This window comes from Manis pentadactyla, chromosome 15 (assembly GCF_030020395.1).
Source record: "Manis pentadactyla isolate mManPen7 chromosome 15, mManPen7.hap1, whole genome shotgun sequence".
NCBI classification, from domain to species: domain Eukaryota; kingdom Metazoa; phylum Chordata; class Mammalia; order Pholidota; family Manidae; genus Manis; species Manis pentadactyla.
Genome location: NC_080033.1, coordinates 61,518,560 through 61,580,523, shown reverse-complemented (window position 1 = coordinate 61,580,523; position 61,964 = coordinate 61,518,560). Strand labels below are relative to the sequence as shown.

At 55.1% G+C, this 61,964-nt stretch overlaps 3 protein-coding genes across 7 annotated transcripts; 1 reads left to right on the top strand and 2 right to left on the bottom strand.

Moving 5' to 3' along the window:
* Nucleotides 1-19,370: 19,370 nt before the first annotated feature.
* On the top strand, nt 19,371-55,805 carry BCAR1 (BCAR1 scaffold protein, Cas family member). 5 transcript variants are annotated; one of them, XM_057493557.1, is made up of 7 exons: nt 19,371-19,763; nt 41,601-42,212; nt 47,052-47,213; nt 47,383-47,499; nt 48,295-49,392; nt 50,131-50,220; nt 52,714-55,805. In XM_057493557.1, exons 1-7 carry the CDS (start codon nt 19,386-19,388, stop codon nt 53,224-53,226), a joined length of 2,970 nt encoding a protein of 989 aa, XP_057349540.1. In that variant the 5' UTR covers nt 19,371-19,385; the 3' UTR covers nt 53,227-55,805. The 5 variants fall into 5 exon arrangements, with proteins under 5 accessions (XP_057349540.1, XP_057349541.1, XP_036765183.2 ...); XM_036909288.2 differs by lacking the exon at nt 19,371-19,763 and adding an exon at nt 19,789-20,161; XM_036909287.2 differs by lacking the exon at nt 19,371-19,763 and adding an exon at nt 32,273-32,432.
* On the bottom strand, nt 54,610-57,983 carry LOC118924533 (chymotrypsinogen B-like). The gene is made up of 7 exons (XM_036909400.2): nt 57,932-57,983; nt 57,093-57,196; nt 56,930-57,009; nt 56,498-56,576; nt 55,898-56,078; nt 55,243-55,376; nt 54,610-54,771 (listed from the first exon to the last, which is right to left on the bottom strand). The coding sequence occupies exons 1-7, from the start codon at nt 57,981-57,983 to the stop codon at nt 54,610-54,612; spliced, it is 792 nt and encodes a 263-aa protein (XP_036765295.2).
* Nucleotides 57,984-58,440: 457 nt separating this feature from the next.
* On the bottom strand, nt 58,441-61,636 carry LOC118924456 (chymotrypsinogen 2). The gene is made up of 7 exons (XM_036909269.2): nt 61,533-61,636; nt 60,702-60,805; nt 60,522-60,601; nt 60,067-60,145; nt 59,528-59,708; nt 59,309-59,442; nt 58,441-58,666 (listed from the first exon to the last, which is right to left on the bottom strand). Exons 1-7 carry the CDS (start codon nt 61,582-61,584, stop codon nt 58,505-58,507), a joined length of 792 nt encoding a protein of 263 aa, XP_036765164.1. The 5' UTR covers nt 61,585-61,636; the 3' UTR covers nt 58,441-58,504.
* Nucleotides 61,637-61,964: the final 328 nt, after the last annotated feature.

Here is a 61,964-nt window from a genome sequence, read left to right as displayed (position 1 = left end):
GTTCGTTATACCTTTTTTTTTAGCCAAAACATTTCAAGATAATTTTTTTAAAAAGACAAGCATTCATTTCAGTTGCATCCCCTCTGGCAGTTTCCTCCAGAGAGAGGTCCCAGGGAGGACAGTGCAGGGATGGGGGTTGCCATGGAGATGAGCTTGCTGGGTGTCAAGGAGCTCTCCACATCCCATTCTGGGCTAGCAGGCATTCCAGAATGATCCTCACTAGTGCCTCCTGGAACATTGTCCAGGAGATGAGTGACTCACAGGTGAACTACCATGTGCCTCCCACACCCCTTTCTCTGAAAAGCAGGGTGGGTGGCGGGGGAAGCTAAAGTCTGCCAGGCCATGTGACCCCTCCCAGCAGAGCTGATGGTGTGAAGCCTGCTGAATCAGCCTTCCCTTTGCCCACACAGTCTTGACAGATGCACAGAGACAGGACATGCACAGGCCATATGGTAGAAAGATGCTGGAGCAGGCCTCCACTTGTTAGATACAAATAAATGGTTCCTGACCTGGATAAATGAGCTTGAAATTTGAAGACACCACAATGAATTACAGTCAATGTCTGGATTTTCTAGTGGGTTTTTGGAGGAGCTGCCCATCTTCAAACTCTGTCCAGTGTCCTGAGCTGTCCGCAGGACCCTTGAGCCACAGCTGTGACATGAGACTTCTCTGGGTGCCCTGTTGGGGGAGGTGTGGCCACCTCCTCGGTGTGGAGGTGTGTCATGGACCCTGCGGCTCTGCTCCCTGCAGTGGCGGGCAGGAGGCCATCCTCTTCGACTAGCCCCACTAATCTGTTAATGATTTAATGCCTTACTTCTTCCATCTACACCTTGGCTTTGTAACCTGATCCTGCCTGCATTTGAGGCACCCTGACTGAGAAATGGGATATTTTTTTAAGTCTGGAAGCTCTTTGGGTGCCTGAGGGTGCGGTCTGGGGCAGGGTGGACCCTCTCTGTCCCAGATGCTCCATAGGATCGCCTCACCTTTACTGTCTCCTCTAGCTGGTTCTCAGCATTCTGTTACAGCCTTGCCTTTGAACTCCATTATGGGGCCTTTGAACTTGAGGCCAGCGGTCCGGAGACACAAGGGACAGGCACCCGTGCATCACCCTATCGCCCTCCCCAGCCCTCCTGCACCAGTGTCTGGGTGTGACCTGTGTGTGCCTTGAGACTGCTGTAGACAGCCGAGGCCAGAAACGATGAGAATGAGCATCCTGGCCAGGGCCTCTTTTGTCTTTGTGATGCAAGTGGTGTTTTCCAGAAAACTGCAAATACCCCATGTGGTATATATAGTAAAAAATAAAGATTGGGGAGACGGGAAGATGGCGGCGTGAGTAGAGCAGCGGAAATCTCCTCCCAAAACAACATATATCTATGAAAATATAACAAAGACAACCCTTCCTAGAATAAAGACCAGAGGACACAGGACAATATCCAGACCACATCCGCACCTGAGAGAACCCAGCGCCTCGCGAAGGGGGTAAGATACAAGCCCCGGCCCCGCGGGAGCCGAGCGCCCCTCCCCCCTGCTCCCGGCGGGAGAAGAATAGGCAGAGCGGGAGGGAGACGGAGCCCAGGACTGCCGAACATCCAGCCCCAGCCATCCGGGCCAGAGTGCAGACACAGTACGTGCCCAGGGGGCCCTGGATGCTAGGGAAACAGGGCAGCAAGAACAGTGAGTGGGCACCGGAGGCCGGGTGTCGGAGGACATAAGAAAAGGGCGTGACTTTTTTTTTTTTTTTTTTTTTTGCTTTTTTGCTGTTTTGTCTTGGCGAGCGCTTTTTGGAAGTCTTAAAGGGATAGGGACCCCAATACTAGGGAAACAGGGCAGAAAGACGGGTGAGCAGAGGCCTGAGGCTGGCACCGGAGAATAAAGAAAAACGAGCGGCCACCTTTTTTTTTTTTTTTTTTTTAATTAAAAAAAAATTTTTTTTTTTTGTGGTCGTTTTGTTTTGGCGGGTGCTTATTGGAAGTCTTAAAGGGGCAGGGCGGGTCACTTAATCCAGAGGTAGGGAATCCGGGATCTCTGGGCACCCTAACCCCTGGGCTGCAGGGAGCAGGGAGGCCCCTTACGGAGATAAATAGCCTCCCAGCAGCTCCTGCTCCAACGCGACTCCTCCACTTTGGAGCAGCTGCCCGAGCCAGGCCACGCCCACAGCAACAGCGGAGATTAACTCCGTAGCAGCCGGGCAGGAAGCAGAAACCCTGTCTGCGCGCAGCTGCGCAGCACAAGCCACTAGAGGCCGCTGTTCTCCCAGGAGAGGAGGGCCACAAACCAACAAGAAAGGAAGTCCTTCCAGTCGTCCCAGTTCTGCAGACTATTCCTATCACCATGAAAAGGCAAAGCTACAGGCAGACAAAGATCACAGAGACAACACCAGAGAAGGAGACAGACCTAACCAGTCTTCCTGAAAAAGAATTCAAAATAAGAATCATAAACATGCTGACAGAGATGCAGAGAAATACGCAAGAGAAATGGGATGAAGTCCAGAAGGAGATCACAGATGCCAGAAAGGAGATCGCAGAAATGAAACAAACTCTGGAAGGGTTTATAAGCAGAATGGATAGAATGCAAGAGGCCATTGATGGAATTGAAATCAGAGAACAGGAACGCATAGAAGCTGACATAGAGAGAGACAAAAGGATCTCCAGGAATGAAACAATATTAAGAGAACTGTGTGACCAATCCAAAAGGAGCAATATCCGTATTATAGGGGTCCCAGAAGAAGAAGAGAGAGGAAAAGAGATGGAAAATATCTTAGAAGAAATAATTGCTGAAAACTTCCCCACACTGGGGGAGGAAGTAATCGAACAGACCACGGAAATACACAGAACCCCCAACAGAAAGGATCCAAGAAGGGCAACACCAAGACACATAATAATTAAAATGGCAAAGATCAAGGACAAGGAAAGAGTGTTAAAGGCAGCTAGAGAGAAAAAGGTCACCTATAAAGGGAAACCCATCAGGCTAACGTCAGATTTCTCAACAGAAACCCTACAGGCCAGAAGAGAATGGCATGATATATTTAATACAATGAAACAGAAGGGCCTTGAACCAAGGATACTGTATCCAGCACGACTATCATTCAAATATGACGGTGGGATTACACAATTCCCAGGCAAACAAAAGCTGAGGGAATTTGCTTTCCACAAACCACCTCTACAGAACATCTTACAGGGACTGCTCTAGATGGGAGCACTCCTAGAAAGAGCACAGCACAAAACACCCAACATATGAAGAATCGAGGAGGAGGAACAAGAAGGGAGAGAAGAAAAGAATCTCCAGACAGTGTATATAACAGCTCAATAAGCGAGCTAAGTTAGGCAGTAAGATACTAAAGAGGCTAACCTTGAACCTTTGGTAACCACGAATTTAAAGCCTGCAATGGCAATAAGTACATATCTTTCAATAGTCACCCTAAATGTTAATGAGTTGAATGCACCAATCAAAAGACACAGAGTAACAGAATGGATAAAAAAGCAAGACCCATCTATATGCTGCTTACAAGAAACTCACCTCAAACCCAAAGACATGTACAGACTAAAAGTCAAGGGATGGAAAAACATATTTCAAGCAAACAACAGTGAGAAGAAAGCAGGGGTTGCAGTACTAATATCAGACAAAATAGACTTCAAAACAAAGAAAGTAACAAGAGATAAAGAAGGACACTACATAATGATAAAGGGCTCAGTCAAACAAGAGGATATAACCATTCTAAATATATATGGGCCCAACACAGGAGCACCAGCATATGTGAAACAAATACTAACAGAACTAAAGGGGGATATAGACTGCAATGCATTCATTCTAGGAGACTTCAACACACCACTCACCCCAAAGGATAGATCCACTGGGCAGAAAATAAGTAAGGACACGGAAGCACTGAACAACACAGTAGAGCAGATGGAGCTAATAGACATCTATAGAACTCTACATCCAAAAGCAGCGGGATATACATTCTTCTCAAGTGCACATGGAACATTCTCCAGAATAGACCACATACTAGGCCACAAAAAGAGCCTCAGAAAGTTCCAAAAGATTGAAATCCTACCAACCAACTTTTCAGACCACAAAGGCATAAAACTAGAAATAAACTGTACAAAGAAAGCAAAGAGGCTCACAAACACATGGAGGCTTAACAACACGCTCCTAAATAATCAATGGATCAATGACCAAATCAAAATGGAGATCAAGCAATATATGGAAACAAATGACAACAACAACACTAAGCCCCAACTTCTGTGGGACACAGCAAAAGCAGTCTTAAGAGGAAAGTATATAGCAATCCAAGCATATTTAAAAAAGGAAGAGCAATCCCAAATGAATGGTCTAATGTCACAATTATCAAAATTGAAAAAAGAAGAACAGATGAGGCCTAAGGTCAGCAGAAGGAGGGACATAATAAAGATCAGAGAAGAAATAAATAAAATTGAGAAGAATAAAACAATAGCAAAAATCAATGAAACCAACAGCTGGTTCTTCGAGAAAATAAACAAAATAGATAAGCCTCTAGCCAGACTTATTAAGAAGAAAAGAGAGTCAACACAAATCAACAGTATCAGAAACGAGAAAGGAGAAATCACGACGGACCCCACAGAAATACAAAGAATTATTAGAGAATACTATGAAAACCTATATGCTAACAAGCTGGGAAACCTAGGAGAAATGGAAAACTTCCTAGAAAAATACAACCTTCCAAGATTGACCCAGGAAGAAACAGAAAATCTAAACAGACCAATTACCAGCAACGAAATAGAAGCGGTAATAAAAAAACTACCAAAGAACAAAACCCCCGGGCCAGATGGATTTACCTCGGAATTTTATCAGACATACAGGGAAGACATAATACCCATTCTCCTTAGAGTTTTCAAAGAAATAGAAGAGGAGGGGATACTCCCAATCTCATTCTATGAAGCTAACATCACCCTAATACCAAAACCAGGCAAAGACCCCACCAAAAAAGAAAACTACAGACCAATATCCCTGATGAACGTAGATGCAAAAATACTCAACAAAATATTAGCAAACCGAATTCAAAAATACATCAAAAGGATCATACACCATGACCAAGTGGGATTCATCCCAGGGATGCAAGGATGGTACAACATTCGAAAGTCCATCAACATCATCCACCACATCAACAAAAAGAAGGACAAAAACCACATGATCATCTCCATAGATGCTGAAAAAGCATTTGACAAAGTTCAACAGCCATTCATGATAAAAACTCTCAGCAAAATGGGAATAGAGGGCAAGTACCTCAACATAATAAAGGCCATCTATGATAAACCCACAGCCAACATTATATTGAACAGCGAGAAGCTGAAAGCATTTCCTCTGAGATCGGGAACTAGACAGGGATGCCCACTCTCTCCACTGTTATTTAACATAGTACTGGAGGTCCTAGCCACGGCAGTCAGACAAAATAAAGAAATACAAGGAATCCAGATTGGTAAAGAAGAAGTTAAACTGTCACTATTTGCAGATGACATGATACTGTACATAAAAAACCCTAAAGACTCCACCCCAAAACTACTAGAACTGATATAGGAATACAGCAAAGTTGCAGTATACAAAATCAACACACAGAAATCTGTGGCTTTCCTATATACTAACAATGAACCAACAGAAAGAGAAATCAGGAAAACAACTCCATTCACAATTGCATCAAAAAAAATAAAATACCTAGGAATAAACCTAACCAAAGAAGTGAAAGACTTATACTCTGAAAACTACAAGTCACTCTTAAGAGAAATTAAAGGGGACACTAACAGATGGAAACTCATCCCATGCTCGTGGCTAGGAAGAATTAATATCGTCAAAATGGCCATCCTGCCCAAAGCAATATACAGATTTGATGCAATCCCTATGAAACTACCAGCAACATTCTTCAATGAACTGGAACAAATAATTCAAAAATTCATATGGAAGCACAAAAGACCCCGAATAGCCAAAGCAATCCTGAGAAAGAAGAATAAAGTAGGGGGGATCTCACTCCCCAACTTCAAGCTCTACTATAAAGCCATAGTAATCAAGACAATTTGGTACTGGCACAAGAGCAGAGCCACAGACCAATGGAACAGACTAGAGAATCCAGACATTAACCCAAACATATATGGTCAATTAATATTTGATAAAGGAGCCATGGACATACGATGGCGAAATGACAGTCTCTTCAACAGGTGGTGCTGGCAAAACTGGACAGCTACATGTAGGAGAATGAAACTGGACCATTGTCTAACCCCATATAAAAAAGTAAACTCAAAATGGATCAAAGACCTGAATGTAAGCCACGAAACCATTAAACTCTTGGAAGAAAACATAGGCAAAAACCTCTTAGACATAAACATGAGTGACCTCTTCTTGAACATATCTCCCCGGGCAAGGAAAACAACAGCAAAAATGAGTAAGTGGGACTATATTAAGCTGAAAAGCTTCTGTACAGCAAAAGACACCATCAATAGAACAAGAAGGATCCCTACAGTATGGGAGAATATATTTGAAAATGACACATCCGATAAAGGCTTGACGTCCAGAATATATAAGGAGCTCACACGCCTCAACAAACAAAAAACAAATAACCCAATTAAAAAATGGGCAGAGGAACTGAACAGACAGTTCTCCAAAAAAGAAATACAGATGGCCAACAGACACATGAAAAGATGCTCCACATCGCTAATTATCAGAGAAATGCAAATTAAAACTACAATGAGGTATCACCTCACACCAGTAAGGATGGCTGCCATCCAAAAGACAAACAACAACAAATGTTGGCGAGGCTGTGGAGAAAGGGGAACCCTCCTACACTGCTGGTGGGAATGTAAGTTAGTTCAACCATTGTGGAAAGCAGTATGGAGGTACATCAAAATGCTCAAAACAGACCTACCATTTGACCCAGGAATTCCACTCCTAGGAATTTACCCTAAGAACGCAGCAATCAAGTTTGAGAAAGACAGATGCACCCCTATGTTTATCGCCGCACTATTGACAATAGCCAAGAATTGGAAGCAACCTAAATGTCCATCAATAGATGAATGGATAAAGAAGATGTGGTACATATACACAATGGAATACTACTCAGCCATAAGAAAAGGGCAAATCCAATCATTTGCAGCAACATGGATGGAGCTGGAGGGTATTATCCTCAGTGAAACAAGCCAAGTGGAGAAAGAGAAATACCAAATGATTTCACTCATCTGTGGAATATAAGAACAAAGGAAAAACTGAAGGAACAAAACAGCAGCAGAATCACAGAACTCAAGAATGGACTAACAGGTACCAAAGGGAAAGGGACTGGGGAGGATGGGTGGGTAGGGAGGGATAAGGGGGGGAGAAGTAGGGGGGTATTAAGATTAGCATGCATGGGGGGGTAGGAGAAAAGGGAGGGCTGTACAACACAGAGAAGGCAAGTAGTGATTCTACAACATTTTGCTATGCTGATGGACAGTGACTGTAAAGGGGTTTATAGGGGAGACCTGGTATAGGGGAGAGCCTAGGAAACATAATATTCATCATGTAAGTGTAGATTAGTGATACCAAAAACAAAGCAAAAAAAAAAAGGGCAGTTCCTGTGTGGTAACCTCCAACGAGTTCTACACAAGGGTATAAAGGGCATATAAAAGTGTAGGCAAAGGGTCTGTTTGTGTTTATACAGAGGATCAAAGCCTAATTTGGCTACCCCGAAAATGAACTAAGATACGATATGAAACAGAACTTCCAACATCAGCACTCTCGGGAAGACTCATGCCAGAAGATGATCATCAAAAAACCCCAACAACGATCCACGCACTGCTACAGCTGTAGATGCACTCATCCCACCAGCTCCTGGACTTGCCATGGGAATGAGGAAGGAGATATCTAAGCTGGCCTGTGCATACAGTAAAACAACAAATTGGACTGGATCTATACTGTTGGAACTCAACCAAGAATTAGGAGAAGTGCAAATTGTAGCGCTCCAAAATCTTACAACTACAGACTATTTACTGTTAAAAGAACATAAGGGATGTGAACATTCCCCAGGAATGGGTTGTTTTAATTTGTCTGATTTCTCTCAGACTGTTCAAGTTCAGTTGGACAATATCCACCATATCATAGATAAGTTCTCACAAATGCCTAAGGAGCCTAACTGGTTTTCTTGGTTTCACTGCAGATGGCTGGTAATTACAGATATGCTTTGGTTATGTAACTATACTCCTATTATGTTAATGTGTGTGCGCAATTTAAGTAGTAGCTTAAAACCTATACATGCTGAAGTTACTCTACAAGAAGATATGTCAAAGAAATAATCAATCTTCCCAGATTTTCTTCCGCCTGCTACTTCTATAGCTTTTCTTCTTCCTTCCTAATTACAACCCTTAAATAGAATTCATGCCTCATATCAAATTTACCGAGTATCATAATTCTTCCAAGTAGTAAAGATACCTCAAGACAAATACTGGGCATAGAAGCCACAGGGCATAAATAATGCAAAGAAGTAAAAAGCTAACCTTTTCAAACAATAAGGCTTCCCTCTCACTTACCAACTTCACATTTCCCTGTATGGCCCCGGAAGATGACTGGTTAGCCAGAGACGGGTAAGATTCCTCAAGGGAGGAACAACCTAAGACAGGCACAGTCGCAGGGGGGCCATCAGGTGAGAAATTGGGGATCAACAGCGGTGAGGCTTAGAACCTCACCCCCCCTGTTCTGAGAGAAATCTTCTGCATACGTGGATGTTTTATTGCCCTGGTCTAGCTTGGATTAACACATAGTCTACAGGCACACACCTGATCATCTACATGTGCTCTCTTACAACACTAAACTATGTTTTCTACCTTTATCTTGTATCTACCTACCACTTCAGCATTTTATTAAAAACAACAATAATGAAGAGAGAAATGTGGTATCCACATATAAATCAAGTATAAAAACCAAATGAGTATTCATATTTGAACTGACTGTTTAGAGTTCATAATGCATGAGCAAAACCGAAAGTTTCTGTGATGACTGCCCTTGTACTGTTCACCATGTAACTTATTCATTATGTAAGAATTTGTTCTCCATGTAAGAACTTGTTTGTTATGCCTCAGAAGATTGGAGACTGACGAAAATTAGGCTTGGGGTGGATTAATGATTGTGCATTGAGCATTGACTCCCCTATACAGAATTTTATTGTCGTTAACAACCATTTGATCAATAAATATGAGAGATGCCCTCACAAAAAAAAAAAAAAAAAAAAGGACAGACTTCCAATGGTAAAATAAATAAGTAACCGGGATGTAATGTATAGCATAAGGAATATAGTCAAGATATTGTAACAGCCTGGTAGGGTGATAGCTGGAACCTAGAATTATGTATATAAATGTTTTATCACTGTGTTGTACACTTGAAACTAATGTAATGTAATACTGTGCGTCAACTACCCTTCAATAAAAAATAATTATTTAAAAAATAAAAAAATAAAAAAAATAATAAAGATTGGATTTTTGCTTAGTTCCTGGCACAGAGACCCTAAGGCCCTTGGAATTTACTGGGTTTGTACACTAATGAGATGACTCCCATGGGAGCCCTAGATGGCTTCAGGAAGTGGGGGTGGTCACCACACAACCACCCCCGTGACAAGAGTCTTGGAGCTTTCAGCCCCACCCGCTGACCTCCAGGGAGGGGCAAGAGGCCACGGGTGGAGTTCAGTCACCCATGACTCATGATTTAATCAATTGTGCCTATGTGATGAAACCTCGATAAAAACCTCTAAACACAAAGTTTGGGGAGCTTCCAAGTTGGTGACCACAACCACGTGTCAGGAAGCACAGAGTCTCCTGAGCTCAGGACTCTTCTGGCCACCTTTGACCACCTTCATTTTCATCCTTTGTAACAGTCTGTAGTAGTAAGTACAGCATTTCCCTGAGCCTGCGAGTTGTTCCAGCAAATTATCAAACCTGATGGGGGTGGTCACGGGCTGGGCAGAAACGTGGGTAACCTGGGCACCCCATTTGTGGCTGGCATCTGAAGAGGCAAGTCAGTGACTGAGCCCTTAATCAGTAGGGTCAGCACCAGCTCTGGATAGTGACAGAATTGAATTGTCAGACATCCAGTCAGCGTCAGAGAGTTTGTTGGACCCCACTTGTGGCCAACAATTCCCTTTGCACCAAGCATCTGCTGTAGGCAACTGAGAGGCAGCGTGATACAGTGAAAGACACCCATGGTAGAGAGTCAGGTCACCCAAAGCCCACCCCAGCTCTGCTGCCCAGCCGCTGCCCTCGGGCATATGGCTTGGCCCTCTGCCCCCCCCTGCCCCTATCTCTGCATCTGTAAAAGGGAGCGATTAAAAATCCTCCGGCCTTAATACTAGGAATCTGCATTTCTAACAGCCAGGTGATTCTTACGCACAAATTCTTCAGATTTGAGAACCACTGCTTATGCTTCCCTACCTATAAAAATGAAAAAGCCTCCAGCTATGTATGTCTTTAGGAAAATTCCATCCTCCTTTATTCTCACCACTTCAAATAATTCAAACCCCTAAATTCCTGACACACCAGCAAACCATAGTGAGTAAGCCCAGGTTTCCTGTCTGCCGTCTGCTGGGCTGAGACTCACCTGCAGGAACTTTCTCCTACTTTCAAAAGTCTTTGAGGCCCAGCAAAGAATTTAGCTGGAAGCTTCTTTAAGTTACCAGTAACTTGGAAGCAGCTGAAGTAAAGCCTGGGAAACAAGCAAGAAATTCAAACCACAAAGTCCTCCCAAGTCCCAACAAACACAGCTGAAGAGGCAACACTTCTCTGCCAGGGTGGCAACAGGTGGCAAGACCCACGTGCGCACGCACACACTTGCTCACACCAGCTACCCCAAGATTCCAGTGTGTCAACTAGGCTGCCCTGCGGGCGGGAGTTGACCCAAGCCACCAGGGGCACGACCTTCCTGTCCAAACAGGCCCTGAGCAATGAATTAAAATGTAAATCTCCCATAATCTTGCTAACAGGGAAAGCTGCTATATACATTTCAGGATATTTCAGTCTTTTTTCCTATGTTTTGACATAACTTTTCTTAACACAATTGGAATTATACTGTACCTATGCAGCTTAGTGCAGAAGCCACCAATCATGTGTGGCTATTTAAATTTTAAATTCATTAGGATGCAAAATTCACTTCCTCAGTCACAAAAACCAAAGAATTCCAGAGCTAGGTAGTCACACATCTAGTGGCTACAGTATTGGACAGTGCAGATAACTGCCATCATCCCAGGATTCTGCTGGGCTGCACTGATACGTGCAGTTTTATTTTTTTTTAACCTGTGGTTTATATTTTGAGCATTTCCCCATTTATTCAAACATTCTTTAAGAAAACAATTTCTCACATCTGCATGATACACAATTATATGGTCATACAATAATTTATTTAACCCATCTTCTACCATCGGCCATTGAGGTTGCCCACTCTTTGTTATTTATAAATAGTGCTGTGATGAACTGCCTTGTCCTTAGATCTGATTTGCATCCTTGATTATTTCTGGATTACTCCTACAAGTGGAATTGCTGTGTTAGGGAAGGCACGCATTTTCAAGGCCTTGAAATACAGTGCCCAATGACCTCCCAGAAAGGTCTCCCTCTCTCCAGCAGGCCACTGAAGAATCCTTCCTTGGAGATGATGAGTAAAGGAATAATCTGGAAACCTTCTGAGGAGACGGGAGTCAGCGAGGAAGCCCTGTCTGCCTGTCTGAGCACAGAGCCCAGTGCTTTGGGCACGCAGTGTCTGGAGCGGGGGGAATGGCTGTCCATGGAGAAGGCTGGACTAGTCATCCCGAGGCCCAGAACCTTCTGCACCAGCAGCCCAGGGCTCTGTCTTTGGAGGGGACATTTGGACAGGGCAACGGTGATGGTTAATTTTATGTGTCAGCTTGACTGGGCTAAGGGATGCCCAGATAGCTGGTAAGCACACATCTATAAGGACTTTTCTGGAAGAGATTAGTGTTTCAGTGTAGAGAGTAAAGAAGATCATGCCACCAATGTGGGTGGGCATCACCCAACCCACTGAGGACCTGAGGAGGACAAAGTGGTGGAGGAAGGGCGAGCTTGCTCTCCCCTTGAGCTTGGACGTCCACCTCCTGTCCACTGGCTCTCCTGGTCCTTGGGCTCCGGACTTGGGCTGGGACTTAGGCCGTCAGCTCCCCGGGTCTCCAACTTGCAGACAGCAGGTCCTAGGACTCCTCAGCCTACATGATGTCCCGTTGGCTCCGCTTCTCTGAAGAACCCTAATGCAGCAGGAACGTGCTGAAGACTCTCGATGTGCCCCAAACCTCGTTTTGTGGCATGGTCATCTGTGAGTTGCTCTAAACGTTTTCCGAGTCCTTTTATCCCCTCACCCCCCTGGGGCAAGTTCACTCCACTTCCCTCACGCTTCCCAGGTGGTTCTGAGGTTGGGACAGCACGACCGCTGCTCCTGCCTCATCCCCTCTCTGTCTTTATCCTCCCCAAACAGGGCCCCTGCCATTCCAATGGGTTTCAGCCCCAGGCAAGTTCGCTATGGATTTGATGTGACCAAAGAAATTGACAGCAAAACATTCTTGGGGTGAAAGGGTTATTCCCAACATTATTTCCAGGTGCCAGGTCAGTCACTAGAATCCCGTCCACTCAGAGCGAGTCTGCAGGCAGCAAGCCGGTCTCTGCCTCTGGGCCTCTCTGCCTGCACAGCCGTCCCTCACAGCCGTCCTCTGGGCCTCTGTCCTTGGCGCTGCCACCACTCCAGCCTCTGCACTGCTCTCCTGCAGCCTTTCAGCCCTGCCACCATGTCAGTCCCAGAGCACTGGGCGGAGCTCTTTATATAGTCAAATTGCCCACAGGTGTGCAGTGAGCTAGTCAACCAGGGCCAGGTGAGAATCTTGGCCATAGGAACTCTCATTTTATCCACAGCAGGATTGCAGGGCGTGGCACTGAGCTCTGTTTTCTGAAACCTTGATTTGTCTCTCCCCAGATCAGGCATGGCTCAGGCTGCTGGACTGTGGGGAAGCCCCTCTCCACACTGGCTTTGCTGCCCACACAGGCCCCCTGAACTCCCACTCATCCTTTGGGCTTCCAGCACCACCTCGTCCAGGAAGCCTCTGCCACCCAGGTTGGCCAGGAGGGCACAGCCCAAGTCCTGCTTCTCTGTCTGAGTCTCAGCCTGGCATTTGAGGGATATCCCATTGTATCACTCCATCCCACTCTGGCCTGTCGTCTGGACAATGTGAAGCTTTGTCTTTCTAGAACCTTCTGCCAGACGTTTTCTTCTGTCAAACACTGAGCCTGAAGGCCTTGTGTGGTTCTCCTTGAGGCCAGCACTTGGCAGCCTCCAGCATCTTTATTGGCCTCCCCTCCACTCCTGCCTCAGGGGAGTGTGAGTGTGGAACTCTCCCAGCAGGAAGGGAGGTGGTGGGTGGAGGGCGGAGGGACTCGAGTCAGTGACTCTGACAGCAGTGGCATTTAACTGATGCTTCTCGGGGTTGGAGCCACCAGCCCCGACATGCCTCATGCCCAGTCTTTCCAGGACATTTGAACCAGGGCCACCACACTGCACAACTCTCTGGGTGTGGGGACGGGGAGACTCACAGGATGAAATAGGGCTGGGCCTCCCTGGATTTGTGGGGTGTTTGATGCCTTATAAGGCCCCACTTGCAGAAGGGATGAAAACATGCTTAGAGAATATAAATCCTGTGCTGAAGTTCTCATGGCAGAACTCAGGCCACCCGGCCCTGCCACTGGAGGTCAAAGGTAACATGAACCTGGATTCTTGTGAAAGTGCAGACCCATTCCCTGCAGTGAGTTCCTTCCTGTTTTCCTAAGGCTCAGCTCCACTCCCAGGAGCAGGGAGACTTTCCCAGAACCCAGGTGCAGACCCTTGGCCTCCAGGCAGCAGAGCAACTGATGGACAGCAGAGGCCTGGCGTTCCTGCCTCACTGAGCACTGAAGTACTGCTCTGGGCCTCATGCTGGTGACCCCAATGTGGCAGCCACTCTTTCGGGCTCTTTAATAATTTAGGGAACATATGCTATTCTGCGGGGAAGTTTCATCCCTGGAATCAGAAGCACAATGCCCTGGGGACTGTTTCCAGTGGAAGGTGAAATTCCGCTTGTCACAGCCACCCAGACACAGACCTGTTCCAGGAAGTGGCTCTGGTCTCGGATTGTGTGCAAACATCCTCGAGACCCAGGAGCTAAGGCAGGAGCCTGTGGCTCTGCTCGGTTCAGCTGTGGACGCCCGGGGCCTCTGGCAGGTGCCATCCCCTCTGTCTCCTGCCTGCTCAGGGTCACAGGGCTGCATGTCCAGCGTGTGGGTCTCCAGGGCCTTCTCTGGAAGGCTGCACAGCACTGTGAGGATACTTCATGCCACTAAATTGTACACTTAAAAAATAGTTACAATGGTAAATTTCATGTTATGTGTGGTTTACCACAGTTAAAAGTGTAAAAAAAAAGTGCCCAAGTAGTGAATGTTCATTCAGGAAACATTAGCAAATAGAGAAAATAATTTTACTTACACCATAACCCCTCCACTCCTCCAAAAAACAAACTAGTCTCCTGTGAACTTCTAATCCACAAAGCCAAAAATGGCCTGCTTATTAACCGGCACTCAGTAGGCCTGCCCTAAATATCATACAATGGTGAGAAAAACCCTCCCCCACCCAAAGATAACTGCAGCTGATATTTGGGTATCCATCCTTCCACACTTTTCTCATGCAAATATATGACATAAATATAATATGTGTGTGAATGTTTATGAAAATAGAATCCAACTGTACCTACTCCCTGGAAGCCTTTTCGCTCACTTCCCAGTGTATTATAAACATATTTCCATGTTGTTCTGTATTTTTTGTGGTGGCACCCGGGACTGAATTCTGTTGTGTGAATGTTCCGTCACTTGTTCAAATGGTGCCTCTTACTGAACGTGTAAGTTGTTCCCATGTTTTCCCGATCATAAGGAAAGATCAAGTTATGTCCTTGCATGTATATCTTTGGCTACTTGTGGTGCATTTTTTAAGGGTAAATTCCTGGAATTCCTGGGTCAGAGGGTCTGTGCATGTTAGGGGTTTCTGTCTCATCTGGCCAGACTACATACTGGACTGACTACATCATAGCTATTTCCATGACCAGCGAGGGCAACTGTCAGAACCAAGGGAGAGGACGCCTCCACTGGCCAGACTCAGCCACAGCAGAAGTTCAGGCTGTGGAGCCCAAGGGGGGAGCCCCTTGGGGGGCCTAGGACTCCCCCATACACTCTGAATCTCTGGAGTCTATGACTAGGTTTTCTTTGAAGACAAAAGGTGCCTTGAAGGTGTGATTAACTTAAGGATCGTGAGATGGGGAGGTTTTCCTGGATTCCTCAAGTGAGCTCAACATAATCACAAGGTTCTTATAAGAGGGAGTCAGGAAGGCCAGAGTCAGAGAAAGAGATGTGATGATGGAAGGAGAGGTCAGAGTGAGGCAGGGCCATGAGCCAAGGACTGCAGGCAGCCTCTAGTAGCCGAAAAAAGCAATAAAAGGGGATTCTTCTTAGTAGGAACTGTGGACTGTGGACCTCCAGACTGTAGGGTAAAAAATGATCATGTTGTTTGTAAGTCACTAAGTGTGCAGTGATTTATTACAGTAGCAATAAAAATCAAATATCTCTCCACTGAGCAGGTCCTGAAGCTCCATTGTCTAAGGAACAGTGGTCTCCCTCTGTACCCAGCAGCCTAATGACCTGAGCATTGCCCCCTCCCCTAACCAGATGTCCCCCAGGCAGAGCATTCCCAAGGCTCTGTGCATGGGGACAGATAAGGAGGTGTCTGTCCCCCATGGCCACCCAGGGCCCACCCATGAGCAGATGGTGAAATTACCTTCAAGGATGTTGGAAACTGGGCTTGCTTAAGGTCGCAGGGTAAGTGTGAGGTGATGCAAGGACTGCACCCCAAGATCTAGCCTGGTGAGCCAGTGGGCTCCCCATCCACTCCACTAAGCTGAGCCTCTTTTTTGCCAGTTTTACTTGCCTTCCTGGGGAGAGGTAGCCATTTACACTTTAGAATGAGTAAGGTTGGACATCTGGCGCTGGGTACTCCCCCACCTATCAGTGTGGTGTTACTACAGAGTAGTAGAGCTGGATTCTCCTGTTGAAACCCAGGCTTGGGCTGGGTACTTCCAGTTCTCATCCACTAGAGCTCATAGGGTCCTGTTGGCCACCTCACCTCTGAAGTCTCACCCTTTGCCTCCCCAAAAGAAATCAGTTCTTGCCCTCTATAAAGAGTTGTTTAACCATGGCTCATGCATGTGGCAGTGATGGTCCCTGCCATTTAATAAGCAATGACTCTGTACCAAGTTCAGTGCCCTGAACGTAACCTGAGTCATTCAACTGAATCCTCTCAGCTCCCCTGGAAGTGTTATCCTCCCGTTTCACAGATAAGGAAACTGAGCCCCAGAAAGGTTACCTCACATGCACAAGATCATTCAGCTACAGGCAGCAGAGCATGATTCAAGCCAGGTAATCTGACTCCAAAGCCCAGATCTGTGTGGAGTTGGTTTGCAGAAGCTTTTCATTTGGCTTATTCTGTCAACATTTCAAAACCCAGATATTTTATAAAACAAGCTGGATTTCTAGAATCTCTTAAAAAATCCGATTTGCCAACTGAAAGAACTCCCAGTAGACAAAGCAAGAACAATTTGAGCAAGAAAATAAAGTAATATTGAAACAAAATCCAAAGTATAAAATAAATAACCATGCATTCATACTGCTATAAATAAATCAAATAAATAAATGAAGGAGAAGAGACGAATTTCGCACACAGAAGAATTCCAAATAATTGATGTAGCTACTCTGTCCTAAGGAAGTGGAGTGTAACTTCTTTTTCCTTCCAAAGAGTCCGGTGAAGAAAGCAGAAAGGAGAAAAGAGTGACATCACAGTGGAGAAGCCTGACAAGCACTATCTCAACCATGTGATCAAGGTCAACCTCAGTAAGTCACACAACACAAGGTCAACACGGCAATAATTCTCATTGATAGAATGGATCTTGATATGATGTGATGGGAATGACATTTTACCTCTTGAGACTTCCTCCTAAAGACCTATAACCCTAGTCTAACCATGAGAAAACTGTCAGACAAATCCCAACCGAGATACATTCTATAAACTCCCTGACCAGTCCTGTTCAACACTGTCAAGGTCATCGAAAACTAGGACAGTCCAAGAAATAGTCACAATGCAGAGGAGCCTAAGGAGACATGAGGACGACGTGTAATGTAGAATCCTAGATGGGATCCTGGAACAGGAAAAGGACAGAAGGGAACAACTAAGAGGGTCTGAATGGAGTGCAGACATTAGTTAATAAATCCTTATTAACATCAGTGTTAGTGTTGATTCATCAAAGGTAAGAAACACCATGCTAAAGTAGGAGCATTACCCAGTGCCTGCAGGGACCTCTGGGCTCTCTGTACCCTCCTGGCCAGCGGCTTCTCTGCCAGGGAGGTCTTAGGTTATCCCAGGGGTGTGGAAGAAGGAGCCACCTCCCAGCCTTGGCCCCTCTGGCACAGCAAGGCCCAGGGGACAGAGGCCGGGCTTGTGTGTCCAGACAGCTGGATGTGAAGCTCGTCTCTGCCCAGATTTAGTCTGTGGCCATGTCCAAATCCCCTCCCAGCACCAGGAACAATAACTGCTGTCTCCCTGGGGCCCTGGTCAGCCTCAAGGATCCTCTCAGGGTGCTGGCACCTGCTCAGGCAGGCCAGCTGTTGCTTCTGCTGTGAACTGCTAGTGGAGGGGCTCTCAGAGCCTGTTCTCGGCAGGACTGAGGGAGTCATCCTGGGCTTATTTGCCTGCTGGGGAGTAGGGGGCGCATGGGGGTGGTGAGAGAGGGGTACCCGGTGCTTTCATAGAGACCTGGTAGTGCCTGCAGAGGGGCTCAGTGCCCTGATGGGGCTCCTCTGGCTGTCCCAACCCCACACCCAAGGCCCTAGTCCCTGCCTTGGATTAAGTGAGGGTATGGCCTGGGATCCCTCTTTCTGTGCTAAGGCATGAATTAGTGATGCACTCCCCAAGTAGTAGGCAGCTGTATGTAAGCAGTTCTTGAGGGTCAGTTGGAGGCAAGGACTAGATGGAGGCAAGGACCCTGTTGCACCCCTCCCCTGGGTCTCCATTTCCCTGTATCCAGGGCACGGAAGGGGTGTGTACCTACTACTGCTCACCCACTTCTGGTCACTTAGAGGTGGCCAATGGGACAGAGACAGCATCAGTGGGTGATAAGAATCCAGCCCAAGTAGGAGGAAAGGAAGGAGGCTGGGCTCCAGGAAGAACGTTCAGTGAGGGAGGGGCCAGGGTGGCAGCTGGGGGCCTCTGAGACAGCCAGTGTGTGGGAGCCGGGTAACCAGGCTGAGCCTCTCAGCTCGGGAGCCCCTGTGCCAGCTGGGCACAGGCGGGTGGGCACGGGCAGGGCTGCCTGCCAGACACGCACAGAGTGTCCTTTGAGGAGGTGGCAGCTGTCGGCCCAGGCCCCCCTCTGCTCGCCGTGGCCCTGCCTGCCCCCTCCAACATTTGACTGAGCACCGGGCAAGGGAAGCTGCAGTGCACAACCGGGAACCAGGATGTACACTGGGGCAACCCTGCTCAGTTGGAATAGGATCCCCTAGCTAATCAGCCCTAAAACTGGGACCTGGGCCTCAGGGTAGGCCTCAATCTCCCCCTTTCTTGTACATCTAGTACCCCTCTCATTGCTGGGGTGGGATTCTCCCCAGGACCCTCCAAGATAAAAACCAAGGCAGCCCCCCCGCCTCTTGGGGAAGAAGGCTGGAAAGCCTCCTAAACCCCAGTGGGTGACTTGCTAATGGGGGATTTTGAGGTTTGGGGAGCTGGGGTCCAGGTCTAGGGAAGCTCACCTGCCACATGGCACTGCTTTCTTTATCTGTTCAATCACTGTAGGCCTCCTGGCACTGCACACCTGGCAGGCAAAAGAACCTGTCTCCCTGGGCACCTGCCCCCACAGATTTCCTAGGGGCTGCAGCTGTCTGTCCCCCAGGGTCCCTGCTGCCAGCCAGCCTCATGAAACTGGCCCTGTCTTTCCTTCGCTGCCTGGCCCTTTCCGTCTCACTCATCCTCCCCAGGCAGTAGGGGCCCTTCCTGGGCTCCCCCAGGGCCCGGGGACAGGCTGTACATGGTGCGCAGCAGGACAGAGCTGGCAGACCCCTGATTCTGCCTTCTGGTGGCTGAGGTATCTCAGAGCCTCAGTCCATTGAATGTAACACGCACAGAGTGCCCTTTGAGGAACAGCAAAGCCTACCTGGCAGGGGCTGGGGAATTAGGGCGCACGTGTATGTATGTGCCCGCTGTCTCTAAGTACTGTGCTTGGACACCATGTCGGAGGTGGAGCAGCTGAAGAAATTGGGGGTGTTTATCCCGGGGAAAGAAGGCTCCCGGCACGAATGCCTGTCTTCCACCGTCTGAGGGCTGGCCTGGAGCAGGGGTGGTTCGGCTGCGGGTGGCCCCTGGGTGGGGGTTCCCGCGAGACAGGATCCTCCCTAAAAGCCAGTCCCGCTGTCAGGGTGACCCGACAGACAATGAGTCGGGCCGCTCCTGGCGAGCTGAGAGCTCCCCATCCCAGGGGGAGGGGCGGCGGGGGGAGCTCAGAGCAGACTGGGGAGCGCTGGGCAGCGCCGCCTGGGGGTGCCGGGGGTCTCTGGGCTTTCAGCTGCAGGAGTGGTCAGGGTTTCCAGGAGCCCTGCTCGGTTGGCCTGCAAGTGCCTTCAGACCCAGGGATTGGGAGCCCCGCCAGACCACAGGACAGGCGCCCAGCATCCCGGGTAATGTGTGGGTGTGGGGGTGTTCTGGTCTCCAGAACCAGGTGGGCGAACACACTGTGCGACTCGAGGTGGCCCTTGAAGGATGCGTAAGGGGTGGAGACCGGCCTCCTCGCCGTGTTGGGCCGACAGAAAAATGCCGGGGTCCGGGGTCCTCTCCTTTAACGCGGCCCCCGGCGGAGGAGACGGGAGGGGGAGGGGCGGCGCGGGCGGCGCATGCGCGGCGCGGGCTGGAGTGGCCGGACCGTCCGGCCGCCGGGAGCGCGCAGGAGCCGCCGGCAGCCCCGAAGCGCCGGGTGCCCGCGCCGGGGGCTGTGAGCGGCGCGGCGCAGAGGAGCCCCCAGCTGCCGGCGCCGCTGTCCGCCGGGGCCCGGGGAGCGGCCACCAAGATGTCCGTGCCAGTGAGTACTGCCCGCCGGCTGGACCCCGGGTTGGCTGCCCCCGGCTGGGCCTGTGACCTCGCGGAGCCCACCGCAGGCCTAAAGCTTTGGGGGCTCCCCAGCTGGGGTTCGCCCCTGGGTCTTCTCGGGCTTGGGGATGGGGGCAGTCTGGGGGCGTCTACCCCAGGCTAGCCTCTCTGCCCCTGCCTTTCTTTCCATCCTCTCCCTGGACAGTCGGGTCGGGCGGGGTCCGTGCTGTCGCCTCGGGGCTGGCCCCTCCAGGACGGCTGGGTTGGCTGGGGTCTTTGTTGGCCCCCGGTAAACCCCTGGGACAGCGGGGCCAGGCAGGAGTCCGTGCTGTCCCCCAGGACTGCCCCCTCCAGAACGGCCGGGCCTACTGGGGAGAGGTCTGTGCTGCTCCCTGGGAGGCCCTCCAGAAAGTCTGGGCTGGGTGAGGCAGGGAGGTCTGTGCTGTCCCCCAGGGAGCCAAATGCTATAGCGGCCCTGTTGTGCTATAGGGACCTTACCAGGATAGCCAGGCCCTGGGCTGCGTCTGGATCTCTCTGAGACACCCTTTCCCGTGGATGGCTTGGCCCAGTGGGAATCTGTGCCTACCCCCCAGAATGGCTGATGCAGTCACTTCCTGCGAAGTTTTCCTCTGCTGCTGAACCCCCAAGGGTGCAGGTCAGCCCCTTCCTCCCTTCTAGCCATGAGGGCTTCTCTTCTCCCAGGACACCCCCTCATACTGGCCCAGCAGGCAGGCTTGGGCAGCCCCCAGACCATGGCTCCACACTTAGGCTAGCATCTGAAGGTACCTGGGCCCCTCCTCCTGAGGGTGGCAAGTGATGCTGGCTACCCACAGTCACCAGGCCTCTGCTGCAGGCCCCAGTCCACTTTACAGATGGACTGACTGAGGTGGGGGCCATTTGGTACCCTGTGTCCTGCTCAGAAGGGACACTGTCTGCAGCCGGGAAAGCTGTGGCCTCCAGCCATTGTTTCTCTGCTGGATTAGGGGCTTTTCCCTCTGACAGGAAGGGGCAGTGAGCCAGCGGGCCTGTCCCCCTGGCCTTGTTTCTGGGACTTCTCCCTCACCTAGGGGACCCCATCCTTACACGGAAACAGATAGTTGGGGCTTTCTGGCAGGGCAAGTGGCCTCTTAATTAACCACCATAGAGTGTGTGGAGATTACTGAAAGCATTGTTATTATGGAATTAAAGACCCCAGCTCCTGCCCGCCTCCAGAAGCGGTAATGCAGAGTTGCAGATGAAAAAATTAGGGCTTCCAGACTGTGATGATGTGAACCCCCGCCCTCCCCCACCCGATCTGTTCTGGTTCAGAGCATAATTGCCTCATCTTTAGAAAGAAAGAAAGAAGACAGAAAATGCCTGCCAAGCCCCTCTCTCCTGCTCTGCCTTCCTGCGAAGCTATGGATCTTTCCTGGCCCAGGCATTGGGGGATTTCTCTGACTTTGTGGGCACTGGCTAGAGGGATGCATGGACCACCTGAGCCTGCATGCAGGCCTGGGTCTGTAGGGCAGTAACGACCAGGGAATGGGACTCAGACCACATCAGAGCCTGGACAGGCATCAGTTTGGAAGGTCTGTGCTTTGTTTGATTTGGTTGTCCACAGTCACAGCAGAGGTCTGGACACAGAGTCTGTGATGGCACCCAGACCCCTCGTCTTCAGGACTTTGGGCAGCCTTTCTGGGCTTTGTGCCTCAGTGGTCCCACCTGTAACAAAAGAGGGATGGTGGGAGGGCCAAGGTCGCTGTGATTTGGACAGACAGGCACTGCTGTGGACACCTGCTGTGGAGACCTGCTGCCGAGGTCAGCTATGTCTCTACACATCACTGCCAGATCCAAGTCACTTCCCACCCTCCCGTCTGCAGCCACAGCCCTCGGGGATTGTGCAGAGGGTAGGCGCATATCTCACCATCCATCCGCTACATGGCTGGTTTGCCAGATCACCCTGGCCCTCTCCTGGGACCTTGGGCAGTGTGTGAGCTGATGGTGCTAGGAGGAGTTCATTTTTGGAGCAGCCATGAAATGTTCATAAAATTGCTTTCATGTGCTGGGGAGTGGTGAGGCTGCTTGGCTTCCAGGCGGAGCTCTCTGCTCAAGCCCTCCTCTTAGAACCCAGAATTGTGACTGCCCATGTCATGTGGTGCTCACAGCATGTTTGCGTTTTAAGCACACCCGTTCATTTGGGCAGTCTTTTCTTGGATGGGGCTGACGCAGGCACTTTGGCCCACAGAAATTACAAGATGCTTCAAGTGGAATGGGAGGTGATGGTGGGGAGAGAAGAGCTTGGGACTGTCCAGGTTGAGCCGGGAGTAACTTTCCGAGTGTCAGAGCAGGGAGCCTCCAGGGATCAGCAGGTCTCCCTGTTATTGGACTCACATGGGCTCTGGTGCCCAGAGAGGAGAAGGCACACAGGCTTCTCCTGACTCCCCGCTAAGTGCTCCTCCCCATGCCTGCAGCACCTGGAGACCCCCGACACCTGCCTTCCTCTTGGGCATGGCCATTTGGTGCCCCAGGCCTGTCTCTTCCCTCTGGGCAGGCAGGAAGTATTTGAAAGAAAAATGGCTGTGCCACCCACCTTCCAGACCCCTGGCATGCATTGGCATGATTCATGTTTACATCCGCAAGTGACAAGATGCTGGCTGCCCCCTGTCACTGTCAGACAAGAGACCGGCTTCCCTGCTGTCTGTTCCTGCCTCTTGTTTCCTGTCTGTGAAATAGGCACAGCCATTCCAGCCCCTCCTGTGGTCCTTTACTGAGTGAAGGACAGGTCCTTTCCAGGGGTGAAGGTGGTGGTGTGTGGAGTGTGTCCTGTGCGCCAGGCGCTGGGCTCAGAGCTTCATGGCTGGGGGCGGACCTCTGTCTTGCCAGGGCCGCATCGCCCCTGAGAGACAGAGCCAGGGTGGGAACCGAGTCTAGCAGGATCCAAGCCAGAAAGTGAGCGTCATCCTGCATGGTCTCTCTAATTGTGGGGCTGCGGCCTTTTGAGCTGTCCACAGAGAGGCTACTGAGACGTCTCCCTCCTGCTTGTGGCTTTCCAGGCATGAGTTTGTGTAACCCCTTTGGCACCCCTGGGAGATGAGGCGTTTGGGGCTCAGAGACGCCAGGCAGCTTGCCCAGGGCTGCACAGCACGGTGGGTGTAGCCTTGTGAGGCTCCAGCAGTGGGCGATGGAGATCAGTGGACCAGGCACCCAGCTGAACCTCCACCAGGGGTCCTGTGGCCGCTTTCCCGCCTGGTTTTGTGTCAGCCAGTGCTGTGATGGGAGAGCCGGCCAGGGGCCAGGAGGCTTTGCCGTGTGCTCACTGCTGGCCTGAGCAGCCAGGCCGTGGACAGCTGGAGCCTGGTAGAACGGGCTCAGAAGAGGATGGTGGGAAGAGGCACTGTCCAAGACCAAAGGCCTCTAGTCTCACAAGCACCTGGCACGCCCCTCTGCCACATCCCCTCCCCGTCTGGGCCTAGGCTCGGCCTGCCCTCTGCAGGGAGTGATCTCAAGCCACTGCCTCGCTCACTAGCTCGCTCTTGCTCGCCCTTGAGTGCTCAAGCAGAGGGCACTGTCCCGGGAAGCTCTTGGAGACCCCTCTCTGGGATGTGCACTTATCGTGGGGGTGGTTTGGGGCTGTCAGTCTCCCTGGCAGACTGCAGGCTTCCCTGGAGTAGGGCCCAGGCCTGCTTGCCTGCTCTCTGCCTCCTCACCCCAGCTTGCCCTGCCTGCCTGCAGAGCACCCCCAGACAGGTGGCTGTGTCCCTGTGCCAAGAGCCTAGCACCTTGGCCGCTGTCTTGGGAGCGTTGCTGGGGGCGCTGAGTGGGTTCCCAGATAGACTGTCTGGGGGTAGACAGGCTGTTTCATGGGTGGAAGGCAAGGATCTAGAATGAATGGTGCTTGTCTATACCTTGAGCGAATCACCGAACCTCTGTCAGCCTGCTTCTTCACTTGAATTATGGGCTCTTAATAGAACTGTACGTTTGTGGGAATGTGGCAAGGGTTGCAGAAAGCTCTTAGTAAGAGCTGATTAAGTCATAGCAGCTACTACTGTTGAGGTTATTGACTTTATCCTGCCCCCACTGGCTGGTGTAATGGCCAAGACCCCCTCCTGGCTCCTGCATGACCTCTTGGGGAGGAGTGGCCCGCTCCCTGTGGCCTGCCCAGTCTCCCGACAGTGGCCTTACGTTGGGGCAGTTCCTGCCAAGGCCTTAGCAGTGGGATGGCTCTGGTCCCTCCTTTGCCCTGACCTGCCCTCATGTCCCTTACCTCCTGAGCCTTGGATGGGCAGGTCCTTGTCCTCACTCCACTGACAGAGTGGCTTCTGCTGGGGCCACCAGGTGGACCCCTACCCTGAGTGTCCCCTGGAGTGGGTGCAGGGCTGCAGGCAGAGGAAGTTCTTGGCCTGTCCTCAGGTGTGCTCTGCAGCAGCTGGTTGGCAAGGGACAGACAGAGCCCTCGACAGGAAGGAGAGCACCTGTGAGGTGGGTCTCCACACCTTAATGGAGGGGGTCAAGCTTGTGGGTGAGGCAGGTGGTTTGCAAGGCTGTGAGGGTGTACCCCTGACCCCCACTTCCCACCGCCAGGCATTAGTTTTGCTCCCTGTGGCCAGATGCGCCTGCCCTCCTGTCTCCTTTCCAGTCCGTGCTCAGCTTCACCTCCCCAAGCCTTTAACTTGGTTCGTCACAGCCACTTGCTGTGATTGCATCCTAGTCAAACCCCATCGTTTCCTTGGCTTACACTTAGTCACTGTTGTCTGGGCCATTGTCTCCTCTCTTCCGGAAATAGATACAGAGCTGGGGACAGGTTGGAGACCCCAGCAGAGGAAGCAGTGGATGCCATGGGGGCAGAAGAGATGGTCACAAGTTACAGCTCTAAATTAATCCCTTCTTGAAGGGGGATTAGAGGCTGAGGGAGCTTTTATTATTTAAACCCCTCCAAGTTCCAAGCAGGATTTGAAGTAGATTATCATAGTGAAAGAAAAAAGTCTGGGATCATTAAAAGACCCAGAACTGTGTAATGTATGGGAAAGGTAGGCATACAAATAAATCAAGCTTCCTGACAGCCAGGGTGAAAAGGGTAACACAGTGGGTTTAGGATTGCAATACCTATTTTTGGTATTCCTAATACCATGTATTTTTTTCCTGTGTGCATTGTTTTATTTTCACCAGTGAGACTGTTTCTTTGAGGTAAATCTTACATGTAGTGAAATGGACAGATGTTAGGTGTATAGTTGGATGGGCTATGGCTAATGTAGAACCCATGGGACCATCAATCAAATCAACATAATGGTTGTCTCCATCATGGCAGAAAGTTTCTAAATGCTCCTTCTACAGTCAAGTGTTCCCCACCCCCGGTGAGGTGGCCACCATTCTGATTTCTCTCAGTGTGGCCTAGTTTCACCTGTTCTTGAAGTTTATGTAAGTGGAAGTGTGCAGTATATACTCTTTGGGGTCTGGCTTCTTGCGTTCAGCATGCTGGTTTTGAGATTTTCATCTACGTGGTATGTGTCAGTCGTTCTTTTTACATTGCTGTGCTGAGTGGTGTTCCATTTGTGAGCATGAATTCATGTACTTCCCATCCTCTTGCTCATGAATATCTAGCTCCAGTTTTTGTATGCTGTGTATTTTTAAGTATTAGAACACTGTCATTCTTGGTTTAATACCTTATTTCAGTGTTTTATAAAAGCTGATATCCAACCACATGTGCCTTAAGGCGCACCCAGGGAGCTGTCTTTATCCCCACATACCAGAGTTCCCAAAGTTACACGCTTGTTCAGAAAGTGGAGTGACCAAATGCCTCCCCTGTTCACAGTCCAGCCCGCATACCTAGGGTCTGAATTCTCTTTCCCAGGTTGCCCCTTAGGAGGGGTAAAGCATCTTAGGTTTTTGAGTCACTGGTGTTTCTCCTGGGCCCCTGTCCACCCCGGAGGTCCTGGTGGGGAGGGGTTTCTAGCGTAACAGGAGGAAGGAGCCCACCAAGCCTGTGACCGCATCCCTCCACCCCCACTGGTCTGGATGATTCCTGGGCTCCCTCCTCTTTGCCCCTCCCCACCCAGCACACACTCTTGGCTGATCCCACTTCAAATCTGGGAGTCCCCAGCCTGGCAGACACCCCACCACTCAAGAAGCCAAGGCCAGGAGGGTGGGGAGGGAGGAGGGGATTGGCTTCAGAACTAGTGCCTGAGTCCAGGCACTGAGCACCTCCTGCTCCACTCTTCACACTGAGTGAGTTGGTGCGCCTGTGCTATTTTTACAAATCTTTACCATTTTTTTATTCTGCATAATGAGCCTTAGCAAAAGATTCACACATTTACTCAAATGCCACCTCCTCAGAGAGGAGCCCCCAGGCACCTTGTCTAAATATCCCCCCTCGGCCTCTCTGCTGGCTGCTGCTTCTCCGGAGCCGCTATCACCCAGATACTCATGTGTTCACTGTGTGCCCGCCCCATGTGCAGGTCCTGCACTCGGTTCCCCCAGGACAGGGACGTGTTTTACGGCAGCATTGCCCTAGTAGTAAGCAGGTGCTGGAGGCACTACCGTCCACGGTAATACGTGTAGGGGCAGATCCACACACAGCCAGCCCAGGAAGGACTCTTCCCACCCCCCAGTGTGGGCTGGTGGATCTGGGGGCAACAGGGCTTGGTGGAAAGATTTTCCTCACAGTCTCAGTGAAGTGTCACTCCTCTTGTGGTTCTGAGGCTCAGGGCATCTGAGCAGGGGCTGAAAAAGCAGGGAGGGCTGCCTGGAGTATACTTGTGCTCCAGGCACAGGCCCAAAGGAGTGCCCCCCTGGTGCCCGGAGGAGTGGGGCTGCGGACACCAGGGCACCTCTGTGCACAGCCTGCATGTGCCTGTTGTTGCCGGCCCGGGATGGCAGGGCTGCTGGCCGTGGTTCTGCTAACAAAGGCACAAGCCAAAGCTCTGGAAGATGCAGTGATGGCTGGGGGTCCTGCACCAGCTGGAGTCTCGTGGTCTCTGCTCTTGTGCTTGTCAGTTAAAGCTGGGTGACGACTGGCACCTGGGTCTCTTGGGGCCAATGGAGCTGTTCTCTGTAGGCTCGCACAGTGCTGTCCAAGGAGGGGCTTTGCTTTCTCTGTATCCACTCCCTCCACTACCCCCAGTGCCTCCTCCTGTGACCCCACTGGGCCACCGAGCTCAGCTGAGTGGCTGGCCAACACTGTCCTGCCCTTCCGTGGGTCTCTAGCTGTGAGCCCCTGCGCTGCTGCTGAGGTAGCTAGTGGGACAGCAGATGGCATGTGAAGTCCCCCGCCCCACCCCCTCCTGCCCTTCTATGCTGGGGCTGGTCTCCAGGAGAAGAGGCAGAGAGCAGATGGCCGGCTAGGGGGCCTCTTGACCACACCCTTGTCCCTGCCCGCCCAGGATGTCAGCTCAACTGAGCTGCCACCAGCAGCCCAGCTTTCTCTCTGAGGAAAGGGACGTGTCTCTCTCTCCGCCTCCAGCCAGGACCAAGCCCCTTTCTTCCCCACCCCCGTTTCTTGTGCAGTCCAAGTCTTCCCCCAGGCAGTGCTGAGGGGCTGCTGCTGGCTGAGGGGGCAGGGAGGGGTGCCCAGTGCAAGCAGGGAGGGCAGAGTGTGCCCAGGCCCCAGCCTTCTCATTACACACATGGGGGCCTGCCTGCACCCGCCTGCCAGCACCTGGGGAGCCCCTGTCTGGAGAGGGGTGGTGGAACAGTGGGGTGCAGAAGAGAAAGGGGTCAGTGCCCTGGAGTCCGGTGAAACCCCTGTGGGAAGTGCTGCGGGGCGGGTGCTCCATCCCAGCCCCAGCCTTGAGCCTGCTGTGGGCGGAGCTCCTCTCTGAAGCTGGAACTTCCTGGCTGGTGCCTCCTCTGCACTTTAATTTTCCAATTAGAAAAGCAATTAAAAGAATTAGGAGAGTGGGAGAGTGTCCTGCTCCTTCCCTTCAGGTCTTTGAAAGAGCCAGAGGGGGAGGGAGGGAGATGTGGAAAGGTGGGGTGCATCAGATTTGCTGGGATCCAGGCCTGGACCTGGGGGCCACCTGCCCCAGCAGTGCCCCTCCCCCGCCCCATAGCTGTGTCCCTGCCCCTGGTGGCTCCACCCCACACCATAGGTCCTGGTCCTGGTCCTGCACCCAGGTCGCTGGGGGATGTTGAAGGGGATGGAGGCTGAGATTTGGCTCCCCGCTGTGGGGCCCACCCACGTCCTCACAGTTGGTAACCACAGTCATGACAAATGAACTGTCCTGTGTGTTGGTCACTCCACCCTCAGAGAGCAGAGGAGGATGGGAAAGCTCTTCACAGCTGCAGCTCCAGCATCTGCCCTTTGAGTGCGCACTGTGCTCCATCCGGGGTAACGTGGGGTGCTTTGCCGTGGGGACACGTTTGGGTGCCTGGGTGGGTGCGTTCTGGTTGTAACTCTGCCACTTCCTGGTGGTGTGATCTGGGCAAGGCGTTGCCCCTCTCTGAGCCTCGTGTAGTGGTAGTTCTGTCCTGGTCCTCAGGGTGCAAGTGAGGACTGACTGAGGTCAGGTGTGTGGGGTGTCCTGCCTGTGACAGCCGTTCTCAATGCAGCTAGGCTCACCGCTTTTCTGGGCCATCCACAGGGTCGCTGCACCCTGGCCCAGGCAGGCTGGCTTTGACTACAGGCCGGTTGTGAGCTTGCCCATGTGAGTGGCTGCCCAGCCGGAAGGCGTCAACACCCTGTGGCCCTCCAGATCCATCCTCTCTTCCTGTCCTGGGGCTGGCAGCACTCACCTCCGGCCTCAGGAAATCCTCTCCCACTGTCCCTCCCAGAGCTGGCTGTCTGCTGACCCATACCGCCACCCTCTCATGCTGCTGGGAAGGGGGCTGCTTGCAGTCACTGTGCAGGCCGCGTTAGCCTGCTCTTTTAACTTCACATTATCGTGGTGTTTTCTTACATGACTTCAGTCTTTGAAAGGGGCTGTCCTAAGGGCTGTAGATACTCCATTTAGAGGCTGTGGTTGCCTAAACATCCCCTCTTGTTGGGCATTAGGTTATACTCCACCTTTTTTTTGCTGTTATAAATGCTACAACAAACATTGTTGGGCGACAGCAAGAATAATTCTTTGTGCAGTGCATCTAACCTGAAGAACAAGACCCAAAAAGCCCAGAGAGCTGGAGCCTTCTCCCTGTTCAGGGCCTGGGATCAGCTGCAGCCCTCACCCCACTTCAATGAATAGATGAGAACCAGTGTTCCTGTATGCTGGGCCTACCATGTTCCCTGAACAAACAGCTTCTCTGGGCCCTAAGGGGAGGGGTTTGTGGCATCTTCCAAAGCTTGTGAGCTCTTCCTCAGCCTGGCAGGAGATGCCAGGCCACTTCTGGGGAGACTGACAACCAGCTCCACCCAGCAACACTCCAGGCTGGTCCTCATCAGCGGCCTCCACTCCCTGCCCACCCATTCCCCTGCACCCTGCATGGGGTAGAACCTGTGTGAATGGGGGTAGGGGTCCTGGGTCCCAGCTCTGAACTCAGTTGTGTTTGGGGCAGTGCTTGGGTCATAGCTGCCTGCCCTGTGGGGTCTCTGAGTGCCCCTGCCCTTCATTCCCTTTCCGTCCTGTCCTGAAGGAGCTGCAGGGCAGTTGGGTGGATGTTTATCCAGCAACCCCACCATCCCTTCCTTGGCCATTAGCTCTGCTCCTGTGGCTGAGAGTCTGCAGGATGAGGCAAGGGGCAGTAAACTGGGTCTCAACCTCTTCATCGGGAAAATGGGGCTAATCATGAAGGCTGTTTTGCCAGATCGCAGTGGGCATGAAATGAGCACATGGTCATAGAGCCCTTGGCCCAGGGCTGGCACCGAGGCTGTCCTGGGGGCTGCGTCATTATCAGAGCTTCTGGCAACTAGCCCAGGAGGCTCTGCTCCCCAGCACACCCCAGCCAGGGCCTGCCCACTAGGTGCCCCTCCCCCAGGGCCGGGGAGCGGGCATTCCTCTCCCTCTCCACCTACCCTCCTTCCAGCACAGTGGGGCACAGATCCTGGGGCCTTGATTACAAAGCGGAAATGCCATTCTGGGAGGCACAAGCTTTGGGGGGAGGGAGTTTAAGTGGAAAAGGAGCAAATTTTTGAAATGCCTGTGCCTGAGCTGGGTTCCCCTCCCCCGCCTGCCTGCCCACACCAGCAGCCCTGCCCCCAGTGTCACTTTAATCCTGCCTTGAAGATGCGAGGGTCTCCAGTTCCCTTGGTTCCAGCCAGGCACTTCTCTCTCCCAAGGCCAGCTAGGACTGAGTAGGGCCAGACTGTTGAGGGCCAGGTCTTTTGTGTCCCGGCCCACCTCTGCAGAGACCTCCTTCCTGGAGCGCTGCCAGCAGGGCACTGCCCAGCTGTGAGGCCTGGTCCCCGCCCCTTTCTACCGCAGGCGTGGAGACCCCAGGAAAGCCTAAGGGCGCCTGTGCATGGCCCAGTTGGTTCCGATCTGATCTTTTGGAACTTGCAATGCCAGCCAGGTGGAGGGCAGGGTCAGGGTTTAGGAGGGGCAGGCCCACAGCTTCCCGCCTGACTTTGGGGCACAGCTGTTGGGAACAGCAGAAAGGATGCCCTAGGTGGTATTTCCCTGAGAGCTGGCTCCTTCTGTGGGGAAGTGAGCTGTTCTGAGGGGGACAGGGGGGCCAGTCTTGGGGAGAGCATAGGGTGGTAGCTAGTTGTCTTGTTCCTTCTTGAAGACTCTGGGTCACACTGTGTCTAAGTCCCATTGCTCCTGACACACCCCAGCCCTCTGCTGGGAGTTCTGTCCAGCGGTTCTCCAAAAAGCTTTGAGGAAATGCAGATGTCTAAATTTCCCCACACCCAGCTGTTATAGAGGGGGAACCTAGGATTCTGTTTTTTTTTTTAACAAGCTCTCCAGGGGGCCTATAACCAGCCAGACTTGGGTTGCCCTAGCCCAGCCTCTGGTTTGCAGATGGGAGAGGGCTGCCTGAGGTGGCACACCCAGCCAGGAGCTGAGGCAGCTGATCATGGGATTCAGGTGTGTGTGTGTCATGTGGAGGGGCAGCTGTGGTCCGCCATGGGATTGTGTGTATTTTATAGGCCAGGCCTGAGAATTCTCTGTAGGGAAAAGCTGGGTCTGCCCCATTGCTTCCCTCACGTTGCAACTGCCCGGTGGTGTCCACATGCTCAGCAAGTGGCCCAGGTGTTTACTGGCCCAGGATCCCAGAGATAAGGCACTGAACTGTCCGGTTCTGGAGCGGGTTCCGTTCTCAGTCTCCTGCAGACCATTGGGCAACCCTGGATGCACTCAGGGGCTCTGACACACTCTGGTTCTGCTGCCTGGGGTGACAGTCACTGACAGTCACAGTCCTAGCTCAGGCCAAGGAGGAGCTGTCCACTCAGTGTCCCTGTGGTGGCTCTTCTTCCCCCTCATTCCCGGCAAGCCCCTCTTCCTCCATGTTGCTGGAAGGGCACAGGTGGACGGGGCTGACTAAGGGACTGGCTAGGGGCAGAATCAAGGCTGTGGGGCGCTTCAGGGAGGCTGGATTCATTTCAGTGGTGAAGGAGGGAGATGGCGAGCCCATTGTCCCTGGGTGGCCTGGAGCCCCGAGCTTATGTCTGGTAGAACGGGATGGGCCCCGGCTCTGCGCCCCCAGGGTTACAGACTAGGCGGAGCACCCACCCTGCCTGCCTTGAGTATTGATTTCCGGGGGCTCTTACGCTGGAAGCCTGTCTAGAGTCGGTGCGGTGGTCTTTATTAGTAGTTTTCTGCCAGCCGGTGTATGTCCCTTACCCTTCTACTGAGTCAGACGGCCCAGCGGACGCGGGCGGAATGCTCAGGGGTTGGTGGGGGGGAAGGCAGAAGTCCACCGGAGGCTAGCCTCTGGGGCCTGCAGCGGCGCACTCTGGAGGAGTGGGGCAATCCCAGCGGTCCTCCCAGAGGAGGTGGCCTTTGCTTAGGCCTTTGAGGAGAGGCGCGTTCTCCCCCGGGTTAGAGGACTAGAACGTGCCTTTGGAAAAAGTAGGTTTGAAGCCTGGCAGCCCGCAGGGGCCTAGAGCCCGGTGCGCGGGATGGGGGCGGTCCTGCCGGGCGGCGCGCGCCCGCGCCCCCTGGGCCGGCGGCTCATTTGCATGGGGAGTCACAGCGACCAATGGGCGCGCGCGGCCGGGCATGCTGGGAGCCGGGCTGGGCCGGCGGGGCCGCGGCGGCGGCGGCAGGCGTCCGGGCTGAGGCAGCCCGACGGGGACCGGAACGGCGGCGGCGCTCGGAGCCTGGAGAGCGCGCGGCGCGGGCAGCTCGGTGTGCGCCTCTGAGGGGAGCCGGGGAGCCGGGGCCCCGGGCCGGCGGGACGCGATGAACTACCTGGTGAGTGCGGCCCGGGGTCCGCTCGCTGCGGCCGGGCGGGGGCCGCGCCCGGGGGAGCCCGCCGGGGGCCGCGTACCGGCTTTGAGGCCACCGTCCTGCCCGCGGCCGGAGCGGGCCCAGGCGGGAAGGAGTTAAACGAGTGGCATTTCCTGCCGGAGCCGCGGGTCCTGGGAACCGCCGGCCGCTGGAGCCCCCAAGGGGGCGCGACCGGGCCGGGGTCCGAAGTTCTGGAACGCCTCTCACGCTCTCGCCGGGGCACCCGGAGCCGAGGACTGCGGAGGATCCCCCAGCCGGCGCGCCCCGGGGTCCATTGGAAGGGCCAGACTCAGGGGCTGCTGTGCGTCAGGAAAGTTCCTGGATCCGGGAAAGTTGCTGGCTCGAGGCCCACTTTCCCCCCGCGGGCCGCCGCCTGCCGGGTGACCTTGGGCCTGCGCGCCCCGCCTCGGAGCCTCAGTTTCCTCGGACCGAGTTCCCTTGGACCGTGAGCTGCCTGGAGGCGTGGGCTTCCAGGAAGAGGGGTGGTGGGCCGCGCGTGGGTCCCTCTGTGTGTTTTGGAGTGGGGGCTGCCGCCGCCCCCAGGCTAGAAGTTGAGGGCCGGGTGAGCAAGGTCGAGGCTTCCGCGGAGATGCCTGCGCAGCCGGAGCGCCGGCCCGGGGCGGGTTAATGATTAATCCCGCCTGCCGGCGCTGGATTCTAGGGCCAGAGCCAGGCGTTTCACAGCCTTTACCTTCCCTGGTTAGGCGCTAGGAACCGGATCCTGGCGGTGGAAGTCCCGGGCCGCCGCTGGGTTGTCAGCAGCCCCGGACCCCCAGCCCCTCTTTCTCGTGCTGGAGAACAGGGCCCAAGGCCGTGTTGAATGGAAGAAGCTGAGATTTGCTGGGGGCTGGGGGTGGTCCGGGAGGGTGGACAGGTTAGAGCCTGGGGAGATGCTGGGGTCTCGGATCCCAGATTGCAAGCAGCTGCCGCCTTATCTGTCTTGAGAACACAGTTCTTCCTGCACCCCTACTGAGAGGAAGGGTCTAGGTTGGAAGGCACCAACTGGGTTTGCTGTGGCTTCCCTGCAGGTTTCAGCCAGGCCAGGAGTGTCCCTCCTCCCCCTAGGCTGGGGGACAGGCCCTCCGATGCCCAGTGCCTTTGTGGGTTGGAGAGCTGACAGTAGGGTCGAGGGATGGCCCTTCAGTCTCCAGCGTGTTGACAGGCCTAGAAGAGTAAGTGTGTGCTGGGTGCTGGGAGGAACAGGAGCCAGCCCGGCGCAGGTGGAGCCTGCAAGGAAGGGAGGTCTAGGAGGAGCTGCTGGCCTACCGTCCTGGCACTAGCACCCCTACCCACTTGCCCTGGGCAAGGAAGGAGCCCAGTGGTAGCTGGGCGGAGGCAGGGTAGGGCAGCCCCGCATTCTGCCGGGACAGTCACCCAGCTCCAGGAGAATGTTACTGTTTGTGCTGAACTGGGCGTGAGTGCTGTGGGCTGGCACCATGTCCCCAGGCCTGGGCAAGGGGTTGAAATAAGGGCAGTGCCACTAGGGCATCCTTGTGAGCAGAAAGGCTCCTCTGCCAGCTGGTCTTCCTGCCAGTCATGCAAATGGTACAGATGGAGACACCGAGGCACAGGAGGGACTTAGGTACTTGTTCTCCCAGAACTGGATCCAGAATTTATACATGTTCATCCAGAACTCCTGGTATGGCCCCATGCTCTGGCTCCGGGGCTTCGCCTTTGTGGTCCCCTCCTGGCATCCATTGTTCTTTTAGTGACTCCACCACTCTTTTCTCTTGGGCCTGGAGAGCTCCTTCCCTGGCCTCCAAAGAGCAGGAGCCCATGGCCAGTTGGAGCAGCCAGAACCAGCCAGCAGGGGGGTGTGCTTCCCTGGAGGCTTCTCAGAGGGGCTGGGGCAGTGTTGGAGTAAGACTTGGTGGGTGAGACATAGGGGCGGAGTGATAGGTATCCTTTTATAGCAACGATACTGCACAGGTTTGTCCTCTGGGTCCCTAGGGCCCCCAAATAAGGGATTGCAGGGTGGTCTCCCTCCCACCTCTAAGGACAGGAGAAGCACTGGCCTGGAGTGAGTGGAAGGAGCTCAGGGTGAAGGGCAGGCCCCCCTCTCCACTGTGCACCCCAGAAATCAGGTGTTAGGACTTTTTCTGAGCTGGAGAACCCCGCTTTTAGCACCACTGTGTCTCCCTCCATTCCTGCTCAGGCAGATGGTGCTGCTCACAGGGCTGCTGAGAGTTTTCATTTGGGACTGGAGAGTGGCAGAGCCGCAGGAGCTTCAGGTGTCAAAGTCGAGAAACCAAGGCCTTGTAAAGAGAGAAGTCCCTGCTGCTGGCCCTTCAGTCTCCATCTCTCCATGGTAGCAAATCTGGGGCTGGGGACAGGATTACCCCTATTCTTGGCCTGGTGCTGTCCCTAAAGTAGAGGTCAGCCTGATGCTGAGTCCTTTCCTGAGAGACCAAATCCCAAGAGTGAATGAGCCAGTCCCCTGAAGAATCCTGGGTGTCCTCCAAGCAGAGCTGTAAGGACAGGGAAGGAGAGCAATGGGTGGTTGAGTTGGCCTGTCTGGGGTCTGCTGGGCCGGGTGGCAGTGGTGAGCATTCTAGGGGGGTTGAGGACCATTTGCAAGCTGTCAGCAATTGGAATGGCTGGAAGGCGGAGGGCTCTGCCCTCATAGCATCTACAGGGGCTCCTTGCTGCTCTGGCCCCAGGCCTACCTGGTCCCACCATTCATGGTGTATTGGGGGCTGCAGTGCCATGTCCTGCAGCAGGAGGGCCTCCCCCACACCAGCTTTCCTCCTCTGCCGAGCCTCCCAGGACAGCACCTGGCAGAGGCTGCGGGCAGGGGCCTCCTTCTGGCCAAGAGCTGGCCCCAGACGCGAAGGCATCTGATATTGCTGCTGTAGCCGAGGCAAGCTGTGGCTCATGCTTGTTTGAGGGGGCCTCTGACAATGGCCGCCCGTGGATAGGTTTTTAGTCCTTCAGCTGACTTGTTGTCTGGCTGCTGAGTGTCAGGCATAGGGCTGAGGACCTATATGCAGCCCCCTGCTTTGTCCTCTGAGCCTCAGACATTCCTTTGGGATGGTTCTGGAGCAGGGCCTTGCCCATGCTTTTGCTCCTTGCCAGCTGAGCACCAAGGACTTGAGCCCAGACCCTGGCCCTGGGAAGATTAGGGGAGGGTGATGCTAAGTCACTGCCCAGGATACAGGTGTGGGGGCATCTGGGAAGGAAGAGGCACTGCCCAGCCTGGGAACCTGGGAGGTAGGCAAGGGGATGATGAGTACCCTGGCCAGTGGGCCTGTGGCTGCTGCCCATCCAGGGGGATTCTGGGACATGAGTGAGTGGAGGTTGTAGGCACAGCCTGCCAGTCAAGGTGTTGGACCTGTATCCATTAGCCAGTGGGGGCTCTTTGGGACAAGCAAACAGAGTACCCCAGAAATAAACTTGGCCCATGTTTGAGATAGTTCTGGGTATGAAGGGAACTAGTGTTTCCCTAGTGACTACTGTGTGAGGCTCTGTGCTTCGGGCTAGGGGGAGGGGGAGGGCAGGGAGGAAAAGGCCTGGGAAGTTTCCACTCCTGGCCCCCATGAACCCAAATGTCACTCTGGAAGCCACCCAGCTCCAATTTATCGTGGAGCCCAGGTTTGCGCCTGCTGTTTCCTGACTGTGACCCTGTGCCTCAGTTTCCCCATCTGCAAGGTGGAGGTAATCATGGTATCTCATTGGGTTAAAAGGTAGTTGAGGTATGCAAAGAGCCTGCCTCTGACAGAGTCCATGCCGTTATTATTGCCGCTGTGAACCTGTCAGTCCTTTCTCTCCTCACATTTAGCACCAGGTAGCCCCCAGAGTCAAGGCTCAGGGATACCCAGAGCCTATCCAGGGCTCCTGGAAGCAGCCAGTCAGAAGCTGAGGGGGAGACCCAAATACCCATCAGGTGGCTGTGGTCCTCCCAGACATGTGGCCCCCTCCACCCTGCGACCAAGGCCCAGCTGCTCTGTCTGAGAGCCTGCCCGCTCCACGAGCCTAGCGTGCAGAGGGCACCAGGACACAATGAGGGCCATTCTCACAGTCAGGCAGGGCCTGTGGGGCAGTCCTGTCAGCTCCCATACGCAACAGCCAGGGTGTTGTTCTGAGTGGACTTGGCTGGCAGGCTGCTACCAAGGGAGTGTTGGCTTTGGGCTGGGAATTCTTCTCTGCCATCTCCCTCAGGGGTGAGCAAGCCACAGAGGGCCTTTGTGGCTCCCTCAGGTGTAGCCACAGCACTCCATGGAGGGCTGGACACCACCTTCTAGGAGGAGGGCATCTGCCTGAGCCTGCCTGTTTGGAGACAGGCCTGGTATGCAGGGCCCGGGGGCTCCATGCTAAGGAGGCGGGCCGCTCCCACCCTGGACGCCTGGGGTGGAGGGCATGAAGTGGGCAATAACAAGATGTGTTGTTCAGCACTTCATGGTGTAGCTGCAGAGAGCAGGTGCCCAACAAAAGACAGGGAAGCCGTCCTGGAGGGGTGATGCCCGAGTTGTGTCGTGAAGGAGGAGTAGAACACAGCGGAAGCTTCCTAAAGGCAGGAATGAGGTGGCCAGAGACAAATCAGGCAGAAGTCTCCGTGGCACTTTGGGCACAGATGGCCTGCAGCCTGTGCCTGGACTGGATGGCCCCCTGGTGGTGCATTCCTCTGAGAGGCCACAGTGTGCTACCCCCACCCCCACCCCCTGAGCTGTGGGGGAAGTACCTGACTGGCCAGCAGCAGGCTCTGGGGCACTGGCTCCTCTTCCAAGCCGGGGCAAACACTGGGTCCTGGGGAGCATGTCCAGGGCAGGAATGCGTGGGTAGTGTGCTCAGCTAGGCTTATCCTGTCGTGGGGTGCTGCCGCTTAATGACGTTCACTAAGCTCTGCACGAATGGTCCCAAGGCAGTCTGCAGGTGCCTGGCTCTGGCCCATCTGAATCTCCAGGGCCACAACCCCAGCTCCCTCCAGCCTCTTCCTGCTCCAGTGCGTTGGCTCACGTCTGTCCTCTGCCCACATGCTCATCCCTGGCTGGTTTCAAGGTTACCTGTTTTTCCTTCTTCATGAGTCACCTGAAATGTCACCCGCTTGGAAAGGCCATCTCTGACCACCCTATGGGCCATGGCCCTGCCCCACATTATTTTTGGTACCTCATTTTCCCCCCAACCCTAGTAGATTGTTTGGTGTCTTTCTGCCCTGCTGGAGTGTAAGCCCCATGTGGACAGGGGCCTGGTCGAGTTAGGCCTGTATTTGTCTTGCAGAGCTGGGCCCAACACCTGGCAGAGAGCAGGAACCAAGCAAATTTTTTGTTAAACAAAAGAACAGTCCTGTGAAGCCAGGGCTGTCCCCTTAGCCCAGGGGATCTGGGTATGCAGACAGGCTCAGAGACTGGCCTCAGGTCAGCGAGTGGTGGGAAGGAGCACCAGGCCTGGGTCTGGGTCTTAGCTGCTGCTGGGTGACTCCAGAGAGAAGGGGGGAGGAACATTTCTCTTAGCAGCTGGGGAGGCCGAGAGGCCCAAAGGAGGGGGGTGCTCGGCCAGCTGGAGCTCTTGCTCCGGCGCCAGCAGTGCCCAGGACTCAGGCTGGGCTGCCGAGAGGCTGCCTCGGGCTCTGGGGGCAGCAGCTGACGCAAGCAGAGGAGCTCCTGGTGCCAGGCGCCCAGTGCCACGTGCCCAGCCAAAGAGGTACTTCCCAGCCTGGCTCTGGCCACCCCAGACTATACAATTGCAGCCAAAGTTGGCCTCCATGGCTCAGTGAGCTCACACTGAGAGGGTGGGGACTGGCCACCCTGGGAGTAGGAGGCCCCAGTAGCTCTCCTTGACCGAGGCAGACCCTTCTCCCTTTCCTGTCCCCCTCCCCTGCTGCTCCTAGCCCTCTGCAGAGCTCTCCAGCCTCCCCGAGGGCCCAGCTCTGCCTGGGGGGCTTGGCTGAGGCCCCTCTGCCAGCCTTTCCTGGGCTGCCCTCCTCCCAAGAGGTGAGGGGCCTCTGAGGGCAGTCCCCTCTGTCTGCACCCGCCCCCTCTGGCTGGGCCTGAGGGGAATTTTCCTGTGACTCACTCTGCTGGCACTTCCTGTGGTCACTAGGGCAGGGGCTGGGGAGACCCAGCAGGGTAGCTCAGTGTTCTGGGGTCAGTGGGAGGGGGCAGCATCCCACCCCCTGACGGGATGTGATTCCCTGAGACAGGCTGCAGGCCATATTTGGGAAACTTGCTTTTCTTGCAGGCAGCCAGGGGATGGGGCCCGTGAGCCCCGGTGGGCTGCAGGACAGACCCTGCCTGTGCCTGCTGCTCGGGGCTCTGGCCTCTAGACCTGCTCAGCCTTCTCTGTTCCATCTTTTCTTGGAGCCTAGGAGGTAGTCCACTCTTCCCTTTTTCAGGACGTGTATTTTCTCAACCCAAAGCCAAGAAACACTCATGAAATACAAATTGAAAAATTCTGAAAAACAGGAAGAGAAAGCATCCCCCACTGTCTCAGATGTTAACACTGTTATTCTTACTGCTTTCCCCATTTTTAAAGTTTGAGTGATGTTTTATTGAGGCATAATTTTCGCTTCAGTGCATTTATGACTGGTAACCATGGTGCGGACAGTGTTGCAGCAGCCAGCAGTCCCGAGGGCCTTTGCCCTGTGCTCACCTGAGCGTTGGGTGAGTCTGCCTGCTCTGCCTGCTGCGAGCCGCTTGCCTGGGTTCACTCCTCCCCTGGCCTTGTCCTTATTGGCTCCCAGCTTTCTGGCCTCTGGCCCTTTCTGGAGCTAGAGGCTCTGAGCTGCTCTGCAGAAGTGGGCTTCCAAATGATGCTCCCTGGGATCTCAGTGTGCAGTCCTGGCACATGGGCCTCCCCTGGGGCTGCTTGGTCCTCCTTAATCCTCAGTGTGCTGGGAGAGGACATGGAGCTCAGAGGGGCACTTTGTCGCCCCTGATGCTGGAGGGAGGAGGGGCCTCCTGAACCTGGATAAGGCCTCACCCTCCTCCTCTCTGTCCCCAGGAGCTTCTGAGGAGGGCAGCCAGAGCTGAGGCCTGGCCCTGTCTTCTCCACTGGCATCCCCATGTGTAAGGCCTGGGCTGCTGCTGAGCGCCACCAAGCTCTCTGCCGCCCTAGGATGCCAAGGCAGCCCAGCCTTCTTCAATCCTGCCCTTTGCTGGAACCCACCTTGGCCCTCCAGCTGGGGACCCTCTGTGATACCTCTGGGTCCAGCCTGAGCCTGATACCCTCAGAAAGTGCAGTGGCAGCAGGTCCTGAGGACTGGCAATGCAGGGGTCCCCTCACCTGGGATCTCTATCCCTAGTGAGGTTCTGGGCCCACTGGCTCAGTGTCTGCCGGCGTGTGGTCCCCCTGCTTCTGACACCATAGCCCCCAGGGCCTGCACAGGCTACTTGGCTGCAGAGCCTCGTGGTGCTGGGGAATGCACACCCTTCTCCAGGAGGACTACTGACAGATGGAGCGCCTTAGCAGCACCCGCTTCTGGAGTCGCTGTGAGAATTGCCAGGGGTAAAGAGCCCGGCTGGGGGCTGCTCTTCTTTGGCCACCCTCAGTCTGTATGAGACCCTTATCCCGTTTTGCTTTATTTTACCCATTTATTCCTGATGCCTGTCTCATTCCCATCCCTTTTCCAAAAGCACCCATGCTAGTATGCATCTAGAATCTGACCTTGGACGAATGTCTGTGAGAAACAGTTGTCTTGTAGATGTTTCTAACACTTAGGTAAAGGGTCCTGTCTGTAGGTCTCCTGTTTGTCACTCTAACTCAGGAGGATGTGGCTGACATTTCTCACCAGCTGCCTGGCCCAGGAGAGCACAGAGCAGAGTCGCGGTGGTCCCAATTTGCCGGCTGGAACTGGGTGCGTCCTCCGTGGCAGTGTGCCATTCTGTTCCCCCTCCGGAGAACGCACTCCTCACGTTCTGTTGCTTTTCTGTTGGGGTTCTTGTCTTTTCCTTGCTGATTAGTAGGAGTGCCTCCAGATTCTAGACTGGTCACTCTCTTGCCATCATGTGGTGACCTGCCACCCTGTCAGCTTTGTAGTGTTGCCCATCCAACAAAAAACCATTCACTTTGATGAGGTTGAATCGTTTATTTGTTTTGTTGTTGTTACCTTAAGCTTGTGCTTTGGGGGTTTTGTTGTGTGTTTTCTTCCCCCCACAATTTTTTTTTCATTAGCTCTGGACTTGCACCTTTCACATGTAGGTCTTCAGTTGTCTGTTGTTTATAATGTGAGGTGAGTGCCCAGATTGCTTTTTCTTCCTGCAGTGAGTGCGTTTCCCTCACATCATCTCTGACACGGGCCCCTCCTTCCCCTCACTGCTGGGAGAGAGAGTGCCCCTCTGCATTTCATTTTCAGAATTAACCTGCTTATACTCGGACCTCTATTCCCCCTGTTAAGTCTAAAAGGATTCTTTTTCTTTGGTCACGTTCTTTAAACAAAAAAAGGTCCTGCTGGCATCTTTATTATAATTGTAAATTTTTAGGTACGCCTGGGTGGTTGGCTCTGCACTGCGTAGTCTCGCCGGCATGAACCTGGTGCATAGTCCCCTTCATTCAGGTTCTCCTTGAGCCCTTGACAGAACGCAACCATTCTCTCCTCTGAGGCCTCCTCTCCTGTGGTCTTCACTTGAGATTAACTCCTGGGTAACTTGTAGCTTTGGTTGGTACTGTGCGATCTCTTCCATGGCATGTCTCTCTCACTGGTTACAGAGTCTCCTTGCTGGGACTTCTGCGGGGATGATCATAAGGTCTGCACATGACCAAGTGTCCCCTCCCCACTCCCTTTCTCTCTTTCCTCTTGGCTGACCGCACCGGCATGGCAGCAGGACCCCTGAGTTGGAGCAGGCCAAGTGCACATCCTGTTTTCTGCCCAGAGCCTTGTGCTCTTTATTATTATTACCTCCCGTGTCGGTCCTGTCGTAGTGTGACTGTGGAGTGGTTTTAAGAATACCCAGAGGGCCGCCCCTGGAGTGTAGATGGTGGCTCCAGTCAACAGGATTTTGCCTCATCATCCAGGCTTATTTGCAAAAACTGGGCCGGCTGGGCCTTTCTGCAAGAGCTTTGGCAAAGCCTCCTTCGTTCCTTTCCCAGGACGGAGGGCACATGTCCACCTTACGCCTGGGTGGGGGGACTGGGTGACTTGTCAGTGTCCCCTGGCCCACGTCCCCTGCCCTCATGCCCACCTCTGTCCTCTCTCCCCAGAACGTGCTGGCCAAAGCCCTCTACGACAATGTGGCTGAGTCCCCAGATGAGCTTTCCTTCCGCAAAGGTGACATCATGACGGTGCTGGAGCGGGACACACAGGGCCTGGATGGCTGGTGGCTGTGCTCTCTGCACGGGCGCCAAGGCATCGTGCCTGGGAATCGCCTCAAGATCCTGGTGGGCATGCACAACAAGAAGCCAGCAGGGCCCGGCCCCGGCCCGCCAGCCACCTCAGCCCAACCCCAGCCTGGCCTCCATGCCCCAGCTGCCCAGTACACGCCCATGCTGCCTGCTGCATACCAACCCCAGCCCGACAGTGTCTACCTGGTGCCCAACCCCAGCAAGACTCAGCAAGCCCTCTACCAAGCTCCTGGGCCCAGTCCACAGTTCCAGTCTCCCCCTGCTAAGCAGACGACCACATTCTCCAATAAGATGCCCCATCACCCATTTCCCAGCCCTGCCCCAGACCTATACCAGGTGCCTCCAGGGCCAGGCAGCCCCACCCAGGACATTTACCAGGTGCCACCTTCTGCTGGGATAGGGCACGACATCTACCAGGTCCCACCATCCATGGATGCGCGCAGCTGGGAGGGGACGAAGCCACCTGCAAAGGTAAGGCCACCCTAGTGTGGCTGGGCAGCCCCTCTGCAGGTTTTTCCCATGCCCTCATTTCTGGGCCCAGTGGGACTCAGCCAAGTACCCTTGAAGTCTGTGGTCCAGCAGTGACTGCGAATTTGGTCTAGGGCTAAGGTGGGAGATGAGTGTCTGGGGAATGTGTTCATTTGACTGCTGAAAATGGGTATGAACAGGTTGGCAACCCAGAGGAGACACCTAAGCTAGCTTTGGACCATTAGGTGGCCTTCAGCAGACAAACCCCAGTGGGAGGGTGTCACCAGCAGAGAACACAGCCTGTCAAAGGAAAGTGTCTGTGGAAAGCATCTGCGTTCTGGGCAGGCAGGACCTGGCAGATGAGGCCTGAACAGCAGACTAGGGATAGGCTGCCAGGGGCCTGCTACCTGGTGAAGCACTGATGCCTCCTGAGAAGACTGAGGGCTCTAAGGGGGAGTGACCTCCTGACCCACATCCTAGTAAAGTCATTCTGCCCACAGCATGGGGAGGGCAGCATCAAAGGGCAGGCTGCAGCAGGGAGCCCAGGAAAGAGAAGGCTAGGAACAGGGCAGCGCTTGAAGGCCAGAGAGCGATCATGGGGTGCAGGGCAGCGTTTCAGGGAGAGTGGCTGAAACCCCAGAGAATGGGCTGAATGGCAGAGGCTTTTCTTTCTCATGTACCATGGTTTGGAGGGGAGCTGTGCTCAGACATCAGGGACCGCGCTTCTCCTATTTTGTTGCTCTGCCATCCTTGACCTAGGGCTTGTGTCTGCTGGACCAGGATGGTTGTCAGGGAAGCTCCAGCTAGCATGCCTGCATCCTGGCCAGCAGGACAAGCAGGAGAGGCCAGTCACCTCATGCCTGGGCCTCCCACCAGGCCTTTGGTGTGTGCATCAGCCCCTTGGATGATGGGGGGCATCCTCTGTCATCCCTGGCTCACATGTGCTTAACTCCTCTCCTCTTCTGGGGTATGTTAGTGGGCCGGTCCTGGAGAGTGGCTGTGGGGAGGACACTGCCTGTGGGGTTGCCAGAGTGGAGGTCCCCTGAGAAAGACTATGATTTAAGCCCCTGTGGGCTGTTGCTGGCAGGATGCCAGGCTGGGGGACAGGCTCCGAGCCCAGCACACACAGGCCTGCCCGTGCACCTACACCCCCAAGGCTATCTGCTGGTAGGAAGGAGGCTGTCCAGAGGGGAAGCCAGGCCCCATGGTTCTTAGCTTCTGTCCTCAGAGCCAGCTCAGGGCAGAGGTGTGAGCCTTGCCCATGCCAGCTGGGCAGTGGTTGGCTGGTAGTGTTACCCTGCCCACAGTGGAGCTTGGTGGCCAGGAGATCTGGCCAGAGGTCATTGACTTGCTGGGGCTCCGTGCACACTGGCCACCTGGGCACCCTGGGTCACTGGTTCCCACAACCTGCCCTCCCTGTTCTTTGCCTGCCCAGAGATGGGCTGGGGGCAGAAGCATGTCATGCCGGCCTGGGTAGCCCGGATGGGGCTGTGCCCAAGATGGCTCGAGGGGGAGAAGCAGAGCCCTGCTAGGCAAGCACCTGTCCCGTGGGGACATGGCAGGAGCAGTGCTGGCTGGCGAGTCTCGGGACAGATCATAGTCCACGCTCCGACACACACACACATACTTATTCACAGTCACACATGGTCCACGTTCTGCACACACCCCAGAAAGTGATGCTTATTTGTCATAGAAAATGCATCATATATGAAAAAGCCTAGAGATGAGATCCCCAATCAAGAGAATCAGTGGGAAATTTTGGCATGTTTTGTCTAACATATTCTCTCTTCATCTTTCACAGATTTATACACAGTCTTGCATTCTGAGGTTATAAATCCAACATTAGATATTAAAAGCATTTTCTTGGGTCTCTAAGCATGGCTCTGATGGCTGCCCTGATTTGCAGTGTTGCCCCCTCCCTGGGGGTGGGTGCACAGCTGTTCTTGGCTACTTGTGTCTCTGTTTCAAAGAACTAGGCATCGGGGCCCACATTTCAAGGTTGTGCTTCTCTCTTCCTTCAGAAGTGTGGGATGGTTCCAAGGGTAGACGTCAGCTGGGCGGAAGAGGGACCCTGCCAGGACTATGGGTGGGTGGGGCTCTGGCACCCAGGAAGTCTTATGGCCAGTGGTGAGGCCAGTGGCCAGGAGAGGTCAGATACCTGGAGCATAGTGGCCTGCGTGACTAGGAGAGGTCAGGGCTATGCTGTGCCATTAGGACCCTTTGGGCTGGGATGTGGCTTTAGGAAGCTGAGGGCAGAAGCAGGTGGGGCCCCCAGAGGGGGAGGTGTTTTTGTGAGGTCTCTCTTGGGGGAGGTGCCTCTGGGTCAAGGGACAGATATGCCCAAGGACACAGCTGTGGTGCTGGGTCAGGCGCCAGGGGAGCCGCAGTGAACTCAGTCCTGTTCCTCCTGGAGAGCCCAGGGCTTGGGAGGGGCGCATGTCAAGCGTGTCCCTCACTCAATGAGAGGTCAGATGGCCACCCACTGTCCCACAGCACGCCGGCTGTGCCCCATTACCCCGTGGAGGGAACCAAGGTTCCGAGATAAGGGTGGGCCTGGGGTGCCACAGGGAGCGGGTCACGTGGGCTGGTGGCCACTTTGTGGAAGGGGAGACCAGCAGCCGGGCTGCTTAGAGGTGGCCAGGGCCCAGCTGGAATGTGGCTACAGCTAGTCCTCCCCAGCGGATCTTGGGAGCCTGTGGCCTTACTTTCCACTCTTGCTCTGCAAATGTGCCAATGCACCCTGCCCTGCCGGGTCTCCCTGTCCATCTGTCCATCTTCTCCACCTCTGTGTGTCTGCTGCACCACTGAGATATGTGCCCTGGTCCTATGCATGGAGCCGTAGGTGCCAAGCAGTGTGGCCCGTGATTAGCAGCTCAGCAGCTCTCTAGAGTTGGTTTCCCTAATGACCTTGTCCCCCGTGGTGGCTGCCTGACTGTTTTTTTCTGATAGAAAAACATGTGTTGACCAGTACGGCTGTTTGCTATCACCAGCTCAGCCACAGGAGTGGCAAGCTGCCAATTGCCCGGCCTGGCCTGGGGTCCGACCAGGAGCCCTTCTCTCTGCTCCCTGCCATGTCACCTGCACAACAGAGAGGGCCTGTCGGGGCACAGGGCCAGCGGGTGCACACCCCTCTCTATGGGGCCGGGTCCTCACCTGCCTCCTGGAGGCCAGCAGGGCCTGGAGATTCCTCCAGCCTTGCCTCAAGGCCCCGCCAACCTGCCACGTCCCACCAGCCCCCGCCTGCCCTGCTGTTGGCAGGTTCCAGCATCTAAAAATAGCCCTGGAGGAGACTCAAGTCTGGGGCTTGGAGGGAGATGAGTTTGGGGAGGGCCGCCAACTCTACTCCCAGACACGCTGGGGCGGGCGTGGGGGGCGGGGAATACCCCACAGAGAAGCTCACGGCTGCCAGCTCGCCCAGCAGCCAGCAACAGAGAGCCGGCCTGAGAGGCCCCCTGTCTGCCGCTGGCTCCCTGCGCTGCACGGGAGAAAGGCAGGATGCATAGGCAGAAGCTCTGCCAGTCCCTGGGCTGATCAGAAAAGTGCTGATGCCCAGGCTTCTAGGAGGCACCCTGCTGCTCCTGGGGTGCCCGCCGTGTACACAGAGAGCCTGCACCCTCCGGCGCACACAGGCATGTGGACCTGGCTGCGGCTGTCCTGGGGGCCTGGTGCAAGCATGTACAAAGTTGTAACCAAAGTAAAAATACACAACGAAAGTAACTTTAGTAAGCTGATACAGGAGGGATGAGTTACAGGGTCCTGTGGGTGTTGAGCCCAAGGGCAGGCCCTGCCTGGACCCTGCTGCCCCTGGGGATGTATGTGAGGAGGTTCTGAGTCAACGGTGTTCCAGACATCCCCTTTGACTAGAGAACAAAAGGCCTTCTGTCAGAAGAGCTGAGCAGGGAGCCTTAGGGGAGGTGTGCCCTGAGCTGGGTTAGAAGATCCTGCTGGCCCTGCCTCTGGGGCTGACCTCTCCCCCAGGCCCCCGTCCCAGAAGGCCAGGCTGCCTGCGGAGAAGGAGGCTGCCCACAAGCACTGCCTGCCTGCTGGGCTGGGCTGCCCCTTCCAGATAGGGTGCTGGTGTGAAGGGCTGAGCTCGCTGCCCTTGACCTTGCGCCAAGGGAAGGGCACTAGGGAGGGGAAGGGACTGGCCTCCTCTCTGGGCTGGCGACCCTGTGGGCGTGGTCTGTGGGGCGTTGGGGTCTTGGTTCTAGATTTGGCTGTTCCTTCATACCCACACAACTTTCCAAAACAGCTTGGTCCCTTCATCTGCCTGAGAACTGGCTCTGAGGTGTGGGAGCCCTTGTGGCCCTGTGCTCAGGAGTCCTTCCAAGATGTGCAGGGGTACAAGGAAGGCAGGATGCTGGACCCAGCCCGAGGAGGCACAGCCTGGCACCAACCTCCGTTTGACCTGGAGCCAGCAGGTAGCTGCTGGGTCCTGCAGTCAGAGCAGCCCTTTGCTTTGCAGGCCCTTCTGAGGAGGGTGCTCCTGGGAGGTGTCATTGGGATCATCACAGTCAAGGGTGGCCCTTCCTGTCCACCCACAGGCACCCTCCTCTGGAACCTTCCAGGTTATCCTGCTGTAGAGACCACTTACGTTTCCTGCCCAAAACCATATGGCTCTAAACACAATCTGGGGTCCCTGTATTCCCCAAGCACTGCACTTCATTGAAGAAGGGATGGTTGGAACCCCTTGCCTTTGAGTGCCTCTGAGCCCACCCTTGGGGAGCTCCCCCCTTGTATGCCTTGGTCCCCTGTGGGAGTGGCATCTCCCTGAAGAGGCAAGGGTGGACCCTGAAGGCTGACTTCCAGGCCCGGTGGTGACAGTGGGCTGTCTGTCTCCAGGTGGTGGTGCCCACCCGCGTGGGGCAGGGTTATGTGTTCGAGGTCCCCCAGCCAGAGCAGGACGAGTACGATATCCCACGCCACCTGCTGGTCCCAGGGTCCCAGGACATCTACGATGTGCCCCCTGTTCGGGGGCTGCTTCCCAGCCAGTATGGCCAGGAGGTAAGTGTCAGTGCTAGGGCCAGGGGTCCTGGGGTCAGCCCTTCTCAGGGAACTGGGCCTCCTTGGCCCTGGCCAGGGTGCTCCTGGGGTAGATGCTGTGGGGTTTCTGCTCTTTCCTTTCCCTCAGGTTGTCCTGGCAGCTATATCATTTCACCTTTTCTGCCTCCAGGTATACGACACCCCCCCCATGGCAGTTAAGGGTCCCAATGGCCAGGACCCATTGCTGGACGTGTATGATGTGCCCCCCAGTGTGGAGAAGGGCCTGCCGCCATCCAGCCACCATGCCGTGAGCAGCTGGGGGGTGCTGGGGACTTGTGGGCTGAGGCCTCATCTGGGGCAGGGTTCTGGGTGCGACTGAGTGTGTGTGCTGGGGTGGACATCCACAGACCTGAGTCCAGACCCTGGCTCTGCCCCTCACTTAATCAGTGACAGGTGTGGAAACAGCACTCCTGAGCCTCCACGTCCTCGTCTGTAAAGGGCTTCTTTGTGGCCTTCTTCAGGGGGTTCCTGAGAGGGTCAGTAGGGATCACCAAGGCCACCATAGACTTTATCATCGGAACCAGACACGTCTGAGAGCAAAAGAGGGGCAACTGATAATTACAGGGGGGCATCAAGCACAGACCACTATTGTCCCAGGTGAACCAGGGTGTTGTCACCCTGAATATAACACTCGGGTAGTGCAGCCAAGACCTGCCACAGCACAGAGAACACACCAGTGGTGGTGGCCCTGATGGTGATGATGCGATCGCTGAGCTCTCATTCAGTGTGGCTGTGCAATGAATTAACCCCTGTAAGCCTTACAACAAACATGTGAGGAAGCTCTCCCATCTTATAGGTGAGCAGACAAGCACAGAGAGGTTGTGCACACCTGTCTTAGGTCACACAGCTGGTAAGCAGTGGAGCCAGGATTTTGAACTTGGTCTGGCTCCAGAGTTGGGCTCTTAATCATAACCTGCGTGGGTAAGAATCATGATAAATGTGTGCACCCAGCCTGGGTCTGTATGTGTGACTGGGTCCTACCCCCAAGGCTCTCACTTGGGACAGATGGGTGGGGAGCCATGACCATCCCTCGGCCCCCCAGGTATACGACATTCCTCCATCGGTGAGTAAGGATGTGCCTGACGGTCCACTGCTGCGAGAGGAGACCTATGATGTGCCGCCCGCCTTCGCCAAGGCCAAGCCATTTGACCCAACCCGCCACCCACTGGTCCTTGCCACACCTACCCCAGGCTCGCTGCCAGCTGAGGATGTATACGACGTGCCACCCCCTGCCCCTGACCTCTATGACGTGCCCCCTGGCTTGCGGCGGCCTGGCCCCGGCACCCTCTACGACGTGCCCCGCGAGCAAGTTCTTGCCCCCGAGGCGGCCGACAGCAACGGAGCTAACGACAGTGTGTACGCGGTGCCCCCCCCTGCTGAGCGCGAGGCCCCCTCCGACGCCAAGCGCTTGTCAGCCTCCAGCACAGGCAGCTCACGCAGTAGCCAGTCGGCCTCGTCCCTGGAGGCGGCAGTGCCAGGCCGTGAGCCCTTGGAGCTGGACGTGGCCGTGGAGGCCCTGGCACGGCTGCAGCAGGCTGTGAGTGCCACCGTAGCCCAACTGCTGGACCTGGCAGGCAGTGCCAGTGGGTGTGGAGGCTGGCGCAGCGCCCCCGAGCCTCAGGAGCCCCCAGAACAGGACCTGTGGGCTGCTGTCGTCGCTGTCCAGGGGACCGTCCACGAGCTGCTGGAGTTTGCCCGTGGCGCTGTGGGCAACGCTGCCCATACTTCTGACCGCACGCTGCATGCCAAGCTTAGCCGGCAACTGCAGAAGATGGAGGACGTGTACCAGACACTGGTGGCCCATGGTCAGGCCCTCGACAATGGCCGGGGAGGCCCAGGGGCCACTCCTGAAGACCTGGACCGCCTGGTGGCCTGCTCACGGGCTGTGCCTGAGGATGCCAAGCAGCTGGCCTCCTTTCTGCATGGCAATGCCTCGCTGCTCTTCAGACGGACCAAGGCCCCTGTCCCAGGGCCTGAGGGGGGAGGCTCCCTGCACCCCAACCCTACTGACAAGGCCAGCAGCATCCAGTCCCGGCCTCTGCCCTCACCCCCCAAGTTCACCTCCCAGGACTCTCCAGATGGGCAGTACGAGAGCAGCGAAGGAGGCTGGATGGAGGACTACGACTATGTCCACCTCCAGGTGGGTGCCCCCGCTCAGGTCCCCCAGGGAAGCCCATCCCTCTTGAGGGACTGACCTTGGGGCCCAGCAGGGCCTCCATGAGCCCCACCCTCCTGTCACTTTGACCTTCCAGGCCATATGGCCCCTGGAAGCCCTTCCCTCCCTCACCTCATGCCTCCGGGTTGACATGGCCACGTCCTCAGGGGCCCTGAGCTCCTTCCAGGCGCCTCCAGGGCTGGGCTTCTCCGGTGACCGTGGCGGGGGCTCCATTCTGCTCGGAGAAAAGGATTCTCAAGAACAAGCAAAGACAAGGGTGCTGGGTGCTCCCAGGCACGGGGGACATAAATAGAACAAGGTGCTGGGCAGGTGCAGGAGGGGTGGGCCTCCAAGCAGAGCCTGGGCACAGCAGAGTGAACGTCCCGGTGAAAAAGCATCCTCGGCTGAGCCAGCAGGTGCCAAGGTCCAGGGTCAGGCACAGGTGGGCTGGCCCCGTACACCCAGGGGAGGGACTTGGGCGTGATTCCCAGAGGGGCCTCCAGGGCAGGGAGGATGGCTGTGGCCGCAGGAAGCCTGCCCAGCCCCTTCCCGGGCTGGCGGGGTGAAGGAGGCCCAGGAGGTCTGTTTCCTCAGGAAGCTGCTCCCACCCTGGGTCTGGTGCGATGTGCAGCGCCACCTGGCGGCCACTTGCCTCACTGCACTCCACTGAGTCAGTGGGGCGCTTCCAGCTCAGCCTAGTCCTTGTGTCTCCCCCACCCCCAGGGGAAGGAAGAGTTTGAGAAGACCCAGAAGGAACTGCTGGAAAAGGGCAGCATCATGCGGCAGGGGAAGGGCCATCTGGAGCTGCAGCAGGTGAGGGGCTCAGGGTCCCCAGGGCCCTCCCTGCTCAGCCAGTCCCCACACAACCATTCGACTGTCCCCCTATGTTTGCTGGACTTACTTGCTTTAATAAGTTTAAGAAAAAACTTATTGCTTAAGTGATTATTAGAGCCACTGTGGTAGATGTTTTAGAGAGCACATACAGAAAAGTGTAAAAGGCAGGGGAAATAAGGCGCAGACCCCGAGGTAGTCGCCGCGTGCCGGGTCTCGTTTCCAGCCCTGTCCTTGCCTCCGGAGGGCGCTCTCTATGTGTTTGAGATGATATTTGTGAAGTGACATCTGCTTTTAGCTCAAGGATTTTCTGTGGCATTAAACATCTTTAAAGGCCATATAACATACATTATTGTGAAATGTTTATGTTGTGCCCAGTTGTCCTTGTTATAAATAATACTGCTGTGTTTATCTGCAGACACAGAATTTTCTTCATATTTTGGATCATTTCCTGAGGGTAGGAAAGGGAGATTTTTTTAAAAAATAGAGTTTTATTCCCATGATGAAGTTAATGAAAAATTACATAGACTACACAAAATAAACGCAGAAATATCACCCAGTTTCCCTCATCCGCCTTCCTGCTGGGCACAGGGAAGGATGGCCTGGGAACGAGCCTACTGGCTCCGCCCTGAGGCCCACAAAGCCAGTTTCCCAGCTGTAAAGCAGGGATCACAGTTGTGTCTGTCTCAGGATCAGTGTGAGAATTAAGTGAGTAAATAATGTGTGATGATTAGGAGGTGCCTGGCACACAGAACATGCTAGTAAAGAATAACTTTTGATAACTGTATATATGGAATCTCCACTGATTTAAGAAATAGACATGTACTTTATCCTCTTCATCTTCCTCTGGACTCCCCCAGCTTTTATTTAACCAGTTTCCTGCTGATGGGCATCTAGGTTGCTCTTAGAGTTAGTTTTATAAACAATATTGGACTGAATATACCTCTTCATATATCTGATTGATCAGTTGGATAAATCGCTAGAAACCGTAATAAAAATAAGGGATATATATGAAAGACTCTAAAGACCTAGAGTTCCTAGGCTGGGACATAAGTACCAGTAAAGGACAGGTAATAAAATGTATTGACAAGAATGTTTGTTGCTCCATTTCTATACCAGTGAAAAATCTGCCCCCGCCTGCCCCCGCAATGTCTAATGTTAGAGTGTTGGATGAATAAAGTATGAACATTTGTACAGCAGAGTATTATGTAGCGATTAAAAATTGTCAAAGAATGAAAGAGACCCACCAGAGCTCAAAACAAGAATGAGCACATTGTCTTGCTGGACAAGAGAACTGAGTGGAGAGTTTCACCAAGTCAGAGGGTCTTAAGTGTTAAGAAGGAGCGGTTTCATGTTGGTTTTGCTAATTAAATTAGGTCTTGGGACCGCGAGAAGAATGGAACTTCGTCCTTTAGTGTGTGCCCGGCGGGTCACGGCCGCTCAGTGCCCTGGTAGCAGCAGCTCTGGCGAGGACGCCGTGTCCCCACTGGTGACTCCTGGGCCAGGGCTGCTGCTGCTGGAAATTTCTCCTTTACCGCATGCTTTTGTGGGTACTCACAGACCTGAAATGAGTGACCTGTTGTTGGGTGCAAAATAGGTTAGGAAATATTACATGCAGTACATTTCCAGTTTTCAAAAACTGTGAAGAAAGTGGGAATATTCATGTTTGAAGGAAAACTTAAAGGCTATTCACCAATTCTTGGTGTGAATTTTCGTTTTCTGAAATTTTACAAGTACCATGACCTTTGTTCTTTTGTTTAAAATGTTTATTATGGAAAATGTAATACATCTCTAAAGTACCCTGGGCACCACTCGCCGGGCCCCAACCGTCCTCAGCACAGCAGGCGCTGCTGTGGCCTCTGGCCCCGCTGTGCAGGCCGTGGCGAAGGCAGGCTGCGTTTCATCTGCAGAGACTGTAGCGTGTGGTTCTGAAAGATAATTGCCCAGAATTTTCACAGGGGTTGTTTCTAGCTGTGTGGGATTCCAGGGGATGGCTGTCATTTTTACTGCTTGGTATCTTGAAATCTTTTTACAATGTATTTGTTAAGGAGAACAAAATTTTATTTTAATTCATTTTGAAGTATTTATAGATTCACAGGAAATTGCAGAGAGTCCAGAGTGGTCCTGTGAATCCTTCACCCATTTGCCCCAAAGACTGCGCACTAAGTACCTGGAGAACCACACAAAACAAGATGGATGCCCCTCACCCCTGCAACTGCTCGTTTGTTCTCTGTTTTTATCATTTTGTCATTTCAAAAATGTTACACAAACAGAATCACACCTTTTGAGATTAACAAAAAAGTTATTTGGTGAATCTCTAGCAGGCTCATGAGGATGTATGCTCTGCTGGTAAACTAGAGATAACCTGTTCCCGTGTCCCCACAGACCCTGACTGTTGTCCCTCCTGGAACAGGTCCCTTTTTATCCTTTTTGCTCTGCTGCTGTGGTTTTAACTCTGCTTTCCCTCTGCCCCAGCTGAAGCAGTTTGAACGACTGGAGCAGGAGGTGTCACGGCCCATAGACCACGACCTGGCCAGCTGGACACCAGCCCAGCCCCTGGCCCCAGGGCGGACAGGTGGCCTGGGGCCCTCAGACCGGCAGCTGCTGCTCTTCTACCTGGAGCAGTGCGAAGCGAACCTGACCACGCTGACCAACGCGGTGGACGCCTTCTTCACAGCCGTGGCCACCAACCAGCCACCCAAGATCTTCGTGGCACACAGCAAGTTTGTCATCCTCAGCGCCCACAAGCTGGTGTTCATCGGGGACACGCTGTCGCGGCAGGCCAAGGCGGCCGACGTACGCAGCCAGGTGACCCACTACAGCAATTTGCTGTGTGAGCTTCTGCGTGGCATCGTGGCCACCACCAAGGCTGCAGCCCTGCAGTACCCGTCGCCCACTGCTGCCCAGGACATGGTAGACAGGGTCAAGGAGCTGGGCCACAGCACCCAGCAGTTCCGCCGGGTCCTGGGCCAGCTGGCAGCCGCCTGAGAGCAGACGACCAGAGGGACGGGGGCAGGGGAGGAGGGGGCACCCACCCCGAGAACTCTGCCTGGGCCTGGTGCCCCAGACTGTCCGGAGCTTTGTACATATTTAGGACAGGGCAGGGTGTGGGATGGTGCTCCTCAGAGGAGCCCGAGCAGAGCTGGGCCCCGGGATCTGAGGCCGAGGAGAGGGCTGGTGGTGTTCCCTGAGTGCATTGCAGGTCCTGGGAGGGTCTCCACACGGGCTGGGCCAGGGGCAGGTAGGCCCCTGACCACATGGCCTCAGGTGACCCCTCGGACCGACCCCCCTCGTGAGGGTGCAGTGCTCCCCAGCAGGGCAAGTGTAGCTGTACCAGGAGAAAACTCTAAAAAACTATTTTTCATTATTGATTTTCCAATCATTTGACTAATAGTCTACATTTAAATAAAATTTGACAACTGAAAAGCAGCCTCCTGCAGTGTGAGAGGCTGGAGGGCCCACGGTGGGAGGCAGGGTGGCCTGGCGCCCGGAGGCCCAGGGCAGTGGCGGCGGAGGGAGGGCGTGCACAGTGGGGCTGCAGGTGGCCTCTCAGGAGGGTGGAGATAAAGCTGGTCCCTTCAGAAGAAAACAGGGCCAGGCCGGGGAGACGAGGCTGGGGTAAAGTCTGCAGCCCCAAGACCTGTGCCTGAGGGCACTGATGGGAAGGGCCGCAACCAAGCCTGCGCTGTGCAGAGAGCGGAGGGGCCGCCGCCCCAGACTAGGCTCGGAGGCCAGGGGGCCAGAAAGGCTGGCCAGGGTGCGGCCGGCAGTGTGGTCTCCTGGCAGCGGCCAGGGTGGGTGGGGGCAGGCGTGGGCGCAGAAGCAGCTGCAGGGGCAGGTGAGCCTGCTCCGCGGACCCCCGCGGGCCAAGGCGGAGAACTCTCGGCTCGGCTCCGCTGGGGAAAACTCATTTCACAGACCTTATCCAGAACTTTGCAATTAGAAAGAACTCATATTTTCAGCTCGTGGAACTTCTTCCAAAGTGTGTTATTTGAATCACACATGGATTTAGCCTCCAAGTCAGGAGGTGGGGGCCCAGAGGGCCCTTGCCCTGGGGTGTGTGTGCCCTCCTGGGTATGTCTGGCACCGCAGGTGAAGCTAGAGCCCTGGAAGTGCTGCTCCTAGCTCTGACCTTTGTGCATGTGACCTTGGGCCTCAGTTTCCTGCTTTACCAAGAAAGGAGTAGGGCTGGGTTTTCTGGCAGCCCTCTCGGCTGTGAACTCCCCAGGGGGGACCCGGTGAAGGCACCCGTCCTCCCACCCTTCATCCACCCTGGCGAGGGCACAGAAGAGAAGGTGCAGGCTGTTGCTCTCTGGTTTTATTAGGATTTTACACAGATTGGGAGTTGGGGAGGGTATGTGGTACAGGGACTCAGTTGGCCTCCAGAACCTCAAGAACCCAGGGAATAAACTCCGTGACTCGGGCGTACACGCCTGGAGAGAATGGGAGGCACTGGCCACTGCCCCAGGACACGATGCCCACCAGGGTCCAGGCGCCATCCTTCTGGCAGACTAAGGGCCCGCCAGAGTCGCCCTGCAGGAGGCAAAAGGACCCGTTTCCAAACCTAAAAGGGGTGCTGGGGCCCTAGTGTGCCCTGACCTGGCTGAGTCCGGGTGTGGGGGTGGGCAGAGAAATGGCACGTGACAGACACAGTGACCAGGCCCCAGATACTTAGGTCTGGGCCAGGTGGCAGCCCCAGCTCTGCTACCTGCTCCCGGGGGGCCTGTGGCACGTGGCTCACCCTCCCAGCCTGATGTCATCTGTAAAACCAGCCAACAACATCCCGCTCACAGGGTTGCCATGAGGATTAGATGCCCCCGGGGTGGCCCACCAGGAGCGCGCCCTCCGTCACAGGCATCTGTTGCTGCTGGTCCTGGCTTTGGCTGGGGCCCCAGGCAAGGAGTGAGGCTGAGTAGATTGTGGTAGAAAGGAGCGGCCTGCTGGCCTGGCCAGGGGCGGGGCTGTGGTCAGTGGGGGTGGGCAGGGGGCCAGAGCGAGGCTCACCATGCAAGAGGAGACGCCGCTGGCCCCGGCACAGACCATCTCATCAGCGATCTTGCTGCCCCAGAACTTCTTGCAGTTGGTGTTGGACAGGAGGGGCAGGGCCGCCTGCTGCAGCTTGTCAGGGGTCTTGTTGGCTGGAGGGACAGGGGAGGCCACGAGGGGCCAGGGGCTCTCATCCCAAACAGCATTGCCCCACTAAAGGACAAGCTGGGGGAGCCGTGGCCTGGGCAGAAGAGCTGAGGACACTGGAGGAAGAAAATCAGGCAGAGCGAGTAACCACAGAAGGTGAGACCAGGCCCCAGGCCAGACTGGACATTTGACTCCCAGCCCAGACTTGCTGGTGAGCTTGACACACCCACCCTCCTCAAGTCTGGAGAGAAGTCCAGGCCAGAACAGGCTGCTGCTGGACTCGGTGCTGGTTGGTGAGGGAGGGCGGTACTTGCTGGAACTTAGGTGTTTCTTCAGAAACTTATTGTTCAAGTCTATACTATTAAATCTCATCTTTATTTATGTTTGGTAGGTTTTTAATTTAAGAGGGCTTTAAATAAAGAAATGGAGATTTATGACTGTGTTGCAGTTTATGATGGAGCTTGGAATTTAGACCAAAAACAGAATGACTCTCACTCCGAGAAAGCCCCTGTGTGAGGACACTCACCATTATACTGGGTCCTGCCCCAGCCCGTGGTGGCGCAGAGGTTGCCTTCAGGGTAGCTGGCGTTGGCACTAGGCAGGCAGACGGGAGACACAGCGTTTGAGAGCTGAGCAGGCGAGGCCAGCTTCAGCAGGGCGATGTCGTTGCGGGCTGTGTGCCGGTCCCACAGAGGGTGTCGAAAAACCTGTGGGGACAAGGGTGGAGCCGGGCAGACCTCGGAGGGCTTGGGTGATTTAGGAGGGACACAGGCCAGGAGACTCGGAGGACTTGGTGCCAGTGGGGTGGGTCTTTGAGAAGGGGACACAGATGGGGCTGGACAGACAAAATCTCTGGAGGCTGGCGGGAAAATGGCATGTGACACATCAATGTAGTTTAATTTTTTTATATTTTTGTGTTTTTCTACAATGAGCAAAATTTTATTATCAGGAACAACCCTCAGTATTTGTTAAGGAGCTTTATTACTAGGGAAAGAGAAGAAAAGAAAGCTTGGGGCCAAGAGTCAGAGGTGGGTGAGGCCTGAGCTGGCCGGCTGGGGTCCTCCCTGGCCCTGGGGCCCCAGGGCAGCCCTGCTGTGGCCGCACGAGCCTGCCCGCCCGGCCGTACCTCGGCAATCCTCAGCACCTGCACAGCCTCGTCATCGGAGCTCAGATCAGATGCCCCGGCCACTACGTGATGATTCTTCCTGGAGAGAAAGGAGGTGGCAGAGGATCTCACAGCCACCTCTGCAGAGGGGCACCTGGGAAGTGAGTGTGTCAGGCAGGTGGCCTTGTGTGGAATCCTCAGGCATCCCTTTCTCGTCCATATAGCAAAGGCACAGGCCTAGACCGGCTGTCCTGGCCCAAGCTGGGGTCTGCGGATGGGGTTTTCTGCAGTTTGCAGCTCTGCCTGCATCTGGGGGTAGGGACAGCTGCTTTCCCAGCTTGCTGTCCATCTCAGACTCTTTCCCACGGGGCTGCAGTGTCTGGTTGGGGCTGAGGGGGGTGCAGGTTTTCCTCCGACGCCCCAGGGGCCCCTACCATCTAAGCCAGGCCTCACCTGACTCTGCAGTGGGCGGCGGTGACCACCCAGTGCTGGCTGATGAGGGAGCCGCCGCAGAAGTGGAAGCCAGCGCTGGTCTGGGAAAAGGGTGAGGGAGAGTCAGCCTTGCCCCTCCTCTCAACCCCTTCCAATCTAACTCACCCGTCAGCCTGCCCCTCACCTGCAGGGACACCTGCCAGGGCCAGGAGCTGGGGACAGCATCCTCTCCATTGACGATCCTGGACAGGCCGCTCAGCTCAGGGTGAGTGGAGGGGACCCCGCAGCCTGGAGCACAGGGAAGGGTGGCTGGTCAGTGGGTGGTCTCCCGAGGGGGTCAGGAGTAAAGATGGAGCCCTTCCAGGCCTCTGGGACACCCTGACACCCAGAGCCCAGGCCACTGCCCAGCACTCTGCCCCCTCCGTCCCGGCCATCAGCCGGCCTCAGGTGCCCTTGTGGAGGGTCCCTGAGGCTGAGGGCACCTGGAATTCGGGCCCAGAGCTGGAGGTTGGGTCCAGGACCCCCACGTGGTCAGCTCCCCTACCCACTGTGTGCCCTGAGGGAAGTGTGCGCCCCCCTCTGAGCCCAGGGCCCTGGGTCATGGGCCTGGGATGTTCTGCTTGAGCTGTCGGTGCTCTGACGGCCTCTGAGTCTGCAGCAGGAGCAGGTGGGCGCAGGGCAGCGGGGGGCGCCAGAGACATTCTCAGGCGGGATTCCCATGCTCCGCGGCAGGTTCCGAGCGCGGAGGAGGCGGGACCCTGGCTTCTGAGAGGGAGGGGCCAGGCACGGCGGCTCTAGGGTGCAGGTGAGTGGGGGCCTGAGGGACCTCCAGGCAACAGAGGCGCCCCAGGCCCAGCTAAGGAGTGGGGCGCTGAGCAGAGGTACCCGGTGGGGCTGAGAGTGGCAGCTGGGGGAAAGAGTCAGGGTGTACGGAAGTGTAAGGTCTTGAGCCCCCCACCCACGGTCCCTGCTTCTAGGTGTGTGGCTGGGGGTGAGCCAGGCCTGCCCGAGCCATGCGCTTACCGAAGCTGTTGCCCACGAGGAGGAAGCAAAGGGTCACCCAGAGAAAGGCCATGGTGTGCAGCTTGGGAAGTGGGGTGGGGTGTACTCCAGGGACCCCCCTTATATTCCCCCAGCCCACCAATCGCAGCCTGCCCTGCCATCCCCTCCTTATCATGAGTCCTTGTGGGCCTGGGAAAGAGGCAGCCCTGGGAGCCATTCCTGGGAAGGTTTCCTGGAAGCACAGCTGTGTGGGGCCAGTGGCGGGCCCATCCCCAGCTGCCCACTCCCCACGGAGGGGCCCTGAGCTTGCCGAGCATTAGGGAGAATGGCGAGGACCCCGAAGCCAGGGGCAGGAGCGTGGGGTGAGGCGTGCGAGTCAAGGTCCTGCTTCACCTGTCTTTGCCCTTCCTGGGGCAGGGGGACGAAAGAGAGGCCCTCTCGGGACCCTGTTGCCACCTGGCCCAGTGAAAGCCCAAGCTTGGGAGCCAAGTGAGGCCTCAGAGGCCCCAGCACAGGAGACAGACACACTGACAAGTCTTCCATTGGTTTATTAAGGCTTTGTGGGAGCAGGGAGGCCAGGTCAGGGCCAGGGGCTCAGTTGGCTGCCAGGATCTGCTGGACCCAGGGCATGAGCTTGGTGACACGGGCGTACACACCAGGCTTGGAGGTGGAACAGGTGCTGCTGCCCCAGGACACGATGCCCGCCAGGGTCCAGGAGCCGTCCTTCTGGCAGACCAGGGGGCCGCCAGAGTCGCCCTGCAGGAGAGGAGAAGGGGACTTGGGTCTGGCAGTCAGGGTTGCCTGGCCCAGGGGTTCCTGAACGGTGTTCCCAGGGCCCAGACCAGGTTCTGACAGGTAGTGGACACTCAGGACATGAACTCTGGAAGGATTATAAAAGGAACAGCAGCTCCTTCTGGGGTTTTTGCTCTGAAAGTCTGGGCCACCCACTGGGGTTCTATAATAGAGGCTCAATAAAACTGGTTTGATTGACAGGAGGAAAGCATGGTGGTGCTGGCCATGGGGCCTCTGTGAGGGAGGAAGCGCTGCCCAACCTCTTTTGGGAGCGCTTCTGGGCTATGTTCCACTGCCCAAGCAGCGCACTGCCCAAGCCTGGGAGGGGCCATTTGCTCAGATGCTGACATCGATGGGATTTTGTAGGGTGGAGGCTTTGAGACCAGAGCCCCTTGTCTGGCACCTGTCTGCTGAGGTCGTTGGTGATCCACCAGGAGCCCTGTCTTCCCAACTACCCAGGCGGGAATGCCCAGGGAGACAGCAGCAGCCCTAGGAGGAGGCTGGCCTACTGCTTCCACTTCCTGTCTGGCCAAGTCCCAAGACTGGGCTTTTGCCCACCTCCAGGCTGGGAGGGAAGGGGCATCAGGTGAGCCCAGGAGGTCCTACCATGCAGGAGGAGACGCCGCTGGCCCCAGCGCAGACCATGAGATCAGTGATCTGGCTGCCCCAGAACTTCTTGCATTCAGTGTTGGACAGAAGGGGCAGGGCTGCCTGCTGCAGCTTCTCGGGGGTCTTGGCATCTGGAGAGGGAGAGCGGGCGGTCAGCACCACAGCTCTGCCCTGCAGCTGCCGCCTCCGCATGCACGTCCCGCTGGTGTCACTCACTGTCGTATTTGGTCAGGCCCCAGCCAGTGGTGGCGCACAGCATCCCAGCAGGGAAGTCGTCATCATTGCTGGGCAGGCACACGGCGGACACGGTCTGGGAGAAGCGGGCGGGCGTGGCCAGCTTCAGCAGGGTGATGTCGTTGTTGATGGTAAACATGTTGAACTTGGGGTTCTTAAAAACCTGGGGGTCAGACAGCCGTGGTTGGGGGCCGGGAAGAAGCCACACGAGCCAGGCAACACCTCATGGCCTCAGCGCCCCTCTCTGGACAATGGCCAGTTTTACTAGGCAGCTCCTGCCGTGGCCCCAGGAGCCAGAGGCCCAGACCCAAGACCGAGGTTCAGACCTTCCCCCGTGTGGCCCCTCGCACTCCCTGCTTCCTGCTTTGCCAGTCATGAGCGGGTACTGGGATGATCTGGAGGAGGCACACAGCCCCTTTCCGGGGGTTTCAGGCCTCTTGGTCCAGCCCAGTTAGCCTGGGCTGCACCCTCCTGACAGCCTGCCCTGCCGGGGGTCGCCTGGACTTTGGAGGCCACAGTACCTTGGCGATCTTCAGCACCTGGATGTCCTCGGCGGCTGAGCCCTGGTCAAACTCCCCAGCCACGACCAGGTGGGAAGTTCTGGAGAGGGTCAGAGAAGGGAGGGGGGTTCCTGCTGTGAGGTGGGGGCAGGCGGGAGGTGCAGGGTGCTTGTGTGTGTGTGAGAGCACGCGTGTGCAGGCCTAAGGGTCGTGTGCACCTTTGTAGATGTGCACACACTTGTGTGGTGTTGATCACAGATGGAACTTAAAACAGCAACCACTGCCCCAGAAACAGCCACCTACAGCCTGCGGTGTTTCCTTCCCAGCGACCCCTGGGAGACAAGCAGGACTTGAGTTGGCCACACATTTCCAAATAAGGAACCTGATGAACTAAGGCATTAGAGGGCTAGTCCTCAGCACTGGCTCAGGGCTTTGCTCCCACCCCAAGGGGTTTCCTGGGGATCCCAGGCCCTCACCTGACACTGCAGTGGGCTGCAGTGACCACCCAGTCCTCACTGATGAGGGAGCCACCGCAGAAGTGGAAGCCGGTGCTGTCCTGTTTGAAGATGGGCTGGTCAGTGCTGGCTGGACCCCAGCAACCTCCAGCCTGGCTCACAAGCCAGGGCTCCCCACTCACGTGCAGAATGCCCCCTCACCTGCAGGGACACCTGCCAGGGCCAGGAGCCGGGAACAGCCTCCTCCCCATTGACAATCCTGGACAGACCACTCAGCACAGGGTGGATGGCAGGGACCCCGCAGCCTGTGGGTGGGAGTATCACTGACGAGTGGAGGCCAGGGTGGATTCTGGACCCCCCAGCCCAGGTCCCATTGACCCAGGAATCCCCCAGAGACAACTTAGTCTGACGTGTGCCTCAGCCCAGACCAACCCAACAGGTTGAGTGTGGAGCGGCAGTAGGGCCGCAGCTCCCCTGGGAGGCTGACTCTGTGGGTCTGAACCCAGCCTCCTCACTGCCTAGCTCAACCTCTCCATCTCAGTTCCCATTGGCAGAAAGGGGAGCATACAGTTGTTAATGTCGCAGACTTGGTATAAGGATACAGGCAAAACAGGAATGTGCTCTGTTCCTGGCACATCGTAAGTGCTCAGTAAACACGAGTTTAAAAGGGCTGAGTTCAAGGGCCAAGCTACTCCTGCCCACCAGCTCACCAGCTGAGCCCCTGACCAGAGAACCTTCTGTTCCCCTGGACTTGTCCTCCCCGACCCCTGCACAGGGTGTGAGGCCTGGGGGCAGAGCCAGGAAGGCCCACCTCCTCCCCAGGGGCCTCACACTGGCCGATCGGATCCAGTTCTCCCCGTGTCCCTGCTGAGGCCGTGGAGATGGTGAGCCTCAGAGCGGGGCAGAGACTCGCTCAGGCCACACCACCGCGCATGGCCGGACAGGGAGCAGGATGCTGCTGCCCCTGGCCGGCTTCAGGCTTGGAGGAGAGGGGGGACAGCCTCCCTGGCCTCTGCCTGCCCCGGCACTCACCGAAGGCTGTGCCCAGGAGGGCGCAACAGGAGATGAGCCAGAGCAAAGCCATGGTGCTGTGGTCAGGGAGGTGGAGGTGCCTGCCCAGAGGGCTCCCAGTTATAGCTCAGTGCACCAGCTGTTATCTGGAGACCTTGACATGACAATCCCTTTCCTGTGTGCCCAAGTGGGCAGGATGTGCCAGAGCAGGGCTGGCATCGGAGCCTGGGATGGCAGCAGCTGTGGCCCATGGCTAAGCCTGGAGCCAGGGCGAAGGGCAAAGGAGGGGCCGAACAAGGTGGCCCCTGGCCCACACCCAAGGGCAAGTTGGGTCACTTGCTCTTTCTCCTCTGCTGCCTCGGGGGGCCTTGCCTCTGTGTAGGCAGCCAGGCCTGAGAAGGGTTTGAGCCCCAGGCTGGTCTCCCCTAGTCTGGGGGACCTCGGACAAGTAAT

Coding starts and splice junctions, on each gene's coding strand:
- LOC118924456 (XM_036909269.2), bottom strand. CDS start 61,584: ATGGCTTTGCTCTGGCTCATCTCCTGTTGCGCCCTCCTGGGCACAGCC. Junction 60,806..61,532: donor CCTCCTGGGCACAGCCTTCG/GTGAGTGCCGGG, acceptor TCCCACCCACAG/GCTGCGGGGTCCCTGCCATC. Junction 60,146..60,521: donor GCAGCCCACTGCAGTGTCAG/GTGAGGGCCTGG, acceptor GACCCTCTCCAG/AACTTCCCACCTGGTCGTGG.
- BCAR1 (XM_057493557.1), top strand. CDS start 19,386: ATGCCTGTCTTCCACCGTCTGAGGGCTGGCCTGGAGCAGGGGTGGTTC. Junction 49,393..50,130: donor ACGACTATGTCCACCTCCAG/GTGGGTGCCCCC, acceptor CCCCACCCCCAG/GGGAAGGAAGAGTTTGAGAA. Junction 50,221..52,713: donor GCCATCTGGAGCTGCAGCAG/GTGAGGGGCTCA, acceptor CCTCTGCCCCAG/CTGAAGCAGTTTGAACGACT.
- LOC118924533 (XM_036909400.2), bottom strand. CDS start 57,983: ATGGCCTTTCTCTGGGTGACCCTTTGCTTCCTCCTCGTGGGCAACAGC. Junction 57,010..57,092: donor CCTGGCAGGTGTCCCTGCAG/GTGAGGGGCAGG, acceptor CCCTTTTCCCAG/ACCAGCGCTGGCTTCCACTT. Junction 54,772..55,242: donor GCGGCGTCTCCTCTTGCATG/GTGAGCCTCGCT, acceptor TGCCTCCTGCAG/GGCGACTCTGGCGGGCCCTT.